This window comes from Haliotis asinina, chromosome 2 (assembly GCF_037392515.1).
Source record: "Haliotis asinina isolate JCU_RB_2024 chromosome 2, JCU_Hal_asi_v2, whole genome shotgun sequence".
Taxonomy (NCBI): domain Eukaryota; kingdom Metazoa; phylum Mollusca; class Gastropoda; order Lepetellida; family Haliotidae; genus Haliotis; species Haliotis asinina.
This window is the reverse complement of record NC_090281.1, coordinates 27,657,340-27,714,164: the sequence shown is the minus strand read 5'-3', so window position 1 is coordinate 27,714,164 and position 56,825 is coordinate 27,657,340. Positions and strand designations below refer to the sequence as shown.

General features: G+C 41.3%; 1 protein-coding gene and 1 pseudogene across 1 annotated transcript; both read left to right on the top strand.

The window, feature by feature from the left end:
• Window positions 1–16,461: 16,461 nt before the first annotated feature.
• LOC137271701 (uncharacterized) lies at window positions 16,462–23,575 on the top strand (annotated as a pseudogene).
• A 17,917-nt stretch (window positions 23,576–41,492) lies between these two features.
• Window positions 41,493–56,570, top strand: LOC137271700 (uncharacterized). The gene is made up of 6 exons (XM_067804121.1): window positions 41,493–41,550; window positions 44,470–45,615; window positions 46,118–47,320; window positions 50,916–50,976; window positions 55,663–55,758; window positions 56,363–56,570. The coding sequence occupies exons 1-6, from the start codon at window positions 41,493–41,495 to the stop codon at window positions 56,568–56,570; spliced, it is 2,772 nt and encodes a 923-aa protein (XP_067660222.1).
• The last annotated feature ends 255 nt before the right edge of the window (window positions 56,571–56,825 follow it).

The following is a 56,825-nucleotide window of genomic DNA, read 5'->3' as shown; positions in this document are numbered from 1 at the left end:
TCGGTTCGAATCTCCATCAGCAGGGAATCCGTGTCAGTGTACAGCACTTCACACCTGTCGCCGTACTGTTTCTTGAGCTCGTTGTAGTAAAAGTCGTACATCAGGTGTTTGGATAAATCGAGGATGCTCATCCCCACGTAAACAGGCCGGTTGAATTTTATGTGGCTTTTCTTCATGTGTAGGGCAACCAGGTTGTCTGTGAATATCTTACTACGGTTGAATGCCGGATTGGCTATCAATTTCCTGAGCTTGTCTTCCTCACTAGATCTAACCAGCTTCACGGTCACGCGTTTCCTCAGGTTCTCCATAGTCTTACCAAACACCGAGTTGTTCATGAGCTTGTAGAGATTTTTCTCAAAATCACTGGTGGCTTTTTTTCGTAGGTCTGTGTTCATTCTGATGTAGGGCTCCATCCATGGGCTCTGGTCGAACATGAGCACCCTGTGTATTTTGGTCAGCCTCATACCCAACGACAGGTACAGCTGTAGGTTGCGATAGTGAACTATGTACTTGGTCTTATTCATTAAGTTAGGCACGAGTTTTTCAACGTCTGTCACACGACCACCTGACAAGTTATGTTGGTACTCAGACATCCAGTCTGTGTTAACCCTCATACGTTCGGGTGCAAGGGGATAGCTGTTGTGCGATGTGTGTAATTCCTTGGGATACTCTAAGTCAACTTCGAGGATATACCCTTTGTTCGAATCTGGTGCAACCCCCATAACATCAACGTGGGGTACCCATTCGAATCCCCCTGTAGGTAGATACTGGCTCATGGCCCAGCCGTACAGGTTGTTTGCGTCGAGGTATAGAATGTGATTGGTTGGTTTGTTAGGATCGTAACCTTTCACGTATTGATTATTTGCTTTCGCGTATCGTTTGGATGCCATGGAAATCCCACCTCGCAAGCCTTTCTCAATGAATAGGTGCATGTCGTAATCTGTGAGCAATTCCAAATTAACTCCGGTCTTTTTAAGCAAGGCGTCCCACGACAGACCTGGGCTGGTGTAATACCATGCGGGGTCGAGTTTATACTGTTTTAAACAGGTCCGCCGAAACGTTTCAAACACGTCGGCTAACAGCAGTACATCTGTCCTCAAGTACAGGTCGTGATAATCACCCAGGTTCTTACAACCCAGTTTATTCCATACGTTAGTCGCGTGCGAGTAATCATCTCGTGAGACGGACGCCTCATTCAGCTTGCTATAAAAGCAGTCAATAGGGGGTAGTCTGGTCTCGGTGAACTTGGCCCAACTATCTATACACCTGGAAATTAATCAAGCAACACCCCAATTTTTTCTATTGGAGCAACTTTGAAGTGTTCTGACAATCAAAATATGCCGGGTTGATATAGTTTGACACTTTTTTATTCAACAGACGATCTCTGACAAACAACTTAAAGGGAAAAAGTATCAAGACTTTGCTTTATTGCAACGAAATCCAAATTCTTAAAACTGTCTTAAATTCATGAAAAAATGGACACAATTTACTATTCATCCACAGACGTTGTTGTCAGGTGTATTAACACAAATGTCACATGGAAAGAAAGAACAGTCATCTGAGAGTCTGCACACCGACTTTCATCAATATCTAGTGTGTCCTCCCTGCGCACGCACCACCGATTCCAGACGCCTCCTCATTCCTTGGATGAGTCTCCGGATCTGATTCTGGGGGATCCTGTTCCACTCCTCATGCAGGGCAGCCGTCAATTCGTTGAGATTATGGACTGGTGGGTCTCTCTGCCTCACACGACGGCCAATAAAGTCCCACAAATGTTCAATGGGGTTGAGGTCAGGGCTCATGGCAGGCCATGGAATTCTGTCAATTGCATTTTGCCGCAAAAAATCATTTACAGCATGCGCCCTGTGAGGTCTAGCATTGTCGTCCATAAATATGGGTCTCGTTGCCAGAGGATGGTTCTCAAAATGAGGTACCACAGCCCTGTCAAGAACCTCCTGTTGGTAACGAACACCGTTAAGGTTGCCACGGATGGTAATGATATCCAACTTGCAGTTCATGGAAATGCACCCCCATACCATAACGGAACCTCCCCCAAAGGCCACAGTCTCCTGGATGTTCCGTGGAGCCATTGCTGTGTTCCTCTGCCTCCAGACCCGAGTACGACCGTCCACCATGTGCAGCAAGAACCGGCTCTCATCTGAGAAATGGACCTTCCTCCAAGAGGCAATGTTCCAGTGCAAACGGTCATTACACCAGGCCAGTCGGGCTGCCTTATGGGCTGGAGACAGTCTGGGTCGCTTGATTGGCCTCCTTGCCCGGTATCCTGCAGCTTTCAGACGATTCCGAACAGTCCTGTTCGAGATGGGTCTCCCTGGAAGCCACTCCTGTCTCAACCGAGAGCTCGAGTCGAAGGACCTGCGCCGTACAAGTCTCAGTAAAGCTCTGTCCTCCCGGACTGTGGTCTTCCTGGGTCTTCCTGGTCTAGGCAGGTCTTTAACTTCATTAGTGGCCCGGTATTTTTTCAAAAGTTTTGAAATTATGGAATGATGTCGTCCGATTTGAGTCCCGATTTGTCTTAGAGACATACCAGCATTCCTCATGCCGATTATTTGCCAACGAGTGGCCTCTGATAATTTCCTACGTGCCATGACATTGAAATGAATGAAAAACCGAATGCAATCGACAACCTGCGCTTGTAAACACCCCAGGGAAAAAGTGCATTTTTCGAAAGTTGAGGTTAAAGCAATGCACGTGCGCTGTGCAAGCTTCACGCGCGTCATATCAACCCATGAAAAGCTCATGCTGTATGTCAATACATCAAAATTGAATAATCAATCATCAAAATTACTTCGTTAAACTTTGTTAAGTTTTTATGTGTCTTTGAATTTGGTGTTGCTTAATTAATTTCCATATGTATATGTACTCATAGGGGTACACACCCTTCCTCATAAGCAGGGGTCTAGTCTCGGCGTCTGTGTATCGATCGGTGATAGGGAAGGTATTGTTGGCCTTGACCAGACTGTCGAGTGACGACAGGAGGAACTGAAACGAGTCAATGAACCTAAGTCCGTTTAAGCTGAAGGAGATGTATCTCTCCATGTTGTTGGGGATGCACGTTATATTACCATCGATTTTCGCGATGGCCTGCATGATCAAGTGTGAGTCGTACCCTCTCAAGTTGTGAAAGACAACGGGGATGTTTATTGTCTTAGGGTTGATTTTAAGCTTGAGGTTGCACGCGTTGTGAGCGGCGCCTCTATACTTACCAGTTATGTGACAGTGATCTCTCACCGAATCACCGTTAAGTGGTGATTCACACACGTGACAGTTAGTGCTACTAGCGTGAGCTAGCCTGTCGGCTCGGGTCATACGCATGGGAGCGATTCTATACAATGCATTCCTAATAATTTTTTCTTCCTCCTGCAAACACTTTAGAAACCTTTCAGCCGCGTCAGGCCCCCTATACACTACCGGAGCTTTCGTTTCCCCGTCACAACGGACGACAATGTATCCAAACGAACAGGCTTTATGCTCTTGTGTCTTGTGGGTGAAGCTACCCCCACTAGGGGGTGTGGGGGATTCCCCAACCACTAAGGCTTCGAAGTCGGCGTATATAATATAAGGTACAGACATTTGGTTCTTGTGGTTACTGAATTTTAGGATATTTTCACCTTCCTTAGGCATGTCGACTCGTATGGCCGTCTGCCCCACACCTTGACAATCATCCCGGTGGGATTCTAATAAATCAGCTCGACTGAAACCGTGTAGGCATCGTTCACAGAAGTGGGTCTTTCCTTTGTATGCTGATTGGTCATACAACAGCTTGCTAAAGTGTTTTATCCATGTGTAGTGATACTTTTCACCTCGCTGGATCATGAATATATTGATAACTTGGCGATCCTTCACCGGGCTGACCCTGTGTACTATTGTTGTGTTACCTTCGTGTCCAAAGACATTTATAGCCAGATTATTCTGTTTTTCTACTTTAGTGATCTGGGATATGGGGGTGGGTTCATCTATACCATCCCAGTTGAGCCCATCGTCTTGGGGATAGCTAGAAAGCCTATCTGAATGAGTGCCAGCTGGAAATAAGGCTGACCTGATAGCTAACCTCAGGCAATCGTTTCCTCTATTCTTAACGTTTACTATGGCATGTTTGTTCCTATAATAGGGAGGCAAGGCTAGGTATGACCCGCCTCTGAACGGCACGTAGTTAGCTATGTCTAGATAGACGTTATCGATTTTATCTACAGCCCACCCGGACCCCAAGTGTGTGTAGCGTTCTAGGTATTCTCGTATCTGCTGAAAACTATTATCGATTGATGCGTCAATGGTCTCTGCATGTGTGACGACCTCTTGTTGACCTCGGAAGTAAGGCTGAACATACTCAGTGGTACTCCCAACCTGCTTATCGAGCGACATTTTCACTGTGATCTGAAACTTGATACTTCCTAGGTTATTTAGTTCCTGGTTGACCTTATCAGCTATCAGAGGCTTGATATCTGTAATGTCTATGTTTCTATCAACGTGCATGCGCCAACCTCTCAAATAGTTGCCTACAGCGCGCTCAGTGCGCACGAACTGTAGGTCAATAGCTCTATTCTGTCGTAATAATTCTACAAGCTGTGGTTTTCTCATACGGGAATACCCGCCTAAACCCAAATCGTGTGCCTCGGCTTTCAGTTGTTTTACAGTGGGAGGTTTTGCTACGGGGGCATGTGATAACAATGCGGTTAACCCGGCTCTCCCCAGGTTTGAATAACCCGTGTGCCCAAGCTGTTTCGCTTGAGCTTTTAATTGTTTTACCGTAGGAGGGGCTTCTAAACCTAGTAATCTCAACAATGCTGACTTCCGCATTCTAGAATACCCGATAACACCTCTCTGTTTTGCGACCCTCTTGAGCTCGCGCACAGTAGACATCGTGTTTACACCTAAGAAAACTAATGTCTAATTGGTTCACAGTAAGGGGAGGTAACTCTTAAGTGGCTATCTTGAGCAGTCGCCTACGTTCTTTTATGTAGCCTTTTTTATTCTCGTATATGAGTTGATGTCTGACTACGTTCGCTCCGTGAGCTTTACATAGACAGTAGTGACCTTTAACCCCGATACCACACACAGAACACGTGTAGTTAGGACTTCCCATATGGAAACAACAGAACCCCTGATTCCTGCATTTCCTACCACAGGCCTCGGTCTTCCCCATAAGTATGTATTCGCATCGGTATGGAGCGGGTCTCATGTTTACTTATATAGGTATTTTAGTTTAATTGCTTAGCAACCAACGCAGTAGCTGCTATACCCAACACTATGAAGCCCAGTTCACGATTCATTTGTCCCTTGGATGGTGTGTAGTACTGAGCGAGTGTGGGTTTATTGAGCGGTTCCAATTGTTTACCAGTTAGTAGATAGTATTCTTTCATTGCTTCATCAACATCGTTGAATGTTTGAACGGCATGGTTTTCACGCTGGAGTTGTTCATTAATAAAATCGATCCTCTGGAGGCGTTTTTTAGCGTACTCGGCCTGTGCTCTTTGTAATTTCTCAGTAGCGAGATCGTGTCGCTTCCTTTCTTCCTGTATTTCAGCCGCGTGATCATCTCGTAGTTTCGAGAAGAGGAAATTACTCCCGGAAAATGCCAGGGCATTCACTAACGCCCCACCGACCATCATAGCTATCGTGGCCATCCCTATATTTATTTCATTATATTATCAGGTATTATTCCTTGTTTTACTAGGATGTCTTTTGTGGCCATCGCCATACCAAGGTTCATTATGAGCATACCCATATCCTGCAGGTTGAAATCTAGCTTGATAGTTGGTTGTTTAAGCACCATTTTAGTCAACCGAGCGTACCCTACTGCTAGACTGGCTACCACTGTGGCGTGGTATGCGTCGTTGACGAACGTTTTCCCCTCAGACATTATGTATATATAAAAATATTTTAAATTATAACATGATATGCGGGTCGACGGTGGGGGTACCCCCCACAGTGGGGGTTACCACCTCAGGTACCACCTCACGGTGAGGGTTTCCATCACGTGTATATAACCACGTGATAGCCAAGGCAGCAGTTACACCTACAGCCAACAACAGTCGGGTTGGGTTGGTCACTTTATGTTGGTTACACCACCGTTTTTTACCGGCAGCTACTCTCTTAGGATTCTTCTGTCTGGTTACTGTTGAAGTGGTCTCCACCGTCACCTCGGGACTCACTGGTTCCGTCACCTCGGGACTCACAGTTTGGGGTGTGGGGGGTACCCCCACTGGGGTTTCCTGTGCAGCATCCATCTATACTATTATTATTATTCTTTCTCTCAAATTGACAATGTTTTGCCGTGATAATCGCCGCCGTCACTGGAGCCAACAACATACCATATTTGTGGTACAGCCCGCAGCTGATAGAGCTCACGGCGTGTTCGATAAAAGGGTCTTTCTCGAGGTCCTCCCACAGGTAAAGTCGGCGCTCTGGTGGAATGGGAAAGAAGTGTGATACAATACCGGTGTATATCTGGGTCATAGCCGATCCTATTGTCTTTGTCATTTCTGCTCCGAGCCGGGACTCGTATCTAGCGTACAGCTTATCGATTTCTTCGGCTGACATTTTGTGAATTTTATCCGGGGTGTAGTCTCCAAAGTAATGTTTGGCTTTGCCACCAACAGCCAACGCCACCAGTTTCTCTCGCTTGGGGGAATCCCCCACAGTGGGGCCTGCCGGCGGCGTGGTGGAGACCCCCAACTGTTCGAGCAATTCCTCACACTCCATCTTATAATATAACAAGTAAGATTTAGTTTTAACTATATAATACCCGATACAGACAAAACACAGAGAAATGAAGGTTAAGTTGCACACGACAAATACGTCAAATATCATAGCTATGCTTAGCTTTGCTTAGCTTTGCTTAGCTTTAGCTTAGCTTTGCTTAGCACACCCTATATGCTACTGGTTGGTCGGTTTTTAGAACGAGCTTAGCGTGTTTAGTTTCAGCGAGCTGTTTCTTCACCCGTTCCCGTTCTAATTTACTCATCACATCGTTCTCTCTCAAACACTCCTCGAACGAATCCCTGTCCTTGCAGTGAAATAAGGCCACCCATCGCGTCTGCTCCCTGAGGTCTTTCAACACCGAGTTGAACTTCTGCGTTAGCACCCATACGCTGTGATTTGCATGCCGGCCGGAGAAGGCCAGGTACGATAGCATGTCTCTCTTTTTTGTTATCTCGCGATTAGCGCTGCAGTCGTCCAGTATAAACAGCGTCGGTTCCCCTTTAAATTTCTCGTGAAGAGCTTTCAACCAGTCCTGCAGGCGTGTTCCAGGGTCGATTTTGTGTACGTCCGGGTCCGTCATCACCCAAGGTCGCGCGTACGTTTTATTCATGCTCAGAGTAGGGCACATGATAACGATGTTATCGAACACATCCTTGTAGTAACCCTCCAACATATCCAACACGAAAACGGTCTTCCCACAGCCAGTCTGCCCGCATATGATAGCGCAGTGTGGGTCAGTGGGTAACCCCAGGGGGTCTCCCCCATCAGTAGATGGCTTGCACAAATCTCCCATTGTCTATATTAAGTTGCGCGTCCATAATAACGTACAGATATAATTTCAACTTACCAGCGGTTTGAGCCTTCTTAGTAATCTGGATAGTTATCCCTTCGCTACCGTTATCTATACGGCGCCCGCTACCGTGCAGTTTATCATCATCCGTGGATCGCATGTCCAACCATAGGGCGTACTTGGTGGTCAGGTATTCACCGATCTGCACGGAGCCGAGGTCCAGGTCCTTTGTTATATAATCCCCCACTGGTAGCTTTTTTATCTCATCCCACTGCTGGTGTGGTCTCATACCATGACTGAACAGCTGGTTGGGCACGCCCTCGATGGTAACTTCCACCTTTTCAATCTCGGGGTTGAAAAACTTCTCGCTGTCCCTCCGGAATGGATCGTAATCCTCCACGGGGACGACCAGGATACCTTTCATCGATCGCGCCGGCACGTTCAGGTTGATATTCCACACAGTGTCGCTCTTATCTCGCACGACTGATCTATGCCTCAGTACGCGATCGTACAGGATGGCCATCTTCCCAGAATACTGGTTTCGAACCTGCCTGGCCAGCTCCTGGCTAGTGACCATGTCGAACTCAAGAGAGATGTTGTCTATGGCATAACTGGCCTCATCACCGTTCGGTGTACGCACTACTTTGCTATAGTCGTTAAACGTGAGCTCGTATTCGAGCCTATCACCCAGCGCGGCCTGGTAAAACGGCGCGTGTCCCGTGAGCAACTCGAAGTCGAGCGGCACGCAGAATCGATTTCCGTATGCTAGAGCGATGGCCTTTTCACCGTCCGATAGCTTGTCTTGCTGGTCTGTCGTGAAGACGTATCCTATGCGCGCCCGGGTTGATTTGCTGATGCCCTGGTACACATCATTGACTCGTTCTCTCTCGCTTTTCCAGAGATCCTTGTAGCAGTGAAACACGTCGCTGTCGTCGATGCTCAGCACCTCGTTACCGCTGATCTTGACGGTCGTTTTCTTGATGATAGCTCGACCCACGTTCCGCACTAGCTCGCGTTTGTCGTTGTCGGAGGTCAACGTGATATTGAACGCCAGTCGAACAGTGCCTGGTACAATGAGGTCATTCTCACCAAGGTTTGGAAATCTAACCAGCAGAGTTTGATTCTGGTCTATCTTGCTGGGATTGTTGGTGATGGTCACCGACTGTCGCACGGCTCTGGCACCTAATGGCTCTCTCAATCTTCTGAAAGGATCTAATTTTCTACCGTACATTGTTATATAAATGAAATATATTTTTAATACTAATGGATGAAGACATACCTATGGATGAGATGCCGGGCGCTAGTGCCCAGGCATATGATGAGCAGGAGACCTCATTTACTAGTTCACCATTGAACCAAGAACTCTTGGAAACAACGGTAGATGATTATTTCGAAAGTTTAAGAAGAGATAAAAACTACGTTGAACCACAGGGTCGATACCATAAGGATTTTTTTATTGATACAAAGGGTGTTCTACGCCTTAAGTCTGACCCAGGGGTTGACCTCTTTAACAAGAGCAATAAAAAACCACTGGCCTTGTCAACTCTAGCCAGCCGCTATGGTGTCGAATTTATTCGTAAAAATCTAAACATGAATGATTACGGTGGTGCAATACCTAAGGCCGTTAAAGAAGATCTGCAAGCTACCAGATCCCACCTCACCACTAGAGATGAAATGACACCAGAGCGTGCTACAGAAGCCTCGGACAGCATAGAAAAACTGTTGAGCACCTACTGGGACAAACCGTTACCGGGGTTTGACTTTCCGGTAAGGGAACTGTACGGCTTAGACGAAGCCGTGCGTGGAGAACTCGTGAACAACATGGGGAAACTGAACGAAATCGACGAGCACATCGCTAGGGAAAAAACCAAACTCAACGAAACTGAAAACGATGATATGAAGCGTCGTATCAATGAACGACTACGCGATTTAGAAGACGAGAGACGTACACGATTGGAATCCGCTTCCTCGAATCGTGAACAGCTTCGATCCCAGATCAGTCGTATTCGGGAAACAATCGATAGAATACTGAACGAGGATACAACTTTAGCCAACAGGATTCGGATATTGTTCCGGGAGCAAGGGATCACCATCGCCAGCATTCTGACTGCATTGGGTTTCATTATATCAACCCTGGTGGTGTCACTGACAGGGGGTACTGTGGGGCCTGCCGGTGGAGGGGGAACTCCCACAGGTGGTGGTGTTAAAGACTGGATAAAAAAACTCGGTGAAGGCCTAGCTAAACTGGCTGGTAAAGCCGCCGAAGCCCTTCCCGGCATCCTGGGTAGCATCGTCTCGTGGTTGTTGAGCGCTCTGTCTAAAACTGCCATGTGGCTCAGTCAAAACCTGTGGGCAGCCATCGTCGCCGTGGCGGGTCTGGTGTACGTAGCGGCTAAGAAATCTTTAACCAAATAAGTCCCAAAGTTACCCCACCAACCACCAGGGCCGTTTTACTATCAATATGCTGCTGAGCCTGAATATGAGAGTGTGTGGGGGGTACCTCCACATGAACTTTAGGCTCCGGGGGCGACGCAACTATACCCTTTTCACGTGGTGGGATGTGTGGGATATGTGGGGTGTTAATATCGGGGTTGATACCCAACTTTTGATCCTTCGTGGCTATGACTATTTCGTTGTTATAACCCACCACTTTTTTTACTCTCAGTTGCATATCACTCGGAGCCATGTACAACCCCACGCCGAACACGTAGTCGACTTTCGACCTGGCGTATTCTAACACGTTTTGGTAGCGTTCGATAGCCCGCGGGAGATCAACTGGAGAATTGATAGCATCCTCAACGTTGGAAACGAATTGTGTCTGAGCGTCGTAAGCAGTTCCCTTACCGATGATGTTGGAACGCGTCATCGACTGCGCACCCAACAGCGCCCACACGTACGTTCGAATCGAGTCGTTCAACCTGACTACCCCTGCACGAGTGAATCCTTTCGACGTGTCCAGCATGAACATTTTCCACCCGTCTGTGGTTGACTGCTCCACTTTCTGGATTGTGAAACCAACACCACCTTTTTTAAAGTCCATACGATCATCCCTCCATTCATTACTCGACAAAGCAAAGTCCTGCCTAAGTATACCTAGTGTCAGTAAATCATCACTGGCATCTTTCACTGGTTTTGGTCCAGATTTGTTAGGTTTAGGAACAAGATCAGCTAATGCATGGGAAAAACGTTCCGTACTAAACATTTTTCGTTGCATAAATTTTATTAGTATATGTTTGTCAAATGCCTTTGGCGAGAGCCCATGAGCGTAAGGAATACCCAACCCGTGGTTCAGCCCCGGCAAACGCCAATCCGTCTTCGGGTCTATTTCGAATTCGTTGCAAATACGTTCGTAGACCCGTCTATCGTACGGGTTGTTTGTTGCGTCCCACGCTTTGTCCTGTGGGAGGGGGGCGCTGATCTCTTTAAGGATACGTCTGACCTGGTAGTACACGTGGAACTTGAACACAGACTGACTCAGCGGCCCACGCCGAGTGTCGGTCAATGTCACACCACACCCCGTTGTAGCGCACCACACGGCAAAGTTGAATTGATTCTGCCAGAACTGCATAGGGTTGTTGAACCAAGCGTGGACTGCCTCAATGTTAGTCACCGAAAGCTTATACTTATCAGGCATATCTATAAACTTGGCATTAAAATACAACCCAGGAGCAACCACGATCTTCATGGTGGAGAAATCTACGTCCAGTTTAGGGTACAACACACCAGGGGAATACATTTTAAAACTATTATATAATAAATATATATGTAATATGTACATAACACTTCCTGGAATAACGAGCGGTGAGGCCGTTCAGCTGACGCACGCGATCGATAACACGTCAGGTCAACTCGAAGTCGCACTCTGCGATATCACCTACCTACCGCAATGGACTAACATCAATATCAGCAACAATAAGCTGTTCGTCAGTGGAACTCGCAGCCAGATAACTGACGGCTACTACAGCGTGTGCTCTCTAAACGACGAGGTCTTCAAACCCCTGGGAGCCGAACTCAAGATGAATGACTCAAACGGTACAGTGGTGTTAATCAACAACGGAAGAACCTCCTTGAGGCTAGGCCGACCATTAGCGAGGATACTCGGTATGTCTCCTGACGAGATAAAACCAACAACAACCGTCACAGGCACGAAGTTACCCGACCTAGTACCGTACCGAGAGCTGTACATTCATCTCAGTCAGGTGAGCACAACGTACAACATTCAAGGAGGTCACCCTTCCACTATACTGAGAGCAGTGCCGGTGAAAACTGAGAAATTCAACGACGGTAGAACCGAGTCATTTTCACCACGGCAGTATAAGAGATTAACCCAGGGCAACATACCTGAGCTGACAATATCGGTGTTAGATATAAATCATAATCCTGTAAATATAGGATACCTCAGCTTAACACTTCATGTAACATGACCAGCGCACAAGGACCCGGAGTGAAAAAATGCTTCAATATCGGGATCTCCGACCTCGGAGACACGCGCGGTTTCGACGCTCCCGGAGTAGATGGTAAATCGTACGCCTTGCAACTGAAAAACAACATTTACAAACGCGTTGAAATCCCCTCCGGTGGAACCCTAAGTGATATGATAGATACCACAAGAGCAACAGTAAACACTAAGTACTCCCTTGTCAACACCGGTGATAATAGTTGGGTAATATACCCATCGTTCGGAGGTAAACTGTTCGACTTAGACGATGTTGAGAGCACTACCGTCGCCAAAAACAAACCATATATGCTCGTCTTCACCGAAGATGACAAGTGGGTGTTGTTACCCGATAACAAATGGTTTCTCAATATTAGACTCGTCTCTCCCTACGTGTTCACGGATAACAAAGACAACCACCTAAACAAAGTCGTGAACAATGGAACCCTGCTCGTGGCTTACGTCCCAACTCAGAGACGTAGTATAGTCGTCAGCCCAGTCAACACTATAGCAGCCCACATGCTATCGAGTAAACCGGCCATGCAAAACGTGAAATTGCAGTTGGTGTCTGAATTCGAAGGCGTGGTCAAGATACTAGAGGATCTACCGGCAAACTCAACACTGTTCATCAAAGTCTACCTAGGGGAACCATCGGGGAATGATGTCGAGATCGTGAAGGGGATCAAACTCGGGTGGGTGAAACGACACCAGTTTCAAGTTTGCAACGTTTACGTGCGGGTGGGTGTCGACTCCAAGACCAGTCTGCAGGGGGTCAACGTGATCGTGGAAAACAAGATATCATTAATCAATATATTCCTGCCTGACAACATACACTTCATGGGTATTAAGTTAACCCCTGAATTATTATCAGAAAACCAGTTGGAAATTATATCATAATAGTATAATAATGACCAGTCATCATCCCAACACTACGCTTAACGACCTGGGAGATACGGAGGGATTCGATCAGCCTGGTGAGGAAGGTGAATTATACATCCTACACTTCAAAGACAACGTGTACAGACGGGTGCCGTTACCAGATTTAAAAGAGCCCAAATGGCTGATCAACTTAACATTCACCTCACCTTATATCACATTAAATAATGGGGTTGTCTCTAAGATTAAGAACAATGGTATCTGGGCAGGGGATTTCATTCCGGAGAGGGAATTAGTACACAGACAATCTATTGGTCACGGCAAAAAGGGGTTATTTGCTTATCCAAACAATAAATTAATATTTAGCAGTAATATTGATAGAATATCCTCCCCTTTCACCCTCATCATAGAAGTCTTCTTTACGGGTTTATCCGATAGAGACTACCCAATAGTACACCAAATTTTACCCGGGGTGTCAATACGCTGGGATCACACAACCGATTATTGCCGTATTGTTATACAACGGAATACCCCCACTGGTTATATAAAACGTTTAATAAGCTCCCCTGGGGTTTCTATTACAACAGGAAATTCTATTAGCCTCTCACCTATTGCCCTGACTAGTAGTCTAGAACTTGTAGACTTCAAATACATTGATAGAATATTAACTGAACCCCAATTAAAATATCTTTCAAAATATACATTATAGGATGGGCCTGTACCCAGTCGTAGAGGAAGTAGCGAAGACGCTGGAAACCGTAGATGGGTTCCGCTTGAGGCAGTTATGTGATGTGAAACGCCAATTAGAACAAGACCGTGACACGCGGAAAGCACTATGTAAAAAATATAATAGAGCTTTCAATATCGTGGACGGGGCTGACACTGCCCTTATGACAACCAGCATGGGACTAGGGGCGGCAGGCGTTGGGTTGTTAACCACCATCGTGGCTGCACCTATAGTGCTAGGTATTGAAATAACGGCTGGGGTGACAGGGTTGGTAGGGTTGGCGCTTAAGTTAGTATCACGCAGACTTAATCGTAAGGCATTGAAACACAACGAGATCAGGGTTCTGGCCGAAGCAAAGCTGAACACAGTGAGTGAGCGAATTTCCACGGCACTCTCTGACAGTAAGATCTCAGAAGAGGAGTTTCGTTCAATCCTCTCTGAACTCAAAAAATATAACGGAATGAAACAAGATATTCGATCCAAGTCTCGTAAGTCTGCTATCAGCGAGGACGAGAAAAAAAAGTACATAGAACAGGGGATACAAAAAGCCCAGCAAGCCTTTATTATGAACACCAAAGAGATCGTAGGCGGTTCACGTTAAACTGTTTCATCGATATAAACATGACATAGGCACAAACGTTAAGTAGTAGGGGAACACGAGGGCGATAGCCGTAAGCGAGCCACCGATCCTATATGGTCAGTCAAAACTTACAACATAGATAAAGTGGATATAAAAGCCGACGAACCTAACTTGTACTACTTGAGGGATGGGCCGGGTAGGGGATTTGTAAGAGAAGAATTATTGATCGTACCGTACGGCACAGTATTACCTCCTACCAAGGCACAGTAATTACCGCCAACTTTTTTGTAGTAGGGGTAATAGTAGCAAGAGCTAATGGCCCAACCAAAGCCTTATTTAGTAAATAAGGCTTTGTAGAGACATTTCTTGAAAGTGGTCCAGAACCCCTATTACCTATACTACTCAGAACAATATCTTCCAGATTGCCTGATAACAGCTCTATTTTCACGGCGGAAACAAACGCCATATTAACAGCCTTAAAATATATCAATAGAGATCCTAAGTGTAAACAATATATCATCTTTTCAGACTCTCTTTCTTGCCTTCAGGCAATTAAAAACCTATCATGTAAACATCCACTTTTAATAGAAATTATTGAACTTTATAATGATCTTGCAACTGGCCAATACGACATCGTCTTCTGTTGGTTATCTAGCCATGTTGGAATCTCTGGTAACACTTTGGCTGACCTTGCTGCTAAGGCAGCACTCAACAAACCTGTCACACCATTTCTTATTTCCTACACTGATTATAAAGCTACCATTACATCTTACATTCGTGATCTGATGCAGAAGGGGTGAGACACTCCAGTAGGTATCAACAAATTACATGAAATAAAACCCTACATCGGTTATACTTACTTGGGTTGTCAGTCCAGTTTTGAGGAAGGTCATTATGCCACGATGTCGCATTGGCCATACGAGGTATACTCACGAATATTTAATAAAAGGTGAAGATCCTCCTTATTGTATCCATTGTAATGAAAAAATCACACTCAAGCATGTTTTGCTTGACTGTGTTGAATATTCCATCACAAGGGATAACTATTTTAAATCACAAACTATGAAAGATCTTTTTTAGGATCACCAAGGATACTCGGATGATATACTCCAGCAGAAGAGTTACAAATAACTAATCCACCAGATTGCCTAAAGTCTTTTTGGTCGCTCATGGGCCAAAGAGCAAAACATCATATTGAAAAATCATTGACATCTGATCTGAACAAATGTACCAAGTCCAAAAGTAAAACATTTTCACATTAGATTTGTGAAGTGACATACCAGTCCACAGGGCTTGGCGTTACCAGCCGATTGATAGAATCTGGCCGATTCTACCATCCGTCTAGGTGAAGCAACGGCCAATGTGGTGTGTTGAGGAACAGGAACATGGTTCAGGCTCCTACTGCCCTCACCCACCAGAATACCGTCCTCCACCGACACGGGACGCAACCCACGGCAAACAGGTTGTCCAATTCAGACCAGCAATGGGGTGCTATGGACCTACTTGACCTGGGTCCACACGGGGATTTGAACAGCTCTTAGCGTTACCCAGCACCCACCACGTGGAGGTGGCTGTTCACGGGTACCACCTGTCACAACAAAACTGAATTAAAGAAATAGTAATTAAATCTAAAATATTTTGACCGTAAATGATGTAAAAAAAGGCTACAGATTGCCAAAAGCAGAAGATAGATCGCCATCGTAGGGACCATGGGAACTGGATTTATACCATCTCTTCAGCTATTAGCAACACTAGACAATCTAGCCATAAATACAAATGTTCTGGATATTGCGATTAAACAAAGAGTAATGACTTGCATCAAATCGTTCTTCCAAATTCATACCGAAATGTTTTGAGTTTGGAACATGGAACTCCTTAGGGAGGTCATTTGGGTGTGAAACCTGTGAGACTATTCTAACCCACTATATTTTGACTAAATTGCGACAGTGTGTGGCTGAATTTTCCAAAACTAACTATCCCGGGGAAATTGCTAAAACTAAACTTACTCATTCAAAACCATATAGTGTGATAAGGCCATATTACTACCTACCTTCAGTCCTACCTTATCAACGGCTTTTCATCTGGCTTTAACGTTGCAAAACACTCACTCACAGGGTGAACGTTTACTCCTCGTAGCGATGCAACACTACCTTGTTACTATTTCAATATGATATATCCTCTCGGACAAATGGAGTGATGTGTAAACCAGGATGTGAATCACAGTGGGTGTATAGAAACCTGATCACTGCACATACCTTGTGTGTCACCAGGGTTGTGGCGATAATTCTGACGCTGATCTAATTTTCGCCACATCTCAGTAGACACTTGGAATGTCCATCCTTTGTTCTGACAGGAAACGAGAACGGTACATAGAGAGGATGGTTTGTAAGGGTTTTAGTTTGGTGGTTCTGTTGACAGTGCTGCAGAGCGGTAATTGTAAGTAACTCATGTTTTGTCCCAGTATACACGGTGCTACACTATATAAGCAGTTTAATAGTGACTATTTCACAAAGCGGAAACCTCTGTAAGAAATTTTCTATTCTTTGTTGGGACATTGAGCTTGACACCGAGCTAGTCGTGCAACAAAAAGCGCCTACTGCGTCGACTGGCGATTTCGTATCCGAGGCATCTACACACCATCCAACCGTCGTCAGATGTGCATATGCCTTATTTCTGAGGTATCATAAGTCACTCTTCCTGGTTTGTACTGTTCGTGATAGAAATGGTCGTCTGCCTCTATGCAAGGCCGATATAAGACAATTTCGGACCATTCTGTTGGACATACAACGACGTGGAAGCGAGACTATTCTGGAAATTTGAAATGACATGAACGAATGAAGCCTTGTGATTCTGAGAAGAGCTGTTTCTTGGTGGTCGATCGCTAACAGTCCTTTAGATTAGGGCCATGAATAGTTAACAATAGCAAAGTTTGCCTGAATCACGACTGTGTGTATGTGGAACGCAATTGGGGTACCACATACAACCTAGAACAAATACGATACGTGATCGTCCGTACATTGTGATAGCATTGCATAGCATATCAGTTAGTTTTGAAGTAGCTGATACTGAAGTATGTTTCCAACCACAATGTTCACAAAAGATATACCAGTCTATAAGGGATTGTTACCTCTTTAAATCTATTTCGAGGTGTGGCACGGCGCGGTGTCCCTATATGTATGTCGTCCGTGCATATTTACTTCACGCAGCGGCGTACTTACCTGCATTTACACGGAAGAATGGTCATCACATTTCGTTGTGTGGAGGTGCACCAGAAGCTTATCATCATTTGATACTCCCGATTTACCAGACCTTTGTGAAACATAAAATATGCACAAACGTCACATCATTCTATTATTGTCGATTTAACTTATGTTATTTCTATTGTAATTCCACAGTACCGTGTAGCTGTTACAGCAACCTGACATCTATTGGCTATTACATTTAGTAACGTTGTTCCTATCGTATGAAGAGATAATCATTAACTGAAATATTTGTTTAAAAAAACAACATGTCAACAAAACTCGAAGGAAAACAAAACCACGAAAATGTAAACGTTTCTTGTCGTAATACACTTGGTTACTGACGAGTATAGAAGTATCTGTCAAATGACACTCTCGCTGACACTACAGAGATTGAAGTAAAGGTTTTTCTTACATTAATATAGTACACGCATCCCTGACAGGTCAGCTTCTGGCACTTTAGAATTCACAGGAACATTACTGACTGAGACGGAACTTGTCACCCATCCGTTGTTGTTTTGAGAGAGTGACTTAGGTTTAAAGCCGCTTGTGGCAATATTACATCAATATTACTTCGGAGGGAACACCAAAATGGGCTTTACCAACTGCACTCGAATCTTCGGTGTGACGAGTTTAACCACTGGGCGACCCCACCAAACCGAGTTTGTCAGAACAATGGAGGTCACATGGTTATAAATGACATTGGCGTTGTAGAATATGACTGCAATTTGAAGATTCCCTTGGCCTTTGATGGATATCATTCAAGTCATATTGATACTGACCTCTCGATAGCAGGAACACTGCTGTTCACATTTTGCGCATTATAATACTTATTGTCACTGGTACTTCATACCTTCGTGCTTTTATTTGGGCTCAACAATAACAGGCTTAAGAACAAAATTCATTGAAGTAATTTCGTGTTGAATTGACTTTCCAGGTGAAGACTACTTGGTGTCTGTGGCATACAGAGGCAAATACGCGTACCTCAAGTACATAGCAGGAGAAACTGGGGGCCTGGTGGAGATACAGTATCCACACCTCGCCTACAGAGGATCGTATGAATTGACCCTCTTCCGTGGTAGTTCAGTCCGTATAAACGATCAGAAAAAAATCACGACTATGACTGTGAGCGGAAGTGACACAGATATAAACATTGTGGTAGATGCTGACGGTGTATTCTCTCCCCTTCCAATATCTGCCCTTGGAACCAACTATATTGTACCATCCAGCCTCACCCCTAGCCGTTACTATGAGTCCTTGTTACTAATAGCTACCCACAACATGAGTACTACTGTTGATATATTCTTTCGAATGGCCACGGGAAGTGTTAACTTTGCCGGTTACTATTACAGTGATGGCGATAAATTATCCCTTAAACTCAATCCATATCAAACGTTGAAGATGTCGACTATATATGATCTGAATGGAACAGTCATTACCAGTGAACAGAGCATAGCCGTCTACAGTGGTATGGAATATGCCTCTAAGTACACTGTGTATGACCAACTACTGCCGGTCAAGCACTACGGACAGGAGTATGTTGTTGCTGTAGACGACACCAAAATGGAGATGCAGATCATCAGTGAACACAGCCACGTGCAGATAACATTCAGTTATGGGGCTACAGCCTCTACTGGCGAGCGTCGTGTCTATAACCGCTCACTTGAACGTGGAGAAAATCTTCACTTCACCGCCAGAAGCCCGGTACTGGTGACTCTCAGTAGAGCAGATGGTTACAACAGTTCCTTCACAACCGTCCCACCAGTACACTCGTACGTCACACACAGATCTGTGTGGTTATATTATAACAATCTTGATACAAAACTAAAGATTCTAACCGACAGGAGATCGAGAGTGCTGATTAAAGATACACGACTAAACAATTTTCTGACATGGGTGGACATAGCGGGCAGCAGATACAAAGCCGGCACATTGGTACAGTCACAGTCACGACGTGTAGAGTTTACATTCGTATCCAGCGACTTCCCCTTCACAGCTCTGTCCTTCTATAACGGAACAGTATATAACACCGGCTACAATCTGTCTGTTGAGGAACCAGAACGTTATTCAGGTATTTGTCACAGTTTCCACGGATATTCACCACACCGTTCTGTTTATAATTCTAGAACGTTTTGACTCTTTAGTACATCTCTGTAATATGTAGATCTATGTAGGCTGAAGTACAGCTCTGTGAAACAGATTGAGTTTGATTATTACGTCTTTGTCCCTATTCCTTACTAAAAGGATTACTTAAAACTTAAAACCCGTATCACTTCAGTATTTCTTCCAAAAATGTGCTTACGTGCCAGCATATAATTTATATTGACACATGGCCTCACTGACCTATGTCAATTGAAATACTCGTTAATGGAGATCTCTGGATATAAACATCTATATCTAGACATACATCTAGATGTATTATTCAATAAGCAGGTCATCAAGTACATAAAGAGGACTATGCCTTACAGGTGAAAGTTACTTGATGGCACTCGATGGGTACTCCAGGCACAACAGCGATTACATCCTTCGGATACTCGCCAGTGCTGGAGAGACAGGAGGCCAGTGGCAGGTACAGGATCCACACTCTGGGCGGGTCTGGTCTCGGCGCTTCAATCCTTACAACACAGACTACTTTTACCTCAATACCACAACTACCAGTGTAGTGCTTGTTCATGTCGGAGATGATGCTATTCAGGTCGAAGGGGGAATGAACTCTTACACGTCTTTCTCTCCCATCCCGTGTCGGCACTAGGCACGAAGTACATCATGTCATCTTGCCTTCCTTCTACTGACAACATTTACCGGGACACAACGTCGTCCATATCCGTCTTGGTGATAGCCACACACAACAAGAAGGTGGATATTGACATCATCTTCAGACTGGACGGCAACGTCACGTATGACGGCAGGACATATATCAACGGGGACACTCTCAAGGTAGGATTAGAAAGGTATGAATATTTCTCCTTAAACAGTTCATCGGATATGACCAGAACCATCGTTTATGCTACGGAAGCAATAGCTGTGTATAGTGGAACATACGATGTGCGCAATACAGTCTTCACTACTTTCGAGCAATTGCTGCCTGTAAAGCATTATGGAAAGGAGTATATTGTCGCTATCGCAGACTCTGTATACTTTCGGGCGTATTACCGAACATACGAGCATGACCTACCATACCAGCTTCAAGTTGTTACTGACCACAGTGACACAGGCATCATGTTTGATAACGGTTCTTCCATATCAATGGGTGAAGATCGATTGTACCGTAAACAATATGGAAATACTGAACTGTTCTACTTCAACACCACAAGGCCAGCCATGGTCACATTGTGTACATTTGGAATGTATTACTCTTATGATGCGCTAGTTGTAGTGCCTCCAGTAAGTCTCTACTCCTCGATAACAACACTACAAGCCCGAAGTACTATGCAGATACTGACAGACCAAGAACATGTCGACGTTCAACAAACCCATCACGCTACGTCTACAGTCTACAGCTCCCCGGTCACATTCAAGAATGTACCAGGTACAAGATACAAAGTGGATACATTGAGAGGTGTAGGATACACAACAGCCATCCGTTCTAATTCTTCCTTTGCATTACTTGGATATGACATGACCATATACAATGGAGGATACAGTTTTTGGACATATCCTAATACAGGTTGGTCTATTAATGTACATAGAGGATATTACGAGTGTGATATTATGTTATATTATATCAAATGTTGGTATTTGTTGGAAATGCCGACGTAAAGGCACGAGCGTAGTATGACATGGACACGAATGTGATATTCAGCAAAAACGACAGAATAAATTATCAACGTTATTAGGCAATGACCTTAGCACCACTAACAAACAGTTACCATACTATCACAAATGAAACAAGTTGAGCTGAGTTGGGTTTTACCGGGAGTTGAATGTACCTAAGCTGCCAAAGTGTGCCAACTTTACTGGGAGGCTGCAACTGACACAAATGGCTTTTCAACTTAGTCATGGGTTGGTTCACGTCAAGTGTGTTGTCAGAGCAGTTGTTTGTACTAACGCACTTGAAGATAATGTTAATTACAACACTAGGAATGGAACCCAAATAGTTAAGCAATGCAAGTAAAGATATAATGATTTTAATTGTGATATGCATTTCATTGAAAAATATTGATCGACGTTGTTTTAATAACAGTAATATTGCAAGAGAATCTCGAAGGGACGCTGTCTGTTAAATACCAATCTGTAAATGGACGTATTAAAGCATTGTGATATTTTATGAGTGAAGACAGTAGCTCCCTTCTATATATCGAGGCTTGACATGGAACAATTCCTTGTAAAGTGATATTTTTCCTTGGGTGTCGTATGAAAATTGGGAATCCCGATATTCTTGCTCTCGTCGATAACATAAGTATGTTTGAAGCGATTGAAATCCTATTTTCCACATTTAAATGTATATGTATTGACTATAAATCCTTAAATTCTCCACTTGGCGTCTACCATTATGGAATTCAAGAAGGGACATAGTAACTGTTGTTTAAACAATATGTGTGCCGAATATGTGTGTGTTTACCACTGTAGGTATAAATAGCAAATATGAGCAGAATTTGTCAATAAAAACTGTCACAAAAAGTTTAGTGTGGGGATTCCGGGTATCGTGTACAAGACTTGATTGTAACGTTCTGTCAAGTTTCATTCCAAGCTAAATCAAAGACATTTATTAAAAGTACATGTGAGCAACGCCACGAGTACTATGAACAAAACCTCAAATGACATTATTTCTGTGTCAGACTTCTACTTTTAATTTACAAAAACCTTAACATTATTTACTCAAGAAAAGGAGTTTAGACTAAAATTCTAGTAAGGCTCAGTTACGACTATTGTGCCAATTGAGGATCTTTATCTCAGGTCGTGAAATACTGAATACTTGGATATTATTCAAGACAATGTAGATGCTAAATGGATTCATGCAATCGTTTCAGAGACTTCCACACCAGATGGAAGCGGTAACAAGTTAAATACAAGTGGTTCCATCCAATGTGAGTATTTCTCCTTTTCTCGAGTTAGTGAATTGTACAGATTGAAATACAAGAGTCCTTCTAACATAAACATTTCAATGAATCATTTTTTATGAAAAAGTATAATGTGTCGAAGACAAAAACATTCATTTCAGCTGGCAGTTCCAACAACTCTGCAATGACCGTGGGTCTAGTCTGTGCTATTGTCATCTTGGCTCTCCTCGGCGCTTTTGTGGTATATGTGTTATACAGGTAAGTCTCAGATATTTTTTCCTCTCAAAAATCTTAGTTCTTGAATGTGCTGATATAAAGTGAGTGAGTGAGTAATAGTTTATAGTCACATAGGCAATATTTCAGCCATAATTGGTTTACATAGTACTTTATGTTAAATTATGAAAAAGATGCCGTCGAAGGACAGTAAAACCGCCTAGGATATCACAGTCTCAAGAAGAATAAAAAATAGCATATATCTCTAAAACAGGACAAACAATATAAAAGGGGATGATATAAGGACTGGTTGAGAGTATAAACAAGGGTGTGGAAAGAGGACATGGTAACCATCTGATCGTCATATTTGTCGGCTACTTTGACAAAAAGGTTGTCTTTAGGACATAAACTGCCCCTGAAAAGCAATAAAGGTCAAGGACACTAACCTTGGAAATAGTGATTACGTCCTGTCTAAGAAACATGCTTAACTGATTGTGGATTACATACAGACAGTCGTAGCTTAAGCGTATGTTCGAGAGAGAATCTCTTCAGACTGTCAATCCCATAGGGTTCTCCTGTGTGTAAAACGTCTACATGGTCTAAGGTAAAGCTTCGGTAACATTTCAATATAGTTTAGAGTTCATGCTCAGGGGTTATTAAGCGATTGAGATCATAGTTGCTAACTACGTTTTGTTGTTGTTTTGCTGTATTTTGTAATGTAAGTTCCAAAATGTGCTAACCGTTGAGCCGTACTTTTATCTGTTTCTCCGTATTCCTATAGCCGAAGGAAGACGATGCCATTTACGAGAGCTGCAGAACAAGCTACCGATGCTCCCTCAACCTCCATGGCCATCTACGCGGTGCCTGATAGTGTTACTGGTGGTGCAGCAGGTGAAGACATGTACACGGGGCTGAGATTCAAAGCCACACACAGCGACATCAACATCGACGACAGTACTGCTGCATATGAGAATTATGAAGGCAGGAGATAGTTCGAAAGTTAAGACAAATTCGAGCATGAAGCGACAGAGCTTCTGGCACATCCATGTGCCATTTTGTCAAAACGAGTGATCTCTCTACACTTTGACGAACACAATGATACATATACTGATGTGTTTGTGTTTGGTTTAGCTCCCCGAAGTAAGTCTTCATATAAATATTCAGGGGTTTGGAAAGATACTGTATGTATCATAATCCACAATGAAATGTGAATTTTCACATGCATGCTCAAAATGTCAGGTTCCTCGTATCAACGACGTGAAACGCGAGGGAATACATATTGTTGTTCTTATATGATCAGTGTTCAAATGACTTAAATGTTCCCAGAATGTATCCTCAGTTGGCACTTATGCCAGTACGTAAAAAATGTATTTTAACATGTTGTCATAAAGAGTAGAGCGTTGACCGAGAGTTAGCTGTGTGTTTTTAAACAAGCATAATGCTTCATTCAAGCTGCTTGAGAGATGGGTGGAACTGCTTACCCTGTTCATATAATTTCATCTTGCTCTCTAGTGAGTGAGTGAGTGAGTGTAGTTTTACGCCGCACTCAGCAATATTCCAGCTATATGGCGGCGGCCTGTAAATAATCGAGTCTGGACCATACAATCCAGTGATAAACAACATGAGCATCGATCTGCGCAATTGGGAACCGATGACATATGTCAAGCGAGTCAGCGAGCCTGACCACCCGATCCCGTTAGTCGCCTATTACGACAAGCTGAGTCGCCTTTTATGGCAAGCATGGTTTGCTGAAGGCCTGTTCTACTCCGGGACCTTCACGGGTCTGCTTTCTAGAGATTGGACACTTTTGTTTTCTTTAGTGCTGTAACTACTATGTATTTCATTCGTCATGGGTTTTGTTCTATTTCTCGTTATAGCTATTGGTCTTATTGTTGGTGTAATGTCTATAGTGTATTGACACTCGTATGATATGTGTTTTCATTGTTTAATTTCCATAGTTAAATTCGACATAATCAGTTGTGTTTGAGACATATTTCATATTTCACATAATATAACACTGGCACACTATTCACTTTTGACATACAGTCACGTGACCGTTAACAGCTACGGCCAAGAAAATAAGCAGGTCAGGGCATTCCGCGTAGTGTTTGGCAGGGGGTACAGTGGTATATCACACAAAACAGTACAGTGGTGTCTGTCGTGCTTGTGGGGTTTGTTTGACCAAACTGTTCCTTACTTAAAAATAATTGCACTGATCAACCATTTGATTGATTTCGTTTGACCACTACTTTTTACGTTTCAATGTTATAAACTCCCTAAGAAAGGCACCGAACATCCCTATCACAGACGAGATTTTATTTAGATCGGTCATGTTAGAATGGAGACAACAATTTGAATCAATCAATTTTTGGAACATATTATGTTGATTTCGTAAATATAGAACCTTTCAGCAGGCGGAAACCGACTAGATTACAACAGGTAAGTCTAGTTGTTGACTTTATGATATTCAACAAAGTGACGATGTCTGTGTCTTTATTGATAACAAATAGGAACATAAAACAGCGTGAAGCAATTTTATACAAGTGTTAATAAGGGAGTTTGATGAGCATACAGTTATATCACATGTCCTAATGTGGGAGGGTACTTCTGAGTGATAGTGGAAGAAATTCAACGTTTGACTCCCTTTGTGTTGGTCATTTTGTTTCTATTTGTCAGCTACTGTTTCTTATGATGTCAAAGTTTACTGTTGACTGACATTTGTAAACTTTGGCTATATTTATCGTCATTTCATATGTTCACATGTTTATATCTTTATATTTGTTACGTTCCTTTGGTCACTCTTTTCTCTTTTGTTTGTTTTACGTTGTTTCTAAATTTTAATAATAATATCATATCATGTTTTCTGTAATATTAAGGCAATGCATAAAATTTTACCGAATTTGTGTTTTAATTGGAGATATCTAAATATATTTTGTGCTTTTTGTTTTCACTCGATAAACCTTACTTTGTTTGATATTCTGTGTTTTTGTATAATTAAGTTGTTAGCATCATTCAATAAACGTCTTCACACACTGTTTGGATTCCTTAAACCTATCTGAAACAGTATTCAAATTAAACATCTGCATGTCAGATTCATCACTAATAAGGATGTGTCGTTTTGGGGCTGGGGCTATTAGGGATAGTAACTTGACTGTTTTGTTTTCCTTTTGTTGTTTTGCGACATATTTTTCTATTTCTCCTAAAAACAATCATCACTGTTTTCAGTACGTAAACGGATGTGTGTGTATATGTCGGCTGTCTTCCGTCGTTTGGAGTAGTTGATCACTGGATTATCTGGTCCAGACTCGCTTATTTACAGACCACCGTCATATAGGTGGAATATTGCTGAGTTCATCGTAAAACTAAACTCATTCACTGTTGGAGTAGGGTTGTTTGTGATTTGAGCATTTTTGCTAATATCCTATATTCATTTTTATTTACTTTCTGCTGTGACTACTATTTAGTTTAAATCAGTAAAATTTGGCATAATCATCTTGGATTGAAAAGTACCTCTGAATTTACACTGACACACAAGACAACTTAGAGATAGCGTTTATCATCACGCCCCATTTGGAATCCACCAAAAATCATCCACTGGGCTTGCGAGAGAAGGGTTGGGCAAAATCCCTAATATGTTCCTGTCATACTTCTTTGTGCCTCGTTGCACGTTTAAAGAACTGTATGCCAGAATTGTGCCACTTGGTTCTTGCTTTCTACTACCTTGCCCGCAAAACTGTGTCTGCTAGGGTTAGTAAGGAAGTTTGATGTAGGCATACAATTGTTGACTTTATGATGTTCAACAAAGTGGGCACCCGTGGCGAGCCACCTCCTCGTGGTGGGTGCTGGGTAACGCTAAGAGCTCGCCAACACCCCCGTAGTGGACCCGGGGGGATATTTGGTCCACCAACCCGTTTGCCGTGGGTTGGGGCCCTGTGTCGGCGGAGGAATGGATCCTGGTGGTTGAGGGCAATAGGAGCTTGCAACCGTGTTCCTGTTGCTCAATACACCACTTTGGCCCTGACTTCGCCTAGACGGGCGGTCCAATGGGCCCGGTTCGACCAATCGGCTGGTCATGCCAAGCCCTGTGCATGGAATCTATGTATATTTATCATTGCACAAGTATAATTTGAAATTAATGTAATTTTGGTCTTGGTTTTATTTTTATAAACATGTTTGATTTGAATTCTGACGTTCAAAACTTTGCCTAGAGTCTTATGCCCAGGAGGCGATGGCTCATGGGCCAATCTGGTGGATCAATTGTTCATAATTCTTCTGCTGGAGTATATCATCCGGGTATCCTTGGTGCTGTAGGCTGGAGGCCCGCTTGCTTTAGCATTGTCCTTGTGATACTCCGTGGTGGGTGGTGAGCTCGGATGATGAAACCTAAATAACTCACCATGGCTTACGAAACCCTTACTAAAAAGAGCAAACGTCCTCTTGAAAATGACCCTGTTGATGACCTCAGACCGTCTAAACACGTTGACTACTGGCCACGTTTTATTGTCATTGAGACCAAAGATAATGCACCTTTAAAGTTAAACCCTTTTGCGGTGTCTAAAGGTATCCAAGGCATTGCCGGTGATGTAAAGAACATTAGACAATTACGTTCTGGTGCACTGTTGATCGAGTGCGCCAAAAGGCAACAGTCAACGAACCTTTTGAACACTGACACTTTCGTTGGCACTCCGGTTACTGTCACGGCCCACAAAACACTGAACACGAGCAATGGAATCGTACGTGATCGAGATCGCTTACTGGCAGACATGTCTGAACTTGATATCGCTTCCGAAATGAAAGATCAGGGTGTATTATATGTCAAACGTTTCACAACCCGTAAAAACAACACAACTATTGAAACTAATACCTATCTGTTTTCTTTCTCATCACCTACTGCTCGAACATCACTTAAAGCTGGATACTGTAATATCAGTGTGGAAAAGTACATTCCGAATCCCCTTTGGTGTTTCAAATGCCAAAAGTTCCGCCACGGTGTCAATACTTGCACATTGTCTGTTCTCACTGCTCACTGCAGTGAAAAGACACGCACAACAGAAGATTGTGACAGTAACGTAAAAAAATGCACCAACTGCTCAGGCGACCACTCCTCATTTTCAAAACAGTATCCTGTTTGGAAAGAGCAAATGGAGATAAACAGAATAAAGTTTACTAAAAATATCTCCTTTTCTGAGGCAAAAAAAATGGTAAAGAGGTCTGATCTTCCAGAAAGTTATGCTACAGTAGCAAAAACTTCATTGGAGTCTACCCCTAAAATAACAAAATCATCCACAGACTGCCAAACTACCTTGACTTGGGTAAATTGTGATTCTCCACAGCTTTTGTACCCTGCCATATCATCTCAGACTGAGGAATCACTTCGTAGTACCTCAAAGTCTTCTTCTGATCACAAATCATCATCTCACTCACACTCAAAGTCTCAATCGACAGCTGATAGTAAACAAACTGTGAAAAGTAAACCGAAGCCTAAGCCTGATGCTTCAAAACAACAAAGTGGCAGAGCTCCTAAAGGGTCACAGAACAAAATTCAACTGTTTAATAAATACGGGTCTCTTGAAGACATGGACATTTCTGAGAACGTCCATTCTAGGGCACATAGCTTGTCGCCTTCCAAAAGAGTGCGGGGTAGATCCCCAATAAATCCCCCCAAAAGATAGTTTATTCCAATAATATTATACAGTGGAACTGCAGAGGATTGAGGACTAATTTACAGCTATTAGTCCAAGATTTTACACCTTCAGCGATATGTCTCCAAGAGACATATTTAAAACAACCAGATACATTTGACCTTCGTCAATTTAATGCATAACATTGTTTTTCACCTCCGGGTGATAGGGCCACTGGCGGATCATCCGTTCTAGTCAGACAAAACGTTATTCAAAGCCATGTTTCACTTAATACTAATATGCAGGCTGTTGCAGTGAGAGTTACTTTACATGTAGCGTTTACACTATGCTCTCTTTATATTTCGCCGTCTTCGACGTTTGCCAAAACTGATCTTCAAGCTCTCTATGACCAGCTCCCGAAGTTCTGTATTATAATGGGAGATTTAAATGGGCACAACCCACTCTGGGGTAGTGTAGCTACAAACACTAAAGGTAAGTTATTGGAGGATTTTTGTTCTGACAATGATTTATGTATTTATAATGATGGTTCAAGCACATATTTACACCCTGGTACAGGGACCTATTCTGCTCTCGACTTGTCACTCACAAATTCTGAACTACTAAATGACTTTGAATGGGCAGTCCACGATGACCTCTGTGGAAGTGACCATTTTCCTACTGTATTAAAAGCTGTAACTCCATCTGATGTTCCTCCATCATCAAGGCGAAATTTTAAAAAGGCTAACTGGGCTTTATATGAAACACTGTGTTCTGAAAAACTTCAACCTGGGCGTTTTATTGACGTTCCCGATGCTATTAAATGTTTTTCTGATGAATTGAACGCCATAGCTGATGAGTGTATACCAATGTCCTGTGTAGTTCCACACATAAGAAAACCATGGTTCAACGATGAGTGCAAACAAGCTAGGAAGGCAAGGAAAAAAGCAGAACATTATTTCCGTCGCCATCCTATGGTGCATAATTTAAGTAAATTTAAAATTCTAAATGCTAAAGCGAGGCGTACTTTTAAACAGAACAAACGCCAATCTTGGCAAAATTATGTATCCAAAATAAAATCTCGGACACCCATGTCCAAGGTATGGAACATGGTCCAGAAAATTAAAGGTAAAGGTACTAAATCTACTGTCCATCATCTTAAACATGGAGATCAGTTACTTACGGATAAATCTGATATCGCAAATAAACTGGGCGAAACCCTTGCTAAACACTCTTCCTCTTCCAACTATTTACCTAAATTCCAGCAATATCAAAAACAACAAGAAAAGAAAAGTATTAATTTCAATTCTGATAATGGGGAAGATTATAATGAAACTTTTTCTATTCATGAACTCCATACTGCCCTTGATCAAGCTCACGACACTGCAACAGGAGCTGATAACATACATTATCAACTCCTGAAGCACTTACCAGAATCCTGTTTAGAGACGCTCTTGTATATGTTTGATGATATTTGGACTTCCGGGAAATTTCCTTCTTCATGGCGTGATGCTATAGTGGTACCCATACCTAAACCTGGACGTGATCATACGGATCCGTCCAATTATCGTCCGATTTCATTGACAAGCTGTGTTTGCAAGACCATGGAACGCATGATAAATAATCGACTTGTTTGGTATTTGGAAATTAATACCCTTATCACAGATATACAATGTGGTTTCCGTAAAAACAGAAGTACGGTCGATCACTTAGTTCGTTTGGAATCATTTGTAAAAAACGCATTAATTAACAAACAGCACGATGTGTCTATCTTTTTTGATCTTGAGATTTACATGACTTCGGATTGCGAGGTCGTTTGCCTGAATTTATAGCCAAGATTTTGAATAACAGACAATTCCAGGTCCGTGTGGGTTCTACCCTGTCTGATCATTACAATCAGGATCAGGGTGTTCCACAAGGCAGTATTTTGTCTGTCACTCTTTTTAGCATCAAGATCAACAGTTTATCTAAAGTTTTAAACGATTCAATTGATGGATCGTTATTTGTGGATGATTTTAATATTTATTGCCGTGGTGAAAATATGCATACCATTGAACGGCAATTGCAGTTGTGTTTAAACAAGATTAATAAATGGTGTCTTGAAAACGGCTTTAAATTTTCTAAATCAAAAACTAACTGCATACATTTTTGTCGAAAATACAAACCACATAAAGACCCTGAACTATCTCTAGATGGGACGGCCATTAAAGTTGTGAAGGAAGCCAAGTTCTTGGGTCTTATCTTTGATTCACATTTAACGTTTTTACCACATATTAAGTAACTTAAAACTAAATGCCTGAAAGCACTTGACTTGTTGAAAGTGGTTTCAAATTCAAAATGGGGAGGGGATCAAGCTACCCTTCTCCATCTATATCGATCTCTCGTGCGTTCAAAACTTGACTATGGCTCCATTGTCTATGGTGGAGCCTGCAAAAGCAACTTAAAACTATTAGATTCAGTCTATCATCAAGGTCTAAGACTTTGTCTTGGCTCCTTCAGAACTTCACCTGTTGACAGCCTGTATGTCGAGGCTGATGAACCATCTGTTGAGCAGCGACGTATAAAATTAGCTTTACAGTATGTAACAAAACTATGTTCAAATGAATCAAACCCTGCATATAACTGTGTCTTCAATCCTCTGTATGAGGATTTATACAATAAAAAACCTTCTCTTGTTCCGCCTCTTGGATTAAGAATAAAACCACTTATTTCTGCTGTCAGCATTGAGCTGGAAAACATAGCTCCTTCCCGTCTTCTTTCTTCTCCTCCTTGGCAGTTGGTTAGGCCACAAGTGGACCTAACATTTACAACTTTTAAAAAATCAGAAACGAATGAATTACAGTATAAACAAGAATATAATCAACTGAAACATAAATATAGCAATTATAAATACTTATTTACAGATGGGTCCAAGGACGGTGGCGCTGTGGCTTGTGCCACTGTCATTGGATCCAGAACAATATCTTCTAGATTACCAGATAACTGTTCTATTTTTACAGCAGAAGCTAACGCCATAATAACAGCTCTTAAATATATTCAAAGACACCCTAAACGTAAACAATATATAATCTATTCAGACTCTCTTTCTTGCCTTCAGGCTATTAAAAATATATCTTGTAAACATCCACTTTTAATTGAAATTATTGAATTGTATAATAATCTTGCCACTGGCCAATACGACATCGTCTTTTGTTGGTTACCCAGCCACGTAGGTATTTCCGGTAACGCAATGGCCGATCTTGCTGCCAAGGCAGCACTCAACAAATCTGTGACACCACTTCTTATTCCATACGCTGATTATAAAGCTAGCATTAGAACTTACATCCGTGATCTGATGCAGAAGAAGTGGGACATCCAAGTAGGTATAAATAAATTACATGAAATAAAACCGCATATTGGTTACACTTACTTGGGTTGTCAGTCCAGATTTGAAGAAGTTATTTTAAGACGATGTCGTATTGGCCATACTAGATATACTCATGTGCACCTTTTGAAAGGTGAGGATCCTCCGTTTTGTATCCCTTGTGATGAGAGAACCACGGTCAAGCATATTATGCTTGACTGTGTTGAATTCTCCATCACAAGGGATAAGTATTTTACAGTTAAAACAATGAAGGATCTTTTTACTAGCGTTAATTCATATTTAATTATTGTTTTTTTAAAAGAGATTGATTTTTTGGTGGAATTTTGAATGTTAAGTTGTGTAAATAGATGTATTTTAATGATTGGTAGTTTGGATTAGAAACTTGAATTGTTGGTGGCTGTACCCTCAAAGGGGGTTGAAGTATTGTAAAATTATTGTCCTCCTGAGAGGGTACGTAAGTCCACAAACATTCACAGTAAATTTAAGTCTACCAGGATTTTAATCGTAGTATTCATGTTCTTTTAATTTCGGCTAACTTTTCGTACAATCGCCAGCAGCCGAAGGGATGGTGTAAATCCAACTAGGGTCCATGTAGGTAGCAAAGGTACTGTAAGTCCCCATGGTTCCTAGTGTGGTGATCTACCTTCTGTTGTTGACGATCTATAGTCTGTTTTTATATTGTATTGTCTAAATAGTGCTGTTAGTTTTAACTTCCTATGCTTGTTTTAATTGAAATTGTGATATTCTAGTTGTTTTACTGTCCTTCGTTGACGGGTATTTATGATGTATATATGCTCTTTTTTATTGTTCCAGATCGATTTAGTATTGGCCACGTTTCATTGTGATTGAGACTCCTGACAAGACACCTTTGAAGTTGAACCCCTTTGCTGTATCCAAAGGTATTCACGGCATTGCAGGGTATGTGAAGAACATAAGACGCTTACGTTCAGCTGCCCTGCTAATCGAGTGCGGGAAAAAGCAGCAAGCAGCAAATCTGATGAATATTAAATCTTTCGTGGGCATTCCCATCACGGTTTCTGCACACAAAACCTTGAATGCAAGTAAAGGTATCTTGAGAGATAGAGATCGATTGTTTGATGACATGTCGGACCTTGATATAGGATCTGAAATGAAGGATCAAGGTGTACTATATGTCAAGCGCTTTTCACCTGGCAGAAACAACGAAACCGTCAAAACAAATACGTATCTGTTTACTTTCTCATGTCCAAATGCTCCGAAATCAGTGAAGGCAGGCTACTGTAACATACAAGTTGATACCTACATCCCCATCCCGCTCAGGTGTTTTAAATGCCAGAAATGTGGACACGGTGTAAATACTTGCACATTGTCTGTTGTGTGTGCTCACTGTGGTGAGAAGACACACACACCAGAAGACTGTGACAGTGATTATACAAAAATGCACCAATTGCTTAGGCGACCATTCGTCCTATTCTAAACAGTGTCCTATTTGGAAATAGCAAATGGAGATCAATAAAATAAAATTCACTCAAAATATCTCTTTTTCCGAGGCCAAAAACTGGTCCAGAGATCTGATCTTCCAGAAAGTTATGCTACAGTAGCAAAAACATTATCGGGTTCTAGCTCTAAAACAACATCAACCACAGGCTGCCAAACTAACTTCACTTGGGTCAAATGCGATTCTCCACAGCTTTTGTACCCTGCTATATCATCACAGACGGAGGAATCACTTCCTAGTACCTCAAGGTCTTCTTCTGATCACAAATCATCATCTCACTCACACTCAAAGTCTCAAGCTGATAGTCAATAAACAGTGAAAAGTAAACCGAAGCCTAAGCCTGATGCTTCAAAACAACAAAGTGGCAGAGCTCCTAAAGGGTCACTGAACAAAATTCAATTGTTCAATAAATACGGGTCTCTTGTAGACATGGACATTTCTGAAAACGTCCACTCTAGGGCACATAGCTTGTCGCCTTCCAAAAGAGTGCGGGGTAGATCCCCAATAAATCCCCCCAAAAGATAGTTTATTCCAATAATATTGTACAGTGGAACTGCAGAGGATTGAGGACTAATTTACATGAATTACAGCTATTAGTCCAAGATTTTACACCTTCAGCGATATGTCTCCAAGAGACATATTTAAAACAAACAGATACTTTTGACCTTCGTCAATTTAATGCATAACATTGTTTTTCACCTCCGGGTGATAGGGCCACTGGCGGATCATCCATTCTAGTCAGACAAAACGTTATTCAAAGCCATGTTTCACTTATTACTAATATGCAGGCTGTTGCAATAAGAATTACTTTACATGTAGCGTTTACACTATGCTCTCTTTATATTTCACCGTATTCGGCGTTTGCCACAGCCGATCTTCAAGTTCTGTATGATCAGCTCCCGAAGCCCTGTATTATAATGGGAGATTTAAATGGGCACAACCCACTCTGGGGTAGTGTAAATACAAACACTAAAGGTAAATTGTTGGAGGACCTTTGTTCTGACAATGATTTATGTATTTATAATGATGGTTCCAATACATATTTACATTCTGGTACAGGGACCTATTCTGCTCTCGACTTGTCACCGACAAATTCAGAACTACTTAATGACTTTGAATGGGCAGTCCACGATGACCTCTGTGGAAGTGACCATTTTCGTACTATATTAAAAGCTGTAACTCCATCTGATGTTCCTCCATCATCAAGGCGGAATTTTAAAAAGGCTAACTGGGCTTTATATGAAACACTGTGTTCTGAAAAACTTACACCTGAACGTTTTATTGACGCTCCTGATGCTATTAAATGCTTTTCTGATGATATGAACTCCATAGCTGATGAGTGTATAGCAAATTACTCTGCAGTTCGACATATTCGAAAACCATGGTTCAGCGATGAATGCAAACAAGCTAGGAAGGCAAGGAAAAAAGCAGAACATTATTTCCGTCGGCATCCTATGGTGCATCATTTAAATAAATTTAAAATTTTAAATGCTAAAGCGCGTACTTTTGAACAGAACAAACGCCAATTTATGGAAAAAATTAAGTATCTAAAATAAATTCTCGGACACCCATGTCCAAGGTATGGAACATGGTCCAGAAAACCAAAGGTAAAGGTGCTAAATCAACTGTCCATCTTCTTAAACATGGAGATCAGTTACTTACGGATAAATCAGATATTGCAAATAAACTGGGCGAAACCCTTGCTAAACACTCTTCCTCGTCCAATTATATACCTAAATTCCAGCAGTATCAAAAACAACAAGGGAAGAAAACTATTAATTTCAACTCAGATAATGGGGAAGATTATAATGAAACTTTTTCTATTCATGAACTCCATACTGCTCTTGATCAAGCTCATGATACTGCTACAGGAGCTGATAACATACATTATCAACTCCTGAAGCACTTACCAGAATCCTGTTTAGAGACGCTCTTATAAATTTTTGATGATATTTAGACTTCCGGGAATTTTCCATCTTCATGGCGTGATGCCTTAGTAGTACCAATACCTAAACCTGGACGTGATCATACGGATCCGTCCAATTATCGTCCGATTTCATTAACAAGCTGTGTTTGCAAGACCATGGAACGCATGATAAATAATCGACTTGTTTGGTACTTGGAAACAAATAACCTCATGACAGATACACAATGTGGTTTCCGTAAAAACAGAAGTACTGTCGATCACTTAGTGCGTTTGGATCATTTGTGAAAAACGCGCTAATTAATAAACAGCACACTGTGTCTATCGTTTTTGACCTCGAGAAAGCATATGACACAACCTGCAAATATGGCATTTTGAGAGATTTACATGATTTCGGTTTGCGAGGTCGTTTGCCTGAATTCATAGGCAATTTTTTAAATAACAGACAATTTCAAGTCTGCGTGGGTTCTACCCTGTCTGATCATTACAATCAGGATCAAGGTGTTCCACAAGGCAGTATTTTATCAGTGACACTTTGTAGTATAAAGATAAATAGTTTATCAAAAGTTTTAAACGATTCAATTGATGGGTCGTTATTTGTGGATGATTTTAATATTTCTTGTCGTGGTAAAAATATGCATACTATTGAACGGCAACTGCAGCTGTGTTTGAATGAAATAGATAAATGGTGTCTTAAAAATGGCTTCAAATTTTCTACATCCAAAACTAATTGTATACATTTTTTGTAGAAAATATAAGCCACATAAGGCCCCAGAACTATCTCTAGATGGCACTCCCATCAAGTTGTGAAGGAAGCCACGTTCTTGGGCCTCATCTTTGACTCCCACTTAACATTTCTGCCTCATATTAAGTCCCTTAAAACTAAATGCCTGAAGGCTCTTGACCTGTTGAAAGTTGTTTCCAACTCAAAGTGGGGAGGGGATCAAGCAACCCTCTTACACCTATATCGATCACTCGTCTGCTCAAAACTTGATTATGGCTCTATTGTATATGGTGGAGCCTGCAAAGCAACCTTAAACTTCTTGACTCTGTCCACCATCAAGGCTTAAGACTTTGTCTTGTGTCTTTCAGAACTTCACGTATTGATAGTCTCTACGTTGAGGCCGATGAACCATCTCTTACACAACGTGGTATAAAATTGTCTTTAAAGTGCATTACTAAATTATATTCTAATGGATCTAACCCTGCCTATGACTGTGTGTTCAATTCTCTTTATGAGGATTGAACACACAGTGAGTCTTCTCTTGTTCCGCCTCTTGGACTCGGCCGGCATTGAGCTGGAAAGTCTATCGCCTTCCCGTCTTCTTTCTTCTCTTCCTTGGCAATTGGTTAGGCCACAAGTTGACCAAATATTAACATCATTTAAACCATCAGAAACAAATGACTTACAATATAAACAAGAATATCATCAATTAAAACATATAAACAGCAATTACAAACCCTTATTTACAGATGGATTCAAGGACGGTGGTGCAGTAGCTTGTAGAATAGAATTCCGCCATATTAACAGCTCTTAAATATATTCAAAGACACCCTAAACGTAAACAATATATAATCTATTCAAACTCTCTTTCTTGCCTCCAGGCAATTAAAGATATTTCTTGTAAACATCCACTTTTAATAGAAATTATCGAATTGTATAATGATCTTGAATACGACATCGTCTTTTGTTGGTTACCCAGCCACGTTGGCATTTCTGGGAACACACTGGCTGACCTTGCTGCTAATGCAGCACTCAACAAATCTGTGACACCACTTCTTATTCCATACACTGATTATAAAGTTATCATTAGGTCTTACATCCGTGATCTGATGCAGACTAGGTGTGACACTCAAGTAGGTATCAACAAATTACATGAAATAAAACCCTGCATTGGTTACACCTACTTGGGTTGTCAGTCCATATTTGAAGAGGTCATCATGTGACGATGTCGTATTGGCCACACAAGATATACACATGAATATTTGCTTAAAGGTGAAGATCCTCCGTTTTGTATCCCTTGTGATGAAAGAACCACAGTCAAGCATGTCTTGCTTGACTGTGTTGAATATTCCATCAAAAGGGATAACTTTTTTAAATCATGAACTATGAAGGATCTTTTTAGTAATGTTAGTGCTCATTTAATCATTACGTTTTTAAGAGAATTAGACATGTTACATGACTTGTAAATAGATAAATATGTTTTGATTGGAAGTTGAATTAGCAACTAAGATTGTTAGTGGCTGTATCCTCGAAGGGGGTTGAAGTACCGTAAAATTATTGTACCCCTGTGAGGGTACGTAAGTCTCAAAACAAGTGAAGGCAGATTTAATTTTCCACTTTTTAGTCGTAGAATATGTGTTATTATAAATTGTGGTTAATCTTGCATACAGTCGCCTGCAGCTGAGGGGATGGTGTAAATCCAGCTAGAGACCATGCTGGTAGCAGAGATACTGTAAGTCCCCATGGTCCCTAGTATGGTGATCTACCTTCTGTTGTTGGCGATCTATGGTCTGATTATACATTGTACTGTCCAAATAGTGATAATATTAGTTTTTAAGTTTCCACGCTAGTTTTAAATACTAACTGTGATAGTCTAGTTGTTTTACTGTCCTTCGTCGACAGGTTCTTCATTATATGCATATACAGTCCTTTTTGTGTCTCGTATGTTCTCGTCACGATATGGCTGCAATATTGCCGACATGACGTTAAATATTAACTCACTCATCACACACTTAGTCCCATTTGTCAATCATAATATCAATCATACCACGGAGCTTTATGTTTCCCCTGCACTTGCAATATAGCTGAAAGAGATCACAAACCCAGATTCACGAGATAAGTGATCAATGTGCAATGATCCCAAAATATCGTAAACTATAACATTACATAAAGTCTAGCAGTCCCTATTTCAATAGATGTGGTTTTGTACGCTTGGAGGAAGTATTCCAGCTCTATGTGTGCATTTTATATTTATACAATTTTTTATCTAGTTATCGGGTCACGTACACATTTGTCATTAATTCTGTCATGCACCATGGATTGCTGTTCAAAGTTGTGTTCACCCAAACTCGCCATTTCATTGTAGTCACACCCTGAGCCATGTCAGTGCATAGTAACTGTGAGCAACCAAACAAAACGTATCTTGGTTATGGAAACATGTCTTGTTTCTTGCACAGAGTGAGGTTTCGATGTAGATTCTTACACCGTTAGGAAGATAAAGGTCTTTAGGTAGCTTGATAACGATATAGGAATCTACATGAAAACGTCCCTCTATTCAAGAAACAAGAAGTTGCCATTCTAAAGTTGTATGTTCAGTTTTGGCTCACCAATGTCCGGAATGCCGATCAAATAATTAAGCAATGTTATCGACTTCCTTCTCGATTTCACATTTGTAGACATGCGTGCTGCTTTTGGGCAAGAGCTCTACATACAATACCGTTCTTCTTGAGAAATTACCTATGAAACGAAATGCTAGGAATCAGCAACTTTCCGTCACTATACGTATTGGTAAATATTGTCAGGAGACAACCGTCACACTGACAGATACATGAGGTTATTAAGACTGTACATGAGTTAGTTTACGTAGCTTGCAGCATGTCCCCGTCAAAATCATGACATGAGAAATGAGCCTCAGGCATTGTTCTCTTGGTGAATCGAACCCTGAACTTCATCGTGATGAACGAACACTGTAAATACTAGGCTACCCAACGCCCAGATTGTACGAAAAATTCTGGATGCTCTCAATTCTGATACAATTAAAGACTACTTCGTGGCCACACATATCACTTCCTGAATCGTATAGGCACATGTTTAACTGTCATTAGGGAAGTTTTTGTTCTACCTTTGTTTCCCCACGGATTAGCCAACGGGTATTAAGTCGGACTAATTCACAGTATGACCTCCCTCTCAGTACCTCAACAGCTGACAGAGCGCATCATGTTCACAAACTGATCAGACTTGCTCAACATTCCACTTAAAGTGATGATTATGAAGTTTGCTCAGATTTTCTATGTTTTACCTTATGCAATGAGATATTCTTATTATCATATAATCAAGGATGGAGTTTTGGAGATGTATGAATCAGTTCTCAGTGATTACAAGCAGACGTTTATATTAACCCCTGAAATATTCAAAATACTGTTCGACCAAAGGCCGATACTTGAGAACATTGATACCAACACTCATGATTGGTTTATTGGTTGTTGTTCAACTCTGCAATCTGTCAACCAAGTCAGAGAACCTGACTGACCGATCCAGTAAGTCGCTTCTAACAACAAACATGGGTTGTTGAAGACCAGTTATGAGCCGAACCTTCACTGGTACCATCACTCATAAACATAACTGTCACGGACAAGGAAAACAGAGACAGAGAGATAAAGAGACCAGATAAAGAGAGAGGAAATACATATTGTACAGGTGTTTACCGGCGGTGATAGGGAACAATGTTCGATGTCATCGATGAACGTGTAAGAGGAAACTAATAACTCTATGTACAGTTGAATGGGCGAGAATATATCTTTAATCATACACACATGCGCGCGCGCACGCACGCATACACACACAAGCTAATATTCATCTACAGGATTACAGTAATAGATCATTTTCATTTATGTGAATTTACAGGGCGTGACCAAGTGTAACGTGTTATGCATGGAGATAATGTTTGCTAATATTTCTAGTGCATGAGTGAGTTTAGTTTTACGCCGCACCCAGCATTATTCTAGCTATATTCGAGTCTGGACCAGAAAATCCAGTGAACAACAGCATGAGCATCAATCTGCGCTATAGGGAACCGATGACACGTGTCAACCAAGTCAGCGAGACCACTCGATCCCGTTAGTAGCCTCTTACGACAAGCATAGTCGCCTTTTATGGGAAACATGGGTTGCTGAAGACTCCGGACCTTCACGGGCTTGTTAATATGTCTAATTCAGATAGATAGATTTACCTGTGGACAACTTTGTGGACAAGGCCACATCTATCCAAATTATCCACTGAACACTGCGATAGAGTGAATGAGTGAGAGAGCGAGTGAGATTTTAGTCACATCGACAGTTTTTCAGCCATATCATGACTAAGAAAATTGTAAATTTATAAATGAAAGTCAAGTAATATACCTACCCCGTCTACAGTAAACAATAACATTATCATTGAAATGAATTAAAACAAGTAATTAAATCTAAACTTGTTTAAAATATATGACAGTACTGTATACAAAGAAGCTATAATTCCCAAGAACTAAAGGTACTGGTCACCATATGCATATTAGCAATTTTAGACAATCTAGCCATAAATTAAAATGAATCATATACTGCGGTTAAAAAGTAGTAAGATAAATGTAAATGGGTCTTACGATATCGAGATAGACTAGTTGTATACGACAATCAAGTAATGAGACTGAAACAAACTAATTTTGCATATTATTAAGGTGACTAAAATCTAGACATGCCAACAATGTAGCATGTTGTTCAAAAACGATATTTTGCTTAAACCCAGGAAACGTATCGTATCTCTTGATGAGGTCTGGTTATCACATGATATAGATTTCATGTTGAGAGTTTATATATCAGGTGCTGTAGCTCACTCTCAAATGTTTAGTTCTGCTTAGAAAAAAAGTATTGCATACTTGTGTTCATTATTAGCTGATGACAATTCGCAAATTCGCCAACATGTTGGTTTTAGGAAGTCAAGGTTTCGGACAGACAGTCTCAGGTACATTAACCTGGAAGCAAGAGAGGATAGTTCAAAATAATATATTCAACCGTCAAACAGTCATAGCAGGGCACTAAAATATCTAAGAAAATGACTGTTTAGGCACCAGCTCTTGGTAGGAAGTTGTTGGTTAAGTTTTTAAAACAGGGCACTGTTTCAGATAAAGATGACACAGGTTTGCTGTTTTGCAAGGGTAGTTGTTGAGGAGGAATGGATCCCACGTGTACCTGTCGATGTAGATCGGATGCTTCTGCATCAAACCTTCATAGCGAAATGATGTTTTGAGTTTGGTGCTCAATGGGGAGGTATTTTGGTTGTGACACTTGTGAGACACGTCGTATCTAGTTTATTGTGAGTAGATTGCCTCATAATGTGGCTAAATTTTGCATAACCTGCTTTTGCATGAATATTGCTAAAACTAATCTTACTCACACATAGCAGGTAACATTATGGCATGATGTGACTATCTACCCTCTGCACCGGTGCTGCCGTATCCAAAGGCTTTTCATCTAGCTTTAACGTTGCTGACTGGCTTGAACACTCATTCACGGGGTGAAAGTGTACTTCCTTGTTCCTATGCAACACAACACCTGTTATTATTTCTGTCTGATGCGTCCTCGCGGACAAAAGAAATCATCTCTACAACAGGATGTAAATTGCAGAGGGTGTGCAGACGTCGTATCACAATACACACTTGACGTACCACCAATCTGGTGGTGCTGATTTGATTTTCACCACCAGACATCTGAACACACGTCTGAGATCTGCATCCTTTGTTCTGTCAGGAAACGAGAACAGTCCATGGCGAGTATGGATTGCAAGGGCTTCAGTTTGGTGGTTCTTTTGTCAGTGCTGCAGAGCGGTAAGGGTAAGTAACTCGTGTTTTGCCTCAATATACATTGTTCTACTTTGTATCAGCAGTTTAATAGTGAGACTCAGTATTTCTCAGTGTAAACATCTGGGGTTTTTTTTATATTATCTTCTCATTGTTACAAAATATACGACGTAGGGATTGATCAGTTTTCCTTTGACATAGCGTTTCACATATAAGGAGTTCATGAAGATATCAACATTGGGGACGAAAGGCAAGTGCGTTGCCGCTTTTGGGGAATAGAGTAGTGTGATGTAGTATTTAGCGTTATATCGGCAATACCGCAGCCATATTTTGACGAGAATAATTTCATTTATATCAATATTACGATGAATAAATTTAGAATGTAAAATCCTGTCATCAAAGGACAGTAAAACTACTTTGATTATCACAGCTCTTGATTTCAAACTGGTGCGCCATCGTGAACATAAATCACTGGAGACGACAGTACAATATAAAACAGGCTATAGAACACCAGCAACTGAAGGAAAGTCACCATACTAGGGACCATCGGGACTAACGTACTTATGCTGTCTGCATGGACCCTATCTGGATTTACACCATTCCTGCAGCCACTGGTGATTGTTTTGAAATTTAGCCATTATTTACAAACAAAAATATTCTTCACTTAAAATGATGTAGGTGGAAACTGACTTGGAAGGTGTTTTTGAATTGAGACACATGTGAAAAAACGTATGGTACTTTGATCAAAACGTCATCGACCTAACACTCGTTTTTATTGTTTGTGAAAAATCTATCAGGTCGATTTTTTTGTCATCTGTACTGTTTATCACCGTGAAGGCAAAAAATCAAAACACACGTGCTAATGTGTATCGTGTATTACCCACAATCACCCACACGAAAATACTGAGCAATACAGTCCTCAGTTAACATGGCGGGTCTAAATTCCGGGCATAAAGACGCTTTGCGACAGTTTGGTTTTAATATTCATTTAAAAATATAAATATCATCTTTCAAACAGCAAATATTAATTTTCTTACAAGTGTACGCTGTCAAAAAGGTTTCGAGGTGTTTGGGCGGTTTAAGGTATCATTATTACGTTCAAGATCAAGATTATCCAACCTTGAACATGTTTACACAGCTTGTTCAGCATGGTCTGATCAAGTGAATACTAGTGCATTGAGTGACCATGTCACAAATGGTTGGGTCTATTATTATGAAGGTGTGCACCTTTGTCAGTTGATTGTCAATATGTCAGAACAATCGTGACAAGGTTGACGTTTGACATCCCAATGTCGAGAAACCGTCAGCAATGCCCTAACTTTCTTTAAACAAGAAGCTAGGATGACTAAGGGTTCCAGTTCTGGCTTTTAGGCAGCGAGCAGCAGCAGCATCCGGTGTTTTCAGTTTTCAATAAGGCGTCAACATTCTGTCATATATGACGGACCCGCGAAGGTCCCGGGGTAGAATAGGCCACCAGCAACCCATGCTTGCCATAAAAGGCGACTATGCTTGTCGTAATAGGCGACTAGAGGAATCGGGCGGTCAGACTCGCTGACTTGTTTGACACATGCCATCGGTTCGCAATTGCGCAGATCGATACTCATGTTGTTGGTCACTGGAGTGTCTGGTCCAGACTCGATTAATTACAGACCTCCGCCATATAGCCGGACTATTGCTGAGTGCGGCGTAAAACTAAACTCACTCACTTATGTGCAACTGGGATACCACATACAACCTAGACACGGAACACGTCCGACCCATATCTTACGAGCGGCATAGCATGCTGGGTATCAACTTAAATTTCAGAAACCAACACAATATCACAAATACTGTACGTGGTGGTACGTAGATGGTGAGAGCTTTGAATAGCACAGCAATTAGTTTTTAAGAAGCTAATATTCAAGAGAAACACACAAACAAAGGAATTTTGCCAAGGCTTTGAAGCTGACAAATATATGCTGATCTATAGAGCACAGTTATCTCTCGAAAGTGTGGCACACTACGGTGGCTCCTTGTCTTCCGTAGATTTTTAATTCAAGCAACGGTGTACAAACCTGCATTTAGACGGAAGTTGATGATTCGGTCCTCACATTTGTGGTGTGGAGTTCTCTCGCTGAGGTTTCCCAGGAGCTTATCATCGTTTGATATCCCCGACTTACCAGACCCATCTGAGACAAAACATGCCGATCTAATTGGACTTTAAAATAATTTACGTTATTTCTATTACAAATCCAAAGCATGCCATAGCTGTTCAAATAAAGTAACATATACGTTTAGTTAATTGTAGTGTCGAAGTACTTTTGAGTGAGACGATAATGAGGTAATCATTTACTGAACACATCAACTCATGAGAGAATTTGTTTTGAAATAAGGCAAGACAAAAACGTGAAGGAAACGTTTCAAGTCTCATTACAGTTGATCACTGATGCGGTCAGAAACATCTGCCAAATTACACTCTCACTCTACAGTGATGGAAGTAAAATATCTCTGACATGATTAATCTATCAAATTCACCCCTGACAGGTGAGCTACTGCATCTGGGCAATTACCAGGAACACTGAGATTACAGTTGTTATCCAGCCCTTGCCCACCAGAGTGAATGATTTGTGTATTACGCTGCTTTTAGCAATATTCAATCAATACGGCGGTGGGGGAACACCAGGAAATGGACTACACACGTTGTATCGTAAGTCTTTGCTGTAAGTCAATCACTGGGCACTGGCCTTGTAGCATATGACTGTACTTTGAATATTCCCTTGGCCTTTGAGGGCCATTCTATATATATCATTCTTGCCGTACTGATATTGACCTCCCAATAGCCGGGACTCTGGTACATATATTTTACGCATTTTAATAATATTATCTCTGGCACGTCTTGTTTGTCGTGATTTGATCTAGGACCAACAATAACATACTACGTTGATGTAATATCGTGTTGAATTGACTTTCCAGGGGACGACTACTTGGTGGCTGTGGCAAAAAGAGGCAAATACGCGTACATCAGGTACTCAGCAGGAGAAACTGGGGGTCTGGTGGAGATACAGTACCCACACCTCGCCTACAGAAGAGCGCATGAATTGACCCCGTTCCAAGCCACTTCTGTCAGTATAAGCGATCAGATAAAAGTCACAAATAACGTAGAAAATGCAGCTATAGCTGTGAGCGGAAGTGATGAAGATGTAAATTTTGTGGTAGATGCTGACGGTATATTCTCTCCCCTTCCAATATCTGCCCTTGGGACAAAGTACATATTACCTTCAAGTCTCGCCCCTAGCAGTTATTATCAATCCTTGTTACTAATAGCTACACACAACATGAGCACAACTGTTGACGTATTCTTTCGAATTAACAGAGGAAATGTTTACTGTTTGAACCACTATTACAGTGACGGAGAAAAAGTATCCCTTAAACTTAAACCATATCAAACTTTATGGGTGTCCACGCCATACGATCTAAATGGAACTGTCGTTGACAGTGAACACAGGATAGCTGTCTTTAGTGGTATGGAATATGCCTATAAGTACACTGTGTATGACCAGCTACTGCCGGTCAAGCACTACGGACAGGAGTATGTTGTTGCTATAGATAACTTCAGACTGGAGCTGCAGATCATCAGTGAGCACAGCCACGTGCAGATCACCTTCAGTTCTGGGGCCACGGTCTCTACTGGCGAGCGTCGTCTTTACAACCGCACACTTGAACGCAGAGAGAATCTTCACTTCACAGCCACAAGCCCTGTACTGGTGACACTCAGTCGAGCAGATGGTTACAGCAGTTCCTTCACAACCGTCCCACCTGTACACTCGTACGTCACACACGGATCTGTGTGGTTTTTTTATAACAATCTTAATACAAAAATAAAGATACTAACTGACAGGAGAGCGACTGTGTTGATCACAGACTCACGACTGAAAGACCTTCTGACATGGGTGCATATTGCGTTCAGCAGATACAAAGTTGGCACACTGTCACAGGCACGAGGTATATATTATACGTCTATATCCAGCGACTTCCCCTTCACAGTTCTGTCCTTCTATAACGGATCGGTCTATAACAGCGGCTACAAAGTGTCTGTAGATGAACCAGTACAGTTTACAGGTATGTGTCACAGTTAATTGCATAACGGCTATTCGTCCACAATGTTTTGTTGGCAGTTTTAAAACCTGTTGACACTTTAGCACATGTCAGCGCTATTTTATGGTAGATCCAGTTTGGTGAAGCACAGCTGTGTAGACTTAGCTTGATTATAATGCATTATTTACACTTGTACAGCCCGCAAACCTACATCACTTCAGTATGTCTTCCAAAACGTTTGCTTACGTACCAGGATATTACAAAACTACGTTTCGAAGGTGAGTTCTACAGTCGTTTCATTCCTAACTGGCAACTATGCTATATATTGACACTTGGCATAATTTACCTGTACATATTAGGAGCATATACCTTGGCCGACTCAGAGCGGAGGTGGGGGTTCAGGTACCATCCCACCCCTTTCATTATAACGTAGACATGTGTAGGAGAAAATTATTCCTATTATTATTATTATATGTGTAATTCAATATCAGGTTATCAAGTACATAAACAGGATTATGCCTTACAGGTCAAAATTACTTGATAGCACTTCCTCGGAACATGCGTTTCATCGGATACAGTTACATTCCTCGGATACTCGCCAGTGCTGGGGAGACAGGAGGACAATGGAAGGTACAGGATCCACACTCTAGGCGGATGTGGTCTCGGCGGATCAACCCTTACAACACTGACTACTTTTTCCCCAATACCACAACTACCAGTGTTGTGCTTGTTCAAGTGAGAGATGATGCTATTCAGATTAAAGGGGGAATGAACGATCATACATCATTCTCTCCCCTTCCTGTGTCGGCCCTAGGCACAAAGTACATCATGTCTTCCTGTCTTCCTTCTACTGACAACAATTACCGATACACATGGTCGTACATATCCGTCTTGGTGATAGCCACACATAGCGAGAAGGCGGATATTGACGTCATCTTTAGACTGGACGGCAACGTCACCTATGACGGCAGAACGTACATCGACGGGGACACTCTCAGTGTCAGATTAGACAGTTATCAGACTTTCTCCTTAAACAGTTCATCTGATATGACCAGAACCATCGTTAATGCTACGGAGACAATAGCTGTCTATAGTGGAACATACAGTGTGCGCGATACAGTCTTCGCTACTTTAGAGCAATTACTGCCAGTGAAACATTTCGGACATGAGTATATTGTCGCTATCCAGGACCCTTACTACAATCAACGAAGATACGTGAGTGACCTGCCATACCAACTTCAAGTTGTTTCTGAGCACAGTGACATGGATATCATGTTTAATAACGGTTCTTCCATACCTGTGGGTGAAGATGGTGTATACTATAAACGATGTGGAAATACTGCAACGTTCTACTTCAACACCACACAACCAGCTATGGCCACATTGTGTACACTTGAAAGGTATATCTATTATGATGGGTTAGTTGTAGTGCCCCCAATAAGCCTATATCCCACGTTAACAACACAACAAGCAGGAGGTACCATGCAAATATTCACAGACCAAGACAACAGTTTTGTGGACGTCCAACAAGCCTATGGTAGTACCTCTACAGTCTTCATCCCTCCGGTCACATGGAAGAATGTGTCAGGTACGAGATTCAAAGTTGGAACAATTAGAGATAGTGGATACACAATAAGAACCATCCGTTCTAATTCTACCTTTGCAGTCCTTGGATACTTTCACACCGTATACAACGGAGGATACAGTTTTAGCAAAGACCCTGATACAGGTTGGTATGATATACATACTTATATATCCAGAGGTTACAATCCTTCATATAACAGATAAATGTATTTGTATTCAATGCCTTTAAATTCTCCACTCGACGATTACAATCTATCCAAGTGTATACATGAAATACATCCGGTCCGACCTCCCAGAAATGGCTAGATGTTTGACGGACGGTCTCAAATTACAGATAACCAGCCCAATGATCTGGCATTTCTTAGATAACTCATTCCATGCATCTTAGTAAAAGCACCATATCTAAAACCGATTCAATTTTACACAGCATTGGCAATATTGGTCATATAGCGATGAAAACAAGGTGATCAATTTAAAATATCAGTCGATAAAGGACAGTAAAACTAACTAAACTATCTCAGAGACATTTAAAACTTGTAATGAAACCTAAAATACTTAGCTATAGTGGACGATACAATATTGACATGGGCTATAGATCGCCAACAACTAAAGGGACTTACAGTACTTTTGCTTCCTGCATGGACCCTAGCTGGATTTACATTATCCCTTCAGCTGTCGGCTATTGTAGGAAGCAGTTAGCAATACATTGAAAGAGTGACAATACTAAACTCCTGGTAGGATTTAAATTTACCTACCCTCTCAGGAGGACAATATTTTTGCAGTACTCTTAGCCCCTTTGATGATACAACCACTAACAATCTTGGTTACTAATCTAAACTACTAAAGATAAAATATTTATCTTCATACAAACCTTTTTTCAAAATTTATGGAGTAATTCTTTAAAAAATTCAATAACTTTGATAATGATAATTAACTTTACTAAAAAGATCCTTTGCAGTCTTTACAGTGTTTTCGTACTGAGCCTTACATTACCAGACGTGACAAATACTGTTTGAACATTGAAATTTGACAAATACGTTTTGAACATCGAACAATTCTATCGCAAGCTCAAAACACTGTGTTGACATAATGAGTGAGTTAATATCCAGGCCCCCTTAAGTAACTGAAGAAATTACGGCAAATTTGAAGGTATTGCATCTCAAATGTAAACAAACGCAGCCCACTCGCGAAACAATTGCAGCAATATCGGTAGTTTAGCGGTAATAACAAAAAACACACCTCCCTATCGGAAACAATGTCGATAATACTTGAAACAAGATCGGCCATCTTCGGAGATTTCTTGGCTCAGTTCCGTGATTTGTGGTTGAGACAATAGACAAGACCACGCTGCCATCATGTAGCTGGACTGGTACTCTGAGCAACAGAGAAACAAAATATACTACCCATCGAAAGTTTAGACTCACTTAATACAGTGTAGATATCTTGGAGGGAAAAGGCATATGTGTTATAAAATAATCAAGAGACACTACATCGTTCCTTTATATATTAGTCAGTGTGCAATATCGGCGGTTAAGTTGACCCAGATTTACACATGGGGCACTAAAGAGTACTACCCTCAAAACGTGACTGACAAAAAGTCAATATCGGGTCGGATCACCCCCGGCTGTAACACAACATTGCATAGACTAGACGTGGCATACCACGCACCAACAGTCCAGTCTATCTCTGGGGAATTTTTGTCCACTCTTGCAACAACGCATTTCGAAGCTGGTCAAGGTTGGCAGGAAAGGGGGGGGGGACTCTGGTGTACAACTGGCGTCACAAAAATGTCCCATACATGCTCATTCGGGCTCATATCGGGGGACAGTGCCGGTCATTCCATGTGATTGACACCATTCTGCTGCAAACAGGCTGTCACAATGCGAGCTCTGTGTGGTCTGGCTTTGTCGTCTTGAAAAACAACACGTCCTGCCATGGCTCTCAGGAATGGAATGACAACTGGAATGAGAATTTCATCTCGGTACCTCTGGCCGGTCAGATTGCCATCCACCACCACTAAATCAGTTCTGCCATTCATTTTGATCCCGCCCCACACCATAACTGACCCCCCTCCAAAGCGATCATGTTCGTCAGCGAAACGTCATGTTCAGCGAAACGTTCTTGACGTCTGTAAACGGGGATTCGACCATCATTGAAGTGCAGGTTAAATCTTGCGTGCATCCCATGGCAAATGCCCATTTGCCCAATTCAATCGAGCCTGACGGCGGCGTGGTGTAAGAGGGGATCTAACGGCTGGACGTCGCGCCCGCAGTCCATAGTGACGTAATCGGCGCGGTATTGTTGATACAGATACACGGTGTCCAGAAGCCTGTCTAAACGCATTATTGACTGCAGTGGCGGTGATTAGTCTGCTCCTGAGAGCAATCAAACGAATGTACCTGTCATCTTGTTGTGACGTCACTTTTGGTCTACCGGATCTTGGTCGATCCTTAACAGAGTTTGTTTGCTGGAACCGTATCCATAGGTTGGAAAATGCCTTTTGGGATACCCGAAGACTTCCAGCAACATATCGTTGTGATCTCCCATTTTGCAGGAGTGCTAAGGCTTGATGTCGTTGATCAATGGTTAAACTTCTTCCACGACCCATGGTCACTTCAAGGATCAATTTTGCCACTATCTCAAAGGAATCCACCTTCAAACCTTATAAAGGTGAATTGCACGAAGATCATGCAGCAAATTGCTGAAATGCACATGAAAATTGCATGCATGTCAGCAACTGCGTTTTGATGTAATGTTTTGTGAAAATTTTACCATTTTTCAAAAACTTTCATTCTCTATGGAACTCAAGATAGTGAGGGAACCGGTGTTACGGATTTGCTTTACGTTACGTCAAGACCTGTGGAAACGATACATCTAAACAGTTCAGTATAATTTAACAATTTCAGTAGTGAAAAGTTGGTAGAAAAAATCTACTACAAATACACTAGTGAGTCTACACTTTTGATGGGTAGTATATATAGTGACTGAACTATGATTGCGTAGTGAGGACATGTGGCTTGGGACATTCTAACAGCATCCCGACAAAGTCGATCGATCCTCCTTTATCGAGTCGCTGGTTTGTCTGCTCCATAATTATTTACTGTCGCGGTGTACCTGGCATAGTGCACGCATTAGAATCATTATAACATGTGCAGTTGTCCACAAAGGAATAGATATTGTCAAATTGATCGTTGCTCTAACATCTAATCACCGGATTATCTGCTGTATTAACTGGCTGCTAATTCGTTTACGATATCTCTGTGAAACGTCGCCATGGAGTTAGTGTCCCGCTCTGTCAGCTTCAATACAAATTAAATCTAAGACATTTATCGAAGGGATATGTTAGAGAGACAGCAACACCATGAGTCATAGAGAGTTGAATGAGTATATCCATGCCAAAACGTCATACGGCATTGTTTCTGTGTCAGGCTGACAAGGAGGTTTACACTGACATACTGGTACGTCCCAACTAGTGATCTGTAAACAACAATTATATGAACTCTATTCATATTATAAAACATCGGTGCATGCGAGTGGTGCATGTATCTCTAAATGTACCAAAAAAAAGAAAACAAAGAAGAAGAAAAACAAATTATCTCAAGTCGTGAAATACTGGCTACTTAGATATTGTTCAGTTCAGCATGTAGCAAAACAGACCATGTTTATGTTTGACAACATGTAGGGCTCACTTTACTGCCAAGACAATGTGGATACTGAATAGCTTCACAAAATCGTTCCAGAGACCTCCACCACAAATGGAATCGATGTCAAGTTAAATACAGAGGGTCCCGTCTACGGTGAGTGTTTCTCCTTTTCTTGACTGTCGTCCTGCCATTTGTCAGTATTCTTTTTTTTGTGATACAATGACACCTTGTCACTCAATCATGCATTGTTGCATTCATAAGAAAGACGTGAGTTAATTGAACAATGTGGGGGATCATCGCTTTCTTCGTCTTCACTTAGGACCACGGAAAAGCCAAAATGTCATGTGTATATGTATTTTGTTTGATTCCATGGTCGGTGGCAGTGATGTGAAATGTTAAAGAACGACAAAACTCAATTCTTTGGTACTCTTTTTATCACTGCATATGAAAAACTTCTAGTTAGTCATACACGGAACAACATTTTTTTGTAACAAATTTTGTGCTTAATTAATACCAAGCGCTTAAAAGTTGCTAAAAAGCCGTCTGCTTCTCTCTCGCTCGCAAACGAAACCGCAGACTGGTTACGTAACTCCTGCAGTGACGCCATACAAGGAACGATTTTCAGTTAGTTGTATAGAAAATGTGTAGGAAGCTCGTCATTTTGCATGTCACCAAAGACATGCCGAATGGTTGTGTTGCTGTCAATTGCTCCTCTGGGTCGGGTGATGGTGTCAGTATGCACAGATTTCCACCAGACCCCGTAGTTTGTACTTAAATTGGTTGTTTGTGTGTGCGAAGCGAGCGTGGTGGAAGCCTGCGGTATATACCAAATCGGATGGTTCCCCCCTACCACGCTTCCAGGGTAGAAAATGGAGTTCAAGTTTCATCGAGTTTATAAAATCAAGACTGCTTACTACGCATTGCTGACCAAAGTGATTTTGCATGAATATAACGCTTTCTTCCACGGAAACGAGGTTGTCGAAGTGACAATATTATCGTAAGTAATATAATATTGACCCCGCCTGGCTTCCAAGAGTGAAATTGTTATGTTATAAGCAATGTCATGGAAAATCCTAATGTCCATCAATAAAATACATATTTTACTACCTGTGAAAACTAATTTTGATTTTGTAAGTCGGTGAAAACCAACTGAAATAGCATTCACCCTAAGACAGGGCGCCGCCATTTTTGAAAATCGCGAAGTCAAGGGCTATATCCGTTAGAATTATTGAGATTATGGTTTGTTCTCATCAAGTTAGAAAATCAAAACTACTTTTTACTATCAGTTAAATATGCATTTAAATCATGGCCAAAGGGATTTTGCATGACACAACTTTTAACATAAGGACTTCTTCCAACGAAGCAAGGTGGGGGTCGAAGTGACATTAATATAGCAAAGAATAGTATTTTGACCTCCACCTCCCTTCCAAGAGTGAAATTGTTATGTTTTAAGTAATGCCATGTAAGACCCTATTGTCCATCAATGAAAAACATATTTCACTACCTGTAGAAAGTAATTTTGATTTTGCAAGTCGGTGAAAACAAACTTAAATAGCATTCATCCTAAGACAGGGCGCCGCCATTTTTGAAAATCGTGAAGTCAAATCCATTTGAATTATTGAGATTATGGTTTGTTTTCAACAAGTTAGAAAATCAAAACTACTTTCTACTAGTAGTTGAATATATATTTGAATCATGACCAAAAGGAGTTTGCATGACACAATCTGTAACATAACCTAAGCGAGGTCGGTGTCGAATTGAAAATACTGCGCGATAAATTTCTTCACTTGCTAAATTTACTTGGTTTATAACGTTCCCTCACCAGTATGTAGACACTTGTAAATATACGTCTTTATACTTGGTCTCATAATCCTAATTTCTTTATAATCGTAATTGTATGCATTTTGAAACTTAATAAAATGAAGCGATCTGCGAATGTATAACATGAATGTAATATCTAGACATTTTATAGTTTGCCTATATGAATCATAATTCGCATGCACGCCCCACGTTTCAGGTTTTTCACATTGCTGTATAGTCTCATTGGTCACCCAAGAGAGCGCACCTGGCAACTAATTGAATAATGTACGTCATTCTTTCAAAAACGTAATTTAGTTAGCCAATAATGAGCAATCAATCAATGTATTGGCGGTTCATCCTTTGAAAGAAGGGTGTGGTTTTTACATAGACACGACAGAGTGAATTCAGTATAGATTAGTAAATGTACATACATAAACACTACCTTTTGACAAATCCCCCATTTAAATCCGCATAAAAGCAATTAATCAATCAGCGTGTTATCGGTTAATCCTTTGATCGATCCAGATTGTCGGGTAATCTAAGTGGCGTTACCACTAATTATACCTGTTATAAATTCAATAACTGAGCATCAAGTAAATGATGACAAATAACGTGTAGGTTTATACAACCTAACACGGATTACAATCTAGCGACACCAAGTGATTTTGACAGAACCGTTTATGAAAACAAGGGTTGTAACTCGAAAACTAGGCAAAGCAGGAGACAAAACTAAATGACAGCAGATTGTGAGAACACATAGCTTTCATTTTTCACAACAGCTTTCGCGATTTCAGTAAACGAAATAGTTTATCCCCTGAAATGTAGATGAATTCTGCACAGACCCTCGTATTCTATGCCCACTATTGCGTCACGGAGACGCACCGCTCTGATTGGTTGAAATTTGCTGTTGAGAATTGTGCGCTGCTGTCAAAAAGGTCGATTTAAGGTAATTAAAGGTCGAAATGAGCCGTTTTAATGACGGGACTTCGTTTATAACGATGTCAATGAGTGATTTATGGATTTTGACCCCCTAGAGTATATGTGTGGCAGGGCTGCGTCAGTCACGCACAGACAACATAAACTGCTTTTGTTGTTCCTCAATGGTCAACGGTTTATTTGTGACGGTTTATCAGGTGTACAATAAAATAGATGCAGCAACATACACTTGCTCTTTAGACAGATATGCACATGTATATGCTGTAACGTTATAAAATAGTTGCTTCAGTAACCAATTACTTTGTACAAAATGTCTTCCATTTGAGTTATATCATACTGGTATATAAACAATACGTAAACCTACCAGGTGTGTGGGCCTAGGTTTATTTCACACCTGGGGACGCTGTTGTCTCTATCAAATGATTGTCTGTAGAGGAAATAATAATACTAATATGTACAGACATGCTAATACGAATATATGCAAAGAATACTCAGCAATGATACAGTATTCAAACATACAAATTTGACTGTAGCTGAGCAAGATATAAAACAATACAAGAATAAGATCTCATTCATTCGTTCATTCATTCATATATTCATGGTTACAAAGCTATACTTGTGTTCATCTGTTTATAACACACCTTGCCTTATATCAATCATGTGATTAATATTACATTATAATGGATTATGAGTATTTATTGGGCCATTTACACCAATAAGAACATCAAATACACAGTACTATGTGTTTGAGAATAGCAAACACTTACACAACTACTAGATATGTCCAAATATGATATCGCATGAACAATAAGTAAATACAATAGCCAAATTACCTCAGAATTCGATCCAAAGACTGTGTCCAAATGTATGTCCCGTCAAATCAACATGTCATATCAACAACTGACGGTTGAATGTGGAGTGACCACAAACCTTATAATGTGTAAAAGGTGTAAAGCTTAGCTGATTGCCCAAGCTGGCTATGAAGACAAGACAAGGGACCTAAGTGGGAAAGGGCTTTTGTTATTGTGTTGTGAGGTGAACATGCGATAAGCATGCTCAGTGAACTGGCTGTGAGTGATAGTTAAGGCAGGCTGAGTAACAGGATAAATAATATAACTAAAACTATGTAATGAATATTGAAGAATTTATTTACATGAATTCTAATCAATATACAACATGTTAAAATATACAAAATCTGTCACTGCCACATATGATCTTTAAACAACAATTATATGAACTCTATTCATATTATAAAACAGACAGTTGTGCATGTATCTATAAAAGTCAAAAAAAGAGAAAAAAAAGAAAAAAAAAGAAAGGAAAGAAAATATTTGTATGGGACTGCAGAAGTGACAGAAAGGGCATTCTTAATCTTAAAGTTCGAATTGAATATCTTCTTTGTGAGGCACATAACGTGTGAATTGTACAGGAATATGAGAGTGCATAATCTTTTTCAAAGACAAAAACATTCAGTTTAGCGAAAGTTCTGTAAATACATCTGTGATCGTTTTTGGATTGTTATCATGGTTCTTGGTTGCCGTTGTGGCATATTTTTTCTACGCGTATGTATTAAATAGTTGAATCATAATTCACAGATTATTCCGAGGGTATGGGCCATAATATGTAATATTATGAGCATTGATCTACTTGGATATACGATGACACGTGTTCACCAGGTCAGCGAGCTTGACCATGGGTCAAGCATGGGTTGCTGAAGACCAATTCTAACATTAATGGCTGCCATTCGTTGCCTTTACTATGCCCAGCAGCATTTGTTAAGGTAATTTATGACCATGTTTAAGGCACCAGAAATGCAGGAGTGAAAGAAAGGACATAACTAATCTCCCTAATCATGATGTACTTGGTAGGCACATGTAATCGTAATCCAATATGTACAAATATATATATATGTGTGTGTGTTTGTGTTTGTGTGTGTGTGTGCGCACATGGCGTTGCCATCATTCAATGATGTGATGATGGATGTCAAGCGTTTGATAGAAGCACATGTCAAAGCAATGTGTCTATATAACTTGAAGTGTGAATTGTACAGAATTATAAGAGACCATCAGCTTTCTTCAAGGACAAAAACATTCATTTTAGTTGGCAGGTCTAACACCGCTGGTTCTAACAACGCTGGTGTGATCGTCTGTGGAATAGTTATCTTGGCTCTCGTGGTTGCCTTTGTGGCATATGTGTTCTACACGTAAGTATTTGGCATATGAAGCATATTCCTTTCACAATTCTAATCTCATAAATGTTAGTTCTTCAATATGTTGCTTCGTGCTGATAAAAAGACATGGTCAGTCTGCCATCCGGGTTGAGGGTTTGGGCAATAATATGTAACCAATCAGGACATTGTAACCATCTGATCATTATGTTTGTCAGCTGCTTTGACAAACCCGGGGTCTTTCGGGTGTAAACTGCCCCTGAAAAGCAATCAAGTTCCAGGACAATACTAGTGGAGACAGTGATCACGCCCTGTCTAAGTAACATGCTTAACTGATTGTGGATTACACCAAGACAGTAGACATGTAGTCCATGGCGGTACCAGTCGTTGAGAAAGGGTGTGTTAGACAGAGGATCTCTTTAGTCTCTGAATCCCATAGGTCTCTCCTTTGGTATAAAACGTCTGCATGCATAACACGAAGCTTCGCAAACATGTCATTACAGTTTATTGTTGCAGCTCAGACCTGTGAGTTTGTTGTTTTCTTAGATGTTGCTAACTATGTTTTTCGGGGTTTGGCTTTTGTGATGGATGTACAGTTGATCCCACTTCAGTAGTTTTATGTTTCTCAATATTCCTGAAGCCGAAGGAAGAAGATGTCAATTACGAGAGCTGCAGAACAGGGTGCAGACGCTTCCTCAACCTCCATGGCTATCTACGCGGTGCCTGACAGGGTCGCTGGAGGTGCAGCAGATGAGGGCATGTACATGGGGCTGAGATTCAAAGCCACACCAAGCGACATAAACATCGTCCACTGTTCTTCCGTATATGAGGATGAACCGACAGAGTAATGGAAACATATTCTGGTACACTGATATGTCATTTTGATCAGTGAAAGATGTAAATACTTTGCTTACTACATGTATATCTAACAATGTTATACCTGTTTGGGTCGTGTGTCGCACCGGCTTTGTGTAATGGCTCTACCAAGCCTAAATTCGTCGACTATAGAAACACACCGGTATTAAGGACTATGCTTGTCTTCTCAGTATTGTTCTCTGTATCGTATAGTATGTGTACTGTGCATTAAGGATGTAGTAAAAACA

Excerpts from the sequence above, each read along its gene's own strand:
- LOC137271700 (XM_067804121.1), top strand. The coding sequence starts at position 41,493 with ATGGATTGCAAGGGCTTCAGTTTGGTGGTTCTTTTGTCAGTGCTGCAG. Across the intron at positions 45,616-46,117 it reads TGAACCAGTACAGTTTACAG|GTCAAAATTACTTGATAGCA; the intron begins GTATGTGTCACA and ends TATGCCTTACAG. Across the intron at positions 47,321-50,915 it reads TAGCAAAGACCCTGATACAG|AGACCTCCACCACAAATGGA; the intron begins GTTGGTATGATA and ends AAATCGTTCCAG.